Genomic DNA, 53,103 nt, shown 5'->3' on the forward strand with positions numbered 1-53,103 from the left:
CAGTGGGGGTCCATTCACCCTCTTCTACCGAGAAAAGCCGCCGATGGGCTCCCCTAGCCGGTGCCCACCCGGGGAAAGCAGCGCTGAGGCGGCGGCCGCCCGGCCCCTCAGCTTCCCGCCCTCACCTCAGGGCTCGCCCCTGGGGCGCCGCGCCCTGAGGGGAGCGGGGCGAAGCTGGGGGGGACAGCGGGACCCTCGGCAGGCGGCAGAGGGCGCCCCGAATTCCGTCAGAGAGGGGCCGGGAGGAGCCTCCGGCTCGGCTCGGCTCGGCCGAGGAGGGAGGGAGGGAAGGAGGAGGAGGGAGTTGCCACGTCCTCTGCGCCGAGCGGCGCCAGCCCCGCGCCTCACTCAGCCCCACGTGTGGCGGAGCGGGGAAGTTGCGGCGGGGACCCCGGACTCTGCCCCGCTCTGGCCGCCCGTCCCTGCTCTCAGGAGGGTGCAGCTCCGAGTAAGGACTCGCGGCTGTCCCGGGGAGGAGGGGAGGGGAGGGAAGGGAGCGCTGAGGGGGGAGCGGTCGGGGCTCCGGGAGCCCGCTCCGGTCCCCTACCCGGGGAGAGCCGCCGAGCCGAGGGGCTCCGGGCCGGCCGGCTTCCCGAGCACTTCCAGGGGGGCTCCGAGTGCTCTAGGGTGGTTAAAAGCGGAAAGTTTTGAAGTGAGGGGTAGCAGGGAGCCGGCCCCGGGAAGGAGGGACCCGGCTGTGAGGCGCCGGGGGTGGCCCGGCCCCGCCGGGGTTGAACGGCGACCCTGCTGGGGGAGACCCGCGAGGAAAATAACTCTTGGAAATGAGGAAAAAAACTCCTCAAAAGGCTCGAAACTTCCTCATCTGGCGTTGATTTCTTTAATTTCGCTTCCTCAGTCGCGAGGACGATCGTGTATGAGGAAGGACCGAGACCTGTGTTTAAGCAGCCGACCGAGGGGGGAAGTAAGCTCAGGAAAGCATTAAAAGGTGACCCAGGGGAAAGAAAAATAAGATAATCCGTTCTGAATGTAAATATGCTGGTTTTACCTCTTTCTTAAGCGCAGTGAATTCATTTGTTCGTGTTTTGTCCCTGCCGTGTGCTGCCGTGAGTTCAATTTGTAGCTTTTTTCGGTCCTCTGTACAGTTGGGTACCTTAAAAAATAATTTACTTTCCGCTATGTTTCTAAAGCTGTTATGCTTCACAGCTTTTAAGACGGTAGGGAAAATAAATGTTGTCATGCTATGGAGATTTCCATTCTGTGGTTTTGCCCCAAATTTGTGTCAGTTTTTTGTGGGCTCGAGCGGTGCCCAGCTGGGTTGGGGCCTCCTGGGGATTTTCGTGATCCTCTGAATTTGGAAAACCTGATTGTGCGTTATTTTTAGGTCTGTTGAAATTGTCTCCTTTAAATGAAACAAAAGTCTTGTAGGAATTCCCCGACACCCTATTAAATAAAATAAAAAAAAAATCTAATTAGTGCATTTTTAATAACTTTATCTCTCTTTTAACTGCCTTTGGTGGCCTATTTATACCACACAGACCTCCTAGACTGAAGGTAAGAAGAAAGCAGGTTTTAGACTGTTCTTAAGCTTTGTAGTTAGAAATTTCACTCATCTTTGTCAGATAAATGAACAACTCATTGTTATAGCAATTTTAGTTGTAACTTTCCCTCATGATATGCAGGAAATGTAGAAGGGACATTTACCAACAGGGATTTGGAGTGTGGTTGTCAAATACCCTTTATAATGTAGGAAATTCTAGGGCCTACCTGTTTCTTTAGTGCTCTTTCCAGCAGGGACTCGCACAGCTCTTATCTTCTGCTCCTCAAGAGGGTTTTGGCGAAGCTGTTGACTGCAAATGCAGGGTGATATAGAAGAGCATGGACAGCACTGATACATACAGAGGTAAAAATGAGCCATTTACAGAGCTCTGGGCATCTCCAGAGGCTGCCAGAGTGGCTGTCGGAAAGCCCTGTTTCTAGGGAGTCCTTAGAACACCCTCCTGGGGTGTGACCGATGCTCGCAGTCCAACAGGACTGTTGTTGTTCTGCCCTGAGAGAGGATGAGAGGTAACAGGCACAAACTGAAGCACAGGAGGTTCCAGCTCCATATGAGGGGGCACTTCTTTACTGTGAGGGTGACAGAGCCCTGGGACAGGCTGCCCAGAGGTTGTGGTCTCCTGCTCTGGAGACATCCCAAACCCGCCTGGATGCGATCCTACGCAATGTGCTCTAGGTGATTCTGCTTGGCAGGGGGTTGGACTGGGGGATCTCCAGAGGTCCCTTCCCACCTCGCCCATTCTGTGACTCTGTGACTGACTTGCCTGAGACAAGATGTTAGCAGTGACAGTGTGCCTGTGTCCGTGGAAGAGCACCTGGGCTGTGAGGTGATCCCAGAGCACCGGGCTTGAGCGGAGGTTGCGCTGTGTGAGGCAGCTGCCCTCAGTCACATTCCTAGGTGCTCTTTTGGAGGTATGCACAGCAACAGGTGATAGAGTAGACGATCTCCTGGTCACTGCTTTATCAGTATGCTAGCAAAATACATATACTTAAACTAATCATGTTTTTCCATGCATTAAATAGCTTTTGCATACCTATACAATATACATGCTAATTAGGTGATATGAGCTATCTTAGGGGATGGTCGATAGACTACACGTTAAATCTTTTGGCCCTGGCACTTAATGAGTAAGGTAACAGTTTATTTGTTCATTTTTGTTACAAATTTTCCTTCTCCATCATCTTTCTCCCTTGTGTGTTACTTTTAAGCCCAACAAGACTTGGCGTGGTGCTGTGCATTACCTAGAAGCAGAGCTGTAGAATAGCTGAAAAGGGAGAGTTTTCTCCACAAAGAGTCGCAGGAGACCTGCCCTGGTTCAGCAGGTAGCAGTGCTGTCATGGGGACTGCACTTAAAGGAAGATTAATTTAGCTTTTACAGTGGTATCATGGCTCGAGAGAACTGAGCACGAATTCTCTCTGCTGAATTGGCTGGGTTTGCTTTTACTCTTACAGCTGTGTGTCCCAGCTACTCCTGAAGAGTCTGAGCTCTTTGAGAATGGATCTGGCATTTCTTGATTCAGCTATTAGGTCTGTGTGCTCTGGAGCAAAATGATCTGTCTCCCTGCTACTCTCTCCATGCACTGCAAGAAGTATCTGTGGATTCATTGATGTCCTGTTGTCCCATAGCAATTTGTGTTGCGTGCAGATCTGAGCTGCTCTATTTTTTTTGTGATAATTGATTTCTGACAATACGGAAAGATTCCTATAGTATCCAGCAAAGAGATCTTAGCTGTTGTCTTCTCAGAAGATCTCCTGATGTTAATTGTTGTATGGGGCCACCAAGGCAACAGCAGGGCTGCTCTGTAAGACAAGTTCTTTAACCAGGTGGCATTTTTTTTTTCACAAAATAAGAGGTTCTGAGGGGCCTCCCTGATTGTTATGTTTGTGTCCATCCTCCCACCTCACCCCCCAGCTATTATTATTATTATTTTAATAACTATTGCAATATCAGCTTTCTGGTAAGTGCTTGGTAAAGCTGAGAAGTTACCTTCCTTTCAGCCCATATGGGAAGGAGTTATGTTGACAGATGTGAGCTCTGTGAGGATTTCCTGAGCTCTTAATCCTGCTTGTGGCTAATAGGCCACACTAATGTGGAAGGGCATCTCTTTCGGTGTATAAAGGTCTTAACTGCTGCTACCTTAGGGAAAGGTGCTGTTAAAATCCTGTAATTGTCTTAGCAGTAGTGGCAGTCCCAGAGGTTGTCCATGTAAACCTCTGCAACAGTGCAGGCCTCCACCCCTACTATATTTCTTTTTTTGAGAGAGAGAATTTTACTTGTTAAGACAAAGCCTGAAATAATTGCTGTAGGCAATAGAGGAAGGAGGCTCTGCACACTGGATGTGGCAGACAGCCAGAGATGGGATATTTGTGAGCCCTGTAGGCACACGTGTATCTTGAGGGGATGAGAATGTGTTATAATATTCTCTTTGTTGTCTTTTGCCCTACCCATGGTTTGGTCTCAGGGTTTTTTATTCTTCTCCATCCTGCTTCGTTTGATTTCTTGCACAGTGTTTTTAGTTGCAAAGAAGTTGGTCGCTTCTTTCTCCCTTTAAAGGGTGAGCTCTTTGCTTTTAGATGTCAACGTGACTGGAAGTTTCTGGCCATTTGTTATCATTAGAAATCTTGGAGAATTTCTCGAAGCACAGGGCATGCCCCAATTGAATTGTTCTGTGTTAAAGTTCTGAAGGGCTAAGCATAATTTTAAGTATATTAGCAACTTCGCAGAAACTTCCCTGCCTGGTCCATCAGTATTCTGGTCAAAACCCAATCTAAATAAATGCTCTGCACTGACAGCATGTTCCCTGCAGCTCCATGTGAGTGCAGAAGACATCACTGTCCACCCTGTGTAATTATTGCGTGCTGTTAAAGCATCTTTATTGGGGTCAAAGGAGTTTTGTGTAGTTAACTAGTGATACTCTTAGGGGCTGAAAGGCTTTCGAGCAAAGTAACCTTTTCCTTGTTGCTAATTTGCAGTATTAAAGACATGCAAGATAATGAGTGACTTTAGTTCTCTGCTGAAACCAAGTGGTTGGTGAAACCAGGACTCGGTGCATGCATGGTAGACTGAGAGTGATTTGTGACACTGCCTTGCAATGTGTGAGAAGCTCATTTTTTTGGTTTCTCTTGAGTGGAGGTAGCTAACAGTGCCAAAAATACCTTTATTTTGGCCTTTATATCAAGCACTCACTATAATAGCTGCAAGCGAAGGCTTCTGTGACCATAATGTATTCCTTTTCTAACCGGCTTATAAAAATTGGACAAAATAATGAGACTCAGTGAAAGTGTCAATCTTGAGGAACTCTTCTTTTCTTTACACAGGTGGTAATGATAATGCTGGGCTTTTCTTCGTCCTTCACAGCTGCCTGTGGACTTCCTGAGGTGAAGGGGTTTAAAAAAGGGCTCTGCATGCAGGTTAGAGTGAGTGGGCTCTGGCCCATTCAGGTGGGTACTGGCTGCTAGAAAATTATGGCAGAAGGTGAGGAGACAAAAGCCCAAGGTTTTGTGAAGTGGCCACACACACGGTAGAAGAAATGCTGAAACTCATTATCAGACTCATCAGTGCCTGGGAGCCGGGCTGGAACGTGAACCCATGACTGTTGCCATAAGCCTTAGTGCCAGCTAGCCTCTTATCTGCTCCCTTTCACAATTTGCATTTTATCTCCTGTTTGGATTGCACATGTTTGCCATTAGACTTTTTCTAATGATCCTTTTCTTTGCACTCCACTTATCTCTGTATTTCTTCCCTTTTTTACCCCCAGCTGCTTTTTGTCACTTTGTCTAATATTTTTAGTTGTTCCATTAGATTTTTTTTCCCTCCCTCTGTGTCTCCCTCCCACAATGTTGTTTACATTGGTTCTTCCTTTACTTTCATCTTCTTATATTTTTCCCCTTTTAACTCTCATCCTTAGAGGAACCAGTTTTACTTTTGGAGACCAGCCCTTTTGTATTGATTGCCAGCTGCTTTTATTGAAACTAATTTGCATTCTCTGCTCTCATTGTGCTAGACAGAGGACTAGTGATTTTGAGTAGAGCTCTTTCCCCAAAGGCTTTGCTCAGAAATTGTCTCAGTATTTCACAAGAAGAGTGGAAAATAAAGAGCAGCATCAGTGCAAAAGCTGCTTCTGCCTAAACCAATGTGTTTGTGCTTTTGTCACATGAAGAGCAGAAATGTGGCTGGCCCTGCTGCAGGCACGAGTGACTTCTCCAGGCTGAAGTGAGCTGGTGGCATGGAGGAATGCAGAATGCTGGGGCATTGGATTCACTTATGTGGGCACCCCTTGGACTTGGCACTAGGAAACCCTTAAAAAAAAAAAAGCTCTTAAAAATTAGTAAGACCCTTAAAAAAAAAAAGGACCTTTTAAAAAAAAGGACCCTTAAAAACAAGACTCTTAAGAGGTGGACCCTTAGAAATACTGATGGAGCCTTAAAAATAAGACCCTTAAAACTGTTAAAGCTCTTAAAAAGTATTAAGAGTGCAAATATACTGTGGTTAAAGAGCATGAAGAGCTGTGACTGTGTGCTGGTATAATTGGGGGAAAAAAATAAATAGGTTAGGGTGGGCTTTAACACTACAGGTAGCACCTGCCTTCAGTTAGGCTCTCTGATAAGGGTCTAAGGGTCTTTAATAAGGCTCCTTGAGCCTTATATTGCTACCTATAAAACCCTTGTGTTCAGCCCATCTTGATATGGGCCTTTGTACCGTGTTAGAGGTATTAGATAATCATGCCTTCGATGTACCAAACCTCAGGGTGTATTCGTCTTGTGCTCAGACTGCTTTCTATTTATAAATTGGTCTCACTGCCTTTTCACTGTATGTCTTTCTTTCTTTCTTTCTTTTTTTTTTTTTTTTTTTTTTGGACACCTTGGCTTTGTATACTTAGAGAGCAGTTTTCTGACCACCATGCAGTGCTTCGTATCAGGCCTGGAGAGGAGGCGTGCTGTATAAATGTATTATTAAAACTCGCTGAAGCTCTGTGCCTCTAAAAAAGTTCATTTTCTAGCTTGTCTGCCTACTAGTTGTGAGACGTCTGTAGTATCTTTCGCTTTGTGTAGCGTCTTTGTGTCATGAAAGACTTTGTGCTTGGTTTTGCCACCCAAGTAAAAGGATGACAGAAATAAGGAATGGTTCAGATGAACCTCAGGGAATACACTTGTAGTTGTTCATTTTTACGATCTTAGGTCTGCCTAGAGACCTTTGCACTTACTGTACAGGGTCTCTTCACAACCCCACCCCACCAGCCCTAGCAGTGGGAAAGCACGTTGCTAAACTTCAGGGTAGTTAGGACAAAAACTGCAGATCTTATATGGCTGGAGGGGGTTAGGTGGCGACACTGCATAGCACTACAAAAACAGGTTTACTGAATTGACGCTTTAAAGGAGTGGCTTGTAGCTGTAGCATTATGATCTGTGAGGTGTGTTTGAAGGCTCGGAGTTATTAATGTGGAAAGGTCTTAGCCTGGAAGAAGGGGGTACAGGTCAACCTCTTGCCTAAACGTCTCAGTTTGGGACTGCTTCTCAGGAACCTGGATGCAGAACTGAGATTATTTCAGTCTGCAGACCAAGCCTTAGCCAGTTTCCCTCCATTGTTCAAATCTTTCCCACAGTGGTAAGAGAAACATTTGACAGGATAGAAAATAGTCTGTGAAACTAAGATTTGCCTTGAAATTTGATTGCCTTGAACTACTTCTAAGCTTTTTACATATTTAAAAGTTGGAACTGGCTTACTCTTTTTTCTGTTGCTAGTTTATTTAGCATGTTAACTCATTTTATGGTAACTTCTAGAAGAAAAACTTCTGCCTTTCTTTTCTCCCTTAATGACTTAAATTGGGGAAAAGGGACAGAAAGATTTGTATACAAGCATTTTATTTTTTGTCCATGTCTTCCAGCTATAACACTAACCTTCCTGAGTGGGAGAATCAGAAAGTGAGACCTTTCTGTTCTGCGTCCAGAGTAAAACACAGAAGCCAGCAGTAGCAGTTGGAGTGAGAATCCATTTGACTTTTTGGACCCTTGCCCTTGTTAGTAACAGGATGGGTTATTCCTATTGAACGTGGTGTGGGTTTTTTGGGTTTTAAATAAAGTTATTAAATTTATTACGTGTTTAAGGGGGAGCAGGGGTTGTGTCAAACACCCAAAGAAACGTGTAGGAATAAATCTTTGCAGGAAATTCAGTCACGGGCTGAAATACTCAGGTTGGTCTGTATTTATTAACATGAAGTTCCTCCCGGCCTAATTATCCCTCTCCCACAGTACGTAGTTCTACAGTGCCTTGCAGACAGACCTCCACTTCTGTCTACACTTCTAAATAATTAGATAGGAGTTGGATCTTGCCTGTAAGCCTTCTAGCTTTGTTATTTCAGTGCTCAATTTAAAAAGCAGCGCTGAGAGGCTGGCCTTTTTAGCTTAGGTACAGCACCGCTCTAACAGACTGCTGCAGCTTTTGAACTGAAGCTGGTTTGCATCAGATCTTCTTTGAACATGAGTGAGGAAATTTGGGACCAGATGTTCCTCATGACTGGTAAGTTTGGGAAACTGCTGGGTGGTGTTTGTGTCCCTTCCTCATCCTCTGTATTTGCTTCTGAGGTGCCCAGCTGCCAATGGGTAGGTACCCGTGCACTTGATGCATACATGTTTAATGCCTGAGTGTGTTTTCTTGGCAAAGAATGGTTTTCCAATGCCTCTCTTGCATCAGTGAAAAAAACCTACTGCCCCCTAAAGCTCTTCTACTTCATGCACTTTGACCTTTTCAATCACTTTGTGGTTTTGCAAGGATACAGTCCTGGATATTTTACAAATCCCATGTTGCTGAGCTAAATGACATTTAAAAATAAATTATTTATTTATGGAGAGAAAGGTGTGTGCTTTGATGATAAATGTGTGTTTTTCTCTGTATAACTTTATCTTTGCTCTGTGCCACGCAATCGTGAAGGAGAAATTCAGCACGAAGAGGCCTTCTGACAGGTTTTGGCCTTAGCAGCCCTTAGAAGCACAGGAGAGCAGGAGAGGAAGAATTAAGAGGAAGAGCTGCAGTGTGCAGGGTCTGAAGAATTACCATCAGTATTTCCAGTCCCTGTTTCGTGTGATGTAAGGAGAAAGTTGACTGAGGATGAAATCTGAGAGCGAGATAAGGCCCTACAAGCGGCGGAAGCTCTCAGGGCTGTGCTCAATCTTCTAAAATACAGTTTAAGAAACAGCCAACAAAATATGTTTTCAGGGGCTGAAAAGATTTCTAGGTGGTGATTCCTGTTCATTTGTAAGCTTCAAATGCATTTGATAATCCCCATAAAATGTGATTCAAAAGTATTTTTAAGCTTAACCTTATTTTAATTAAAAAGAGGCATCATGGCAGGATATTCCACATTGCATGTTTGCTGAACCACATATGCTAGCTAGATAAATGACAGGAAATTTTGCTCTCTGCTGTTTATTTGCTGCTGTCTTTTGTGCCAAATTTTAGTTGTTGCAGGGTTGTTTTCTTTGGGAATTGAATGGGTATGCATTTTTCGCTGAATATCTTCATTCTGTGAACGTTTTCATTTGTCATGTGAAAATAACACGATGCTGCGTTACCAAAAATAAAGAAAAGTTAGGTTGTAGGCATGAATTGTATTGTCACCTCTTTTTTCATGTAAAAAAATTCAGTAAAGGCCAAAGTTTTGTTAGTCTTGGGGAGATGCAGTTGCTTTCCAAAATAAATATTATTTATGAAATTTTCTTTCAAGTTACCTACAGGAGAGTGGACACGCAAGGTGGGGGGGTATATGATGCTTCCTTTGGAACATACCTTTTCCAAATATATTTTTAAAGGCTGCTCATCTGTTTCCTGCCTGGGAAACCAAGGAAGTCAAGACGAGAAGGAGAGTATGGCCATAGCTGTTACTTGAGTGCTGTGGCGTTTCTGTGACTTCCATCTCCTACGCAGTTACAGGCTCTGCAGGAAAGGGATATGCAACTTGTGCTGAAAACTTTTCGGGTTTCCTTTTTCTGTGAGCACGCTGGTCTCTGGCTGAGCCACCTCACATTGGCTGCTGGGCTGTCTCTTCTCAACCTCCACTGCCCTTCTAAGCTTCGTGGTCTCCACAGGTCCTCACCACCCTGGGTAGTTAAAGATTTTCTCCCTCCAGCCTCACGCTACCAGCAGCATAGCAGCATCAGCCAGTCCCTCTGAATTCTGCTGCCGGTAATATTTCTTGTGAATAAAGTGTTGCTGTTACAGAATTCCAGGGAGCCCTGAATATAAATGTATCAATTATGTGTCAACACAACAGCATCTGTTGAAATTGGGTATCATTTATTTGGCATCAGCATAGCGAAGATTTGGCTGGCAGCCAGGGTAAAATATTCCAGCAGAAAAAGCTGCAATGGGAGCCATCTCTGAAGTAATTCTCTGAAATTCAGGTGCTCTAACATCATCTCTTAATAAATTCATAGACATTAGGGACCTTAAGCAAAAAGCTTTTCAGGTTTCAATTCATGTCTAGTTTTATTTCTCTTTCATGTTCAATTATTTTTTTGTTCTTGCTTTCTGAAGAGATACAGACAAGGTGCCGGGATGTATGTACCCTGTGATGTGAGATCCTTTTTTTTTTGACTTTGCATTTTGCATTCCAACACTTGTTTATATAAAAACTCCAAGCGAATGCAATCAGTGATAGCTGCTTTGGGGAAACTTTGCTTAACTGTGAAAGAGGCAAGGCTTTTACGATAGGAGAGTTAGAAATGATATCTTTTCTCCTCAAAGATTAGTAATTGTTTTTTCTTTTCTTTTTAACTTGCTCTCTCTGATCTTGCTTGCTTTTTCTTAGACCTTACCTAACTAAGTTTCATGTTCCCAGAGAAGTGAGTGAATCAGAAAGGTAATTTCAGAAAGTTAGGAACCCCCCAAGTCTGTCAGACACCCTATTTGTCATGGATGCACTTGCTGTGGTTCAGTAAGCATTTTAGGGCACCTGCGGGAAATCAGAAAGATCGCTTTGCTTTTATGGAGGATTCTTATCATACTCGAGGAGGTAAAGAAGCAACTCTTCTGGTTAATGGAATAGCTTGTAATGGCCAGCTGTTTGGTTCGGATGTAACTGTCTTTGAAAAAAAGAATATAGGAAGCTCCGATTTGTCAAGCAGAAAATGTGTCAGAAAGATTTGGAGGTCATATAATGTATCCACATTCCTACCTCGTTTCTTTTAACTGTCTAAGCGCCAGACAGTCTCTGTCCCTTCACCAAATTAATGTTATTCACTTGTGTGCTGAAGAATCTCCTGTCTAGGAAAGTGTTAAGAACAATGCAGAGATAAAAGTAGTTGGCAGAAAATATGCATTGGGTTTTCAGTGCTGGAAGAAAGGCTTGTGGAATAAAGATGAGCTCTTTTTTTATTTTATTTTTTTTTTTTTCCGTGAGGTTTGAAGTCCTGTGAAGTTCAGTTTCTCTCAGAGGGGGGAGAACACCGAAAGGGAGGGAGGTATATGGTAGTCTCTGCATTTTAATCAAGTTGGTTTCTGTTTGGATAGAAGAGAAATAGTAAGTTTGGATTAACTCTTAACTTTGTCCTGTCACAAGAGATCACAAGCCTGGAGTTAAGTAATGAAACCTCTTTAGGAAAATCGATGCTGCCTTATCCAAGCTCAATTTATTCAAGAGGTCAGCTCTGTTGCTGCCCTGGCAAAGCTTGAATGTAATGATTAACCTCTCTGTGACCATTCACCTGCCTGCTGCCTTTCCATGCAGTATTTACGTAAGCATAAGCCGAGATGATAATGGAATGCTGCAGCAGAATTGTGTGCGCTATCTGGGGGAAATCTGTTTCCAAATCCTATCTGCTGCCTGCATCAGCCCTGGTGAAAGCGAGAGAAGCCCGTTCAGAAATCCGATTAGCCGTCTGCTCTCCAGATGAGTTAGAATCGCTGTCCAACATGGTTAGCGGGGAATCCAACTGGCGGCTTGGCTGGTAACAGTGCTGTCGCCTCGTATAGAGAGGTGCGGGTGTTCGCTTCAGCCACGTCGAGTGCCAAAGTGATACCCTGGAATAAATTTTAAAACCCTCTACGGAGCTGAACCCGGCACTGCCTTGTTCTGTTGCGTTGCCCTTCCATTCAGCAGGTATCCTTGTGAGAGCTTCCAGAAGTGTCGTGTAAGCAGCGCTATTCAAGAGGAGGGAGAACGTGCTTTGTGTGAGAGCAGCCCAGAAAAGTGCAGCCTGAGGTCCAAGGTTCAAAGCAGAGTGGTGTCAAACAGTAGACGGTGTGCTTGCTGCTGCTGTGATCGTCTGTGACTTTCTGCAGCTTAAAACAAATCCATAGTTTTTGTATTTACTTCCCAAAATTATATTTCAGAAGTAGCTTTAGTTAATGAAATACCCTGTAAAGTGTAAATTGTGGTTTTCTTAAAACAGAATATCAGGGAGAGTAATCCTAATGCCAGCGGTACCTGCCTCCCTAACCCAGGGATCTGCAGCCCACTGGGGATACTCAGATCCTCGTGTCCAGGGAGAGACCTGCCTGAAACCTGTGGGTAGCAACTGAGCCAAGCTGCCAGACTGGAAACGAACTCATTTTGCTTCCTTCATCTTCAGTTCTTCCCACATGTGCATAGTCCTGTGCCTTTTGAAAGTATCTTCCCTCCGTAGTTGTTGCTTCCCATCGGCATTTGATTCTTTCGTTCCACTTGAAGGAGAGGAATTGGGACTGCCTTGATTCTTTTTTGGTTAAGGGCTGTACACTTTAACTCTTGAGTTCCATCATGTTATTGTGAGCTCTGCCAGTGCTAAGTTAGTTTGTACTTCATTCTAAGCTTGCTGCGCTGAAATATGCGGATACTGTGTCAGTTCTGTCCAGAGGTTTATGAGCAATGCTGACTTGTTGCTACCATCTCCAGTTGTTTGAAACTGGTGTGTTCCCTTGGCTTTATTTAGCACGTTTGGGTGCTGGGTTGGTGGTTAGCAAGGAGCCCTGCTAAACCACTGCCTGCTTCTCTGACCAGATGTTTGGATTGTTTATCTCTGTGTTGAACATCCATCACTTTTCTCGGTCTCTCTTCTTCCTCCCAGTTCAGATTTGTTTGTTTGAGGGAAATCCCATTTTCCTTTTCCATGTTATTGGAAATTCAAATGGCACAATGTCCCTTCTTCACTCTTAGGAACTGAGAAGTGCTATTTTGAAGTGCCCTCATGTTAAATTTTGGGGCCTTTGAATCTACTTTTGCCTTCAGCTCTCATACCGAGGCAGCACAGCTTTTACCTTGAGGACCAGCCTGTGTGGAGCAGTTTCCAAAGACAGTTCAGTGCGTATCAAGTCAGCCCTGGAACCTTACATAAGCCGGTCTTCATCCACTTACCTCAAGGAGAACTTGGATGATTAATATTTATATAAAAGCTTTCATGTTTCTACAGTGAAACTGTCTCACTCTCAAAAGAAAAGGTGGCTTTTCCCCTGGTGGCTTGTGTGAAAACGCTTGCAAAGGCTTTCAGCAGCGCTGCATCCGAGACAGGCATCAGCAGAAAAAACGAAGGTCCTCTTTAATTTGGTATTTCATTTCGTGAAATTGCCTACTCTGAGAGAAATAAAACATTTACATGTATATTAACCAATGTTTGCCAGCTCCTGGAATAAAGCCAGTTCTCTCAGGGCCAAACAAACACTGAGTGAATGAGTAATAATCTGCTATTGTCACTCCTAATTTATGGATGGTCTGATAGAGCGATGTTTGCCATTTTAAGTTGTCCTATTTGCTTGAAAGGCTAAAAATCGTGATTAGCTATCAGCCTGGAGTTGTGGAGGATCTACAGCATGCCTGTTTATAGCTGATTTCCTGAATGTAGCTGCTGCAAAAGTTCCTAACCTCCCCACGTGATAAGAAGTAATTGTGGAAGGGCATGAGAGCACATGAAGGTTACAGGAGTTTGGGGACAGTAATTTGGAAGCTGCAGGGAGAGGCTGAAAAATATATAGCAGCGTCTCTTAAATGACCTGCAAGGTCCCCGTGCCTCATTTATTTTTTGAGGAAATCTGTGTTATCTCTTTCATGTTGCTACAAAGTTAAAGATCTGTGGATTCCTGAGATAATGGTTATATGGAGTTTGTGTGGTTAAGAAGTAAGAACGAGAAGGAGAGCACCATGCTGAGTACTTTACAAAGATGTTTTTTTGTGTCTCTGAGCCTTTTTATTTGCTTAATTTTTCAAGAAGTGCAGTAAAAAAAGTTTTGAAAACTTCATTTTACACATTTTTGTGTGGTGTTCTAAGCTAACAGCAATCTTTGCAAGATTGGGATGATCTAAAACAGCACCAAGATTTTTTTTATTTGTATTGTTTGGTTGAGAAAGCTGCATGCTTTTTAAAGGGAGTGCTTAACATCCTTCCCCTCTGAGGCCCATATTAAATCCTGCAGAGAGGCAAGTAGCACAGCATCCCTCTGGAGCAGGACCTGAGGCACCGAGAGTGACTCCTGAGATGAAATTCTCCTCGGGCTGTCCTGTGAATTTGTCTGCGAGATCCCTTGGCAGGCTGCGGAGGAGCCTGCAACACTGCCCCTAAACGCATCGGTGGGAGCTGGAGGAGAATTCCAGACCTCACAGGTCAGCTGCCCCGGGAAAATCCACAGTGCGGAGATGAGAACGACAACTGATATCCCTCTTTAATGACCTGGATCCCAGCCACATCTTTTAGCCTTAGTTTCATTTCCTTACAGCTTTTTCCTCCGCGCGCTGTTTGGAAGCTGACCCAGCAGAGGCACCTGGGGCTGGGGCTCCCTCTGAAAGGTCAGACCCAGGGCTTAGCCCTGCCCTGCAGAGCCTGAGCTGCCTCTTGGTGGTCACGGCAGCTTTGAGGAGGCAGGAAACTAAGATATTTCTGATTTGAGGGAAGGTCAAATAACACGGGGTCCAAACCCTGGGTCTGCTGGGCGATGGGCAGGCTCCTTCCAACAGCCATTCCCTGCACACCCACGGTTCCCAGACTGCCCCTGGGCCCTAACGCCATACGGTGCTGCAGGTTCAGGGCACAACCCGAAGTGATTTGCTTGCTGAATGCCTGCCCTTGCAGTTAGCCAGAAGATATCCTACCAAACATGGCTGAGGTGGGCGAGGAAACAAAGCGAGCTGCATTTTCAAGAGCAGGTCAGTTGGATATTGATAAAAATGAGAAGAAAAAAAACAAACGCACACGAAACAAAACCAAAACCCAACAACAAAACCCACAAACCCAACAGCATGGAGGAGTTCTTGAAATTGCTCCAAAATAGGGAACTCTTGAGATGAATCTGCATCAATTCATAGGAAGAAAGAAAGATGCCTACTCAGATCTCAGCAGCAGCAGGTGCCCGCAGCGCTATAAATAGAAAACAACACAAATTGAGGTGCTTATTAAGTTTGCCTTTATGATGATTTGAAGAATTGTAATGGAACAGAGAAAACTACTGCAGGAGCTGGCTTAGGAGGGTGGCTTAAAGAGCCGTGCTGCCAAAGAAACCGGAACATAAGCTAGAATAACGGGTAGGCTTGTTCAGGAGAGGTTATCTAGCAGCGATTTGTCGCCACTAAGGAGAGGGAGACTGAGAGCTTTGGAGGGATGTGATTGAACAGCGGAGGGCTTAATTTTTTGGATGGTTTTAGTATGGTATTGAGTTTTAATGCATTTTCCAGGAGATTGCACCGTAATCCTTTCTAGAGCTTATGCTGCTCAAGTTTTTCCTCGTTTCCCTTTCCCCTAGCTGACCAAAATTAATTCTGTGGGCAATGTTCACGCTTGGGAAATGGACTGGTTCAGGACGTTTGCTGCCTTTTTGGGTAAGGCTCTGGTGAGGGCTATATGACACTGAGCGTTTTCTAAAGCTGTTGAAACCCAGTAGGGTCTCCACAGCAAGGTGGCTGAGCAGAGCAGCTAAGAAAGTAAACCAGATCAGAGCAGCAGGCTCAACTGGCAGAGAAGCCATTAAAATTGAATCAAAACCTGCCTTTTTTTTTTTTTTTTTTTTTTTCCTTTATTGAGATGCTCAAATTGATTTAATTTGGCAGGGAGCATACTAGGAAATTGTAGTGTGGGAAAATCAAACAGCACGTTTGGGAGCAGTGAGCTGGCCTGTGTGAGATGCTGGATCCCGCTGCTCCCGTGGAGAGACAGCGGCGTGCTCACCGGGGTGTGAGATGTGCTGTGGGACGCTGTCGCAGATCTCCTTGGGTCCTACACCCTCTAAAGCAGCTGGTGTGCCACACCAACCCCTTGAAATGACTTATCTGCGGTTAGCAATTCTGGAACAGGACTGCCTTGGGAAAGTTCGGGTCTGCTTAGCGGGGAATGAAGCCGGGACGTTGCGCTGGGTGCATCGGTGGTGACTTTGAGAGCACTGAGAACACAGCAGAGTACTTGAAAAACAACCCGAGCGGAAAGGAATAAATGTGAAGGGAGCAAATGAGTACTGTTAGGTAGGGAATATCATGTTTTGGTCTGGGTAAGTGCTTTAGAAGATCACTTGTAATTTCTGGTGGCTGAATTCTGCTGTTGAATCAATGGCTGCTTGCTGAGCACCGAGAGGAACTTGTGAGGCCCCCTCCTTTGCTACCTGTGCTTGCTTGTAATGGACTTCCATTATACACACAGCTCCACGCCGTTTGCTTCTGTCTGGAGTGTCTTGAGCAGACAGAAAGCCCTGGCGGAGGGCACGTCCAAAGGTGGTGCCAGAGCCACTGCTGCAGAACTGCCGAGGCAAAACCAGGCTTGTATCTGGGGGATGGCTCTGCTGGGAAACTCCCTTTGCTTCCAGCGTGCAAAACTTTTTGTTCATCCATCTCTTAATTTTTTATTTTTTTTAAGTCTTAATTAAACTTTCTGCATTGAAATTAGTTTACATTAATGTCATACTGTCTTATTATGTGCAAATTGACAGACACTAACAGGGATTTGATCAGCCTAATCCAGCTGTATGTAATTATGTGCCTTCTCCTTAAATAATTGCAAGCAGAGTCTATCAATCATGGCAGGGAAGCCTGCTGCTTTATTACAACGTGGGATTGTTTAGTGAAATGCAATAAGGCTTCAGGTTTAAGCCGGGAAGTAAAGAGAATGAGATTTTAATGAGAGCAGTGATAGGAAGACAAAACTCCCCACCCATCCTGTGTTGCAAGTCTCAGTTCTGATCTTCCCTTCCCCCCAAAGGTGTCCTGATTGCACTGTTGTCTCAATGTTTGAGCACATTGCTGTAACTTGAAAGGAATCTGGGGAAATTGCTGGTTTCTGGCTGTCAGAGGAGGAGCTCCAGCCACGCCAGTGGTGCTGTTCTAATGCAAGGTGGGTTTTGTTTCACTCATTGACAACTCGATTACCCCGATCAAACAAGAGAGCGCAGAAGGCAGCAGAGGTGGAAATGAATTCAGCCCCGCCACAGCAAAGCAAAACGCTGTGAGACACTTGTACTGCTTGGAAAACAAGGAGCTGAGGGAGGCTCCTTTCCTGCGGAGGTGGGAAAGAGGTTCCTCTCACACACGTTTGATGTATTTGGGTTGACTTCTGTGTTAGTTCCTCTGTCCTGTCATGCAGCCCTCCCCTGGCATGTGCACAAGAAGGGAAAGACAGGCACAGTGCCAGCAGTCTTTCCTCAGCCTCCTACTGAAAAACCAGCTGTGCCAAGAAAAGCTTGAAAAACCAGAACTTCAAACAAGCCCTGAAGTGGGTGAGTTTGAGATCGGAACCCCTTGTTTGACTGCATCCAGTTCCAGGACACTCCATAAATCGTCAAGCTTCACCGTCAGGGCAGTGCTGTCTGTATTCCCCTGCAGGACTGGCTCGAGAGGCTTTCAGGAGCCCAGGTACGCATCAATTTTGATTTGTATTATTGTGGAGAGCTCCGTAACTTGAGCCAGAAGAGGGAGATTTCCCTTTGTGCCTTCCGAGGAGGCTGTTTCACAAGAAATCCGAGTCCAGCATTCACAGATTGTCTTGTGGTCAGGAAGCACAGATGTTGTTTCTAGATGTCCTCTTGTCTTGGGAGCTGTTTTTCAGCTTTCCTCTTCTGTTGGTCAGTCTCCATCATTCTAGCAGTCCCACTGCCACCCCAAGCTCATCCCTTGCCTTTGGGTTTTTGTGGTTTTAGGCTCCGCAATCCATTCTTGCTGTGGGCATGGATTTTTTTTCCCCTGCCAAGTTTTAGTCGGGACTGAATTTTCAGTGCCAAAGTTTTAACGACAGCAGAGTTATAATGAAAAGCAGTGACAGTTCCTCAACTCCCGTGTTTGCATTACAAAACCCTAACGTCAGCCTTCAGACTTGGAGGCGTTCTGCCTCGCTCCTGTCTTAGGGAGCTGCTTCAAACATATTTGCAGCGTTGCTGTCTCACGGAGTGGCTTTGTTGCGAAGCCGGTAGTTTGCACGGGAGGAGTGACAACCAGAACACGAGTGCTGGAAAATAAAAAACAAGAATTTCCCATTTAGGATTTAGTTTCCCATCACCAGCTCGGAGGATGAGTGCTGCAGGGGTGGCAGCTCGGTTCGAGGTGCTGAGGTAGCCGGGACAGCCCAGGGCTAGGTGGGCAGGTGGCCCTGCTGCAGCTGCAGTGGAAAACAAAACGTCATTTTCATGCCATATTCCTTTTGCTGCAGAGAGGCCAAAGGCTTGGAGTTAATCTGGGAAGGCAACACATGAATTTTAAGGAATGCGACACCGGTGGCTATTGTGTTTATTTAACCTGGCTGTTTAGAAACAGTTTGCATTTCTGTGAACGCAGGGGAAAGAGAAATGTTTTGTGTCTGCCGGATTTTTGTCAGGACCAGCTGAGAAAGCTAGTTTTCAAGAAAACGGCTGAGCAAACACATGATGTGAAGTCATATGCTAGGTGTTGTGGTTTGCTGCCCTTCTGTGCAAGATCATCTGTGGCTGTGGATGCGGAGAATGGCAAGCTTTTTTTTTTGTTTTTTTCCAGCCTTGCCTTGGGAACTGAAATCAGGCAGTGACAAAAATTGCATGTTTGTTTTCCTCGTGTTTTGTGTAAATATTATTCCTGCTGCTTCTTTGGACTGCCTCTTGCAGAAGTTGTCTTGATACCGATTCTTTACCTACGAGGAAAAATCTTGGTTATTTGTCCCCCTGTTTGAAAAGCAAAAGGACTTGCCTTTTTGCTTTTTACTCAGTTCTCTGCTGTTTCTTTGCCATATTCAGGGCAGATTGGATTGCTCTGCACTGGATGTCTGTGCCTAACATGCCATCACCTCGTCTCTCTTTAACAATACCTTCCCAGACGCAGAAATCCGCGGCTTTTTGTTTCTAATATAGATTGCTTGCAGCCTCCACGTCCTCGGAATTGTGAAAATCGTATTGAAACAGCTCTTTGTTTTGACGGCCTTGCGCTCCCTGGCAGTACTCAGGGATGGCGTTCATTTTCCAAATGCTGCGAGTAGTTTGGAGACTCTCAAAGCTACATTTGCAGTAAATGTGATGCTGCAGTAATGATGGGTCGATTCAGATTTAGGTCGGTAATTTGGCAAAAAGAAAAGAAGAAACAACCACCACCAAAAAACTCTCCCCCCAACTTTCACTAAAAAACACTAAACTGTCTTCTAGCAGCATCTTAATAGTTCCGGATCATTATGTGCGTAATTAAAAGCTTTTGCCCTTGAAGAGGGGCTTGTTTTGACTTGTTAATCGTAATTCTTTGCTGCAGTGAAATAGACTGAGGTAGATTCTTATGGCATTAAGCATCGGCTTCACTCCGTCATGTGAAAATCCATTTCTCGCGGAGCCGAAATTTTTCTCTTAATGCTTTTCTCCACTTTTAGCACTCCGCAATCATGACAGATAGCGTCACTGAAACATGAAGATTTCAAATTTAGCACTGCAAGTATTATCTTCAGCTGCTCGCCAGCTCTGCCGTGTAACTTCTGTCTGGAAGCAGTGGGCACGGTGACCCAGAGCATCTGATAGTGCAGGAGCCGAAGTTACCCGTGCCGTGGTGAGCTCTTCCCACACTCCTTCCTCACTCAGTTGCCTTTGTTTCACTAGGGGGACAGCTTGTACAAATTAAAAGCTTATTTTTTGAGCAGATAATGGTTGTTTCTCCATGTTAATGGTCCCCCGGAGCTGCGCGTCAGTGCCAGAAGGAACTGTCCTGCAACTGGAAGCATTTGCTTCGTCGCGAGGCTGCTTTTGTGTAGCTGGAAGTGGGTTTGGGGGAGGAGGGAGGGAGGGTGCATTTGGGATTAAAGTGTTACGTTAATCTTCTGGGCAGGCCCGCTCTTTAGGGTTCAGCTGTTTCAGTCAAATTGACAGATGTCCTCTCTATCCATCTCTGTCACCCACACAAAGGGTTGCATAGAACATTTTGCTCCTTTGCAGCTTGTCAGATAACAAAGATTTTGAAACTTATTTTAAGCTTAGTGTTTAAAAAGCAGCATGATTGTGCTTGGACGTGGTTGGGAGTATAGCTGGAGAGTAAGTGCTACAGGTGGATAAAAACTGTTAGAATCGTGCTTTTTTTTTTTTGCCTTTTTTTTTTTTCCTCTCAGAGTCAGGTTTGCAGAAGCGTGAGGTGCCTGGTGTTGGACAAAAATACAGGAGCAGTTTTGGCTTCTGACTGCAAGAGCTGGGTGTTAGCAGGTCTGAGTTCTGCATGTCCCGCAGCGCACCAGGTCACAACCTTCTGAAGGAAAGAAGGGAAGATGCAAGGATTCGCATTTTTATCTCACACCCGTGAAAACCGAAGCGCAAGAAAAACAAGTGGAGAAGCTGGACCTTGCCCTGGCTGGCCGGAAAGGCTGCGTGCAGACCCGAGGTCTCTGGAGACCCCATCTAGAGCTCTGTGCACACGTGTTGCTGTTTGTAAATCTGTCATGAGCTCCTGCTGAAATACATTTTAAAATTCCCATTTAGCTGCATCTCTTAAGCTGGCCAAATCACGTTAGAAATTGGTGACCTTGCCGGTGCTGTCGTAGCAATGGCCAGACCTGAGAGCTGCAGGAAAGCAAATCCCCTGGCCAAAATGTGGTGCTTCACCTCGAGGTGAAATCGGCTGAGGAGTAAATCTCTGCTCCGTGGGGTAGTCTGAAACAAGCCTTTCTTTTATTAAATTTTACCTGGGGCTTGTATAACAACGCCATACACAGTTCAATCATTTAAAAAAAATAAATAATCTGTGTGGTTTCAAAGGCAGGAAATAAAATGGGGTCTAAGCAGCAGCTAGATGTTAACGAAGGCGGAACCTGTTATTTCTGCCAAGTTGCCAGCCTCAGGCACCCTGTGGTGGCCGGTCCCAGTGTCACGTTTCCTTCAGCTGTGTCTGGAGCTGCCACCTCCTCGTGGTGGTGGCCTCTTTTCAACCCGTGGGGCTCTTCTCCTGTTCCAGCCTGCTGCAGTGCCCTGCAGTTACAAGTCTGGTTACAGAAAAAAGGAACAAGACAATAGGTTTGTGGGTTGGGTTCTTCCTCTTGACTTTTGGTTCTGGTGTATCTTAGTGACTGGGAACTACTGGTTCTAAGGGCTTTCTGAAGCTGCAGTAAGGCGAAGAGCGTTGTCTGCTTGCATATCTTGTGTCCTTTTTCCCTCCCGTCGGCAAGCAATTTGAATACAGCGTGTCCTCCTGGTCTGTTCTGTTGTTTGTTTGTTTGTAATGGCTCAGTAACATACGTGGCCCTAGGGGGAAATTTAGATGATAAAAATTAATTCTCGTTGGGTTGTTTGTTTGAATTTCAAGACGATTTGCTGTCCCAGAAATGTTACAGTGTCGGGAGCAGGATCCTGGGGCCAGGTTAATCCTAAGTGGCTCACAAATGCTTGTAATTCTGGATTTGGAGAGAAATTATTCAGCTTAATGTGGTTAATACATTCATGCTGTAACAGAAGTGATAATAAGTTCCTCAGATGTCTAGACGTGTGATTACACTAAGAACAGATAAACGAAATCTTTTGTGCCTGTTGCTTGTAGGAGGAGACCCAGAAGTGCAGTACTCAGCGAGCACCCGCGTAGCCGGAGTCAGCTCTGCCTTTCCTGGCGCCCGGGAGCAGCCATGTGAGGAGCTTCTACCCGCAGATCACTAATGGCCAGGGTTAATTTTACAACAAAGGGAGGCAGCGGATTGCCAGAAATTCAGGTTGGAAGATTGTTGATGCGCTTTGAAGGCGGTCAGTCCCTGCAGGTTTTACTACAGCCTCGCCCCTGCTTAACCACATTAGAATTGCCTTAGGGTGTTGCCAAATGCTTCAGCATTGGTTTGAGTAACTTCAGCAGGCCTACTGATTTGTGCTCTTAGGCTTTGAGGTTAGCTCTGCGGACCGGTTCAGAGTAACTTAACCCAGAATTTAGAATGAAGAACATTTTTATATGTAAAAAGCAGTTTGGATGATGGGCAGAGAGGAGTGTAATCGCACTGGCTAGACTTTGAGCCAGGACAGGAAAGTAGTGAGTTGCTATTACACTGAAGAACGACATTTTTAGGTTTGTCCTCACTGGCTTGAACTTTCCATGTTTTGTTCTGCTTGAAACCTTAGTTTTTCAGGGTCAAGTTGGAGCACTGCAGTATCAGAGAGAAGAGGCAGTCTCTGAAATGGATGTTCCAAACAGCTGCACCCAGTCACCGCTTGCCATTTCTAAAAGGAAGGTGAAGTTAAAGACAGGCTTTTTGGACTGCAGATATTCCACTTCTACTGGACTCTGTTAATCTTTTCTATTCATATTCCTGCAAATGTCCCAGCTGAGGGAGTCACTGACCAGCAAAAGCAGTAGCTGATCCAATTTGTTGTTTGTTTCCAGCCTCGGAGGTCCTTGGGCTGGGTTGAGCAGTTCCTAGAGAATGGGAAACAGCCTCAGGGGGATGCATACAGCGTGTGACAGCATTTGGAGTGGAAAGAAGGCTCTCAGCTTCTGTCTAAGGAGAAAAGACAAGTTTCCAGCTCTCCTGCAAAGTGAGCGTGCTGGTCACTGAGCTTGGAAATGAGTTTGCACAAGATGAAAGTACACCGGGGCCATCGCTTTCTCATCACCCTTCTGAGAGCAGCTGGATCTGAGACACAGGCAGTGCTAACTAGATTATTAATTACAGCCCTCCCGATGCTATGTTATCTCCTTACCCTCCTTGTCCGAGTTTGGCCTTTCCAGTGGGCAAGTGGGGCGATTACTGGCCCGTGAAGCCCACTGTGGCTGGTGAGAGGCCTGGAAGTGGATGAGGATGGCCGTGGCCCTTACTCTGCTTGCACAACGTGGGCCACAGAATTTCATCTTATGCAGCTGAACATCAGTTTTTAAGCACTGCAGGAACATGCCTGCACGTACATGTACAACATCCTGGCCCTTTCCTGTGGGCAAGTGTTACCTCCTGCAGAAACCACACGGGCTCCTAGAGGCAGCAGGAGCCTGGCAGCAGCTTGCAGAGCCTGGCTGCTTCCTTTCTGCGGTTCAGGTAGGATGAACCCCGAGGCTCATCTGGCTAAAAACTGTAGGCTGGCTTCTGTGCAAGGCCACCTCTGCTGGTAGCAAAGCCAAGTAGCCCGGTCTCCTGGAAGCGTGTTTGAAGGTGGATGCCAGATTCCCAAACTGGAGAGCATCAGCTTGCAACTCAAGTGGTGCTGACATTTGCAGGAAAGCTTTATGTTCCAAGCCATCAGATGCTAGCTAGTGTATGTAATTAACTTGGTATCATTTTGCTTCACAATGAAATATTCAAAAGAGACTTGATGTTTCTAATGTCTGGGTAGCAAGTGATGCTGTGTAGAGCAAGGCATACGTTTGTTGTTCGAGAGATTGGTTTCATGGCAACTCCTGTTTGTTACTATGGTACGTTGGAAGTCCCAAAGGATTTTACTGTCCATCACTTCTTAGGTCTTGTGAGTAATCCAGACACAAAACCCCCTGACGTGCGCTAACAGTAGAGAGAGAAAACAATATGAAAATACCTGAAACGCATACCTAGTTATCCCAAGGGATACATGTAAAGCTCTGTTTTGCATAGTAGTTTCTCTAGAGTTCGGTAACAAAGCTTGTGACCAGAGTAGGAGGAAAATGGAAACTGGAGGAGAAAAACAGAGGTTTGTTTTTCCCCAGAGAAAAATCTAACAGTGAGTTGGAGAAGTGATTAACAAAACAAAAAAGAGCCTTCCTCCAAAACAGTTTGCAGAAGTTTGCAGAATACCAAAGACTTTCTCCTGAATCAATAAGAGAGATGAGGATTTGACGAAAGGAACAGGTAACATTTAGATACCGAGCAAATTAGTCGATTAAACAGACTGGAACAGGGTGTGGTGTGTATTTGCTCCATCCCGTTCCTGTTTGCCTCCTCATTATGAAGTTCACTGACCGCTTCTGGTCTCTAAATACGTTCTGCATTTCAACTCTAGTGTTGCAGCTGGCAGAAGGAAGACTTTCTAAGACTTGAACTTTGTCTCCTCTTTCAAGAACTGTCCCAGCCACCCAAATTTCTCTTTGATGCTTTAACAACACTGAAAGGAACTGCTTGACTCGGAGGCCAGGTTGAATTTATGGAGTTTAAGATCAGAAGAAGCTGGCAAGGCGTGCACATGGGATGCAGAATGAACGACCCCAGCTGCCCATGGGTCCTTCACACTTGTTCCTCTGGATGGCACCCAGGGAGGAGCTCACACAGACAGTTGTACAGACCCGCTGGTTTGCTGGCGGGTTCCCAGCGCCACAGGATTGTTCTGCTGGTCTGGTCACCTCCATGGCTTTGGGTTGTTCCGCATCGTACCCGAACTGATGTAACATGCTTTTTAGTCTGGTTTTGCTTCTGTTGTCAGCCTGATGAACAAAGTTGAGTGATAACATCAGCAGGAAGAATCTCACTTTCAGTGAAAACCATTTTTTTTTCTTTTTTAAGATAGTCATAAGACAACTTGTAACGTTGACCAAGATGACGCCTCAAGAAGAAATCGTGCCCGTGGTGAACTGCGAGCGCGTTGCAGCTTTGCTTGTTGCCATGCTGTCATCACCTGCAGCAGCATGCTAACATCAGGCTTATGTTGTGATAGAAAAATGAGAGGAAGGAAAGAGGCGATTGCAGTCACCCACTAATTTCTTGAAAACTTTAATTCCCGGTATGCTGAGTGACAGAAAACCATCAGTTCCTATTTAGCTGAACTGAAAGTTAACTGCACCGCACCAGTAACTGTTCCACCCCCAGTTTGTGCTCAGATACAAGTGACCTGCGTGCAGCCAGCGTGCAGCAGTGGCAGTGGGGACGTGGCAAGGAGGAACGCAGCCAGCTGGCGGGCTCTCTCCCTCCCCCAGCCCAGGCAGTGACTTACACAGCTGCAGGCAGTGTCGGGGGAGAGAAAAACTTCCCTGGGCCCTTGGGGTCAGGAATACAAGCACCTCCTAATTCTCCTTTTCAGGAAGGCTTCAAGTGGTGCGGTGTTTTTGTTAATAGATCCTGATAGATCCTTCTGCTTTTCTAAACCAGTGCGGTTGATGCTTCAGAGCAACTAGCTTATTAATGACTGCTTGTCTAAGACAGCGGTTTGTCAGCAGGCTGATTATCACTTAGGATGTTATTATTTTTTTTTCCCACAGAAAAATGACAGCTGTAACGAGAGCAACAGAACTGAGTCATGTTATGGTTTAGGCTGTGTTCTGTAAGTTAAGCAGCTCTTTCCCCACGTTCCTTCCTGTTAGAGTACCCTGTATTCCCATAAATACCAGGTGTGGATGATAAATGCTTAATGATTTTCCTTATGACAGGCTGCGTGCTTGCCCTTCCTGGTTCCGCAGATTTGTGGGGAGCCACAGACCTTTGGTTGGGAGCCTGCTGCTCTTACAAGAAGGGGCAGCTGGTGCTCTGTGTTGACGCAAGACTAATTCATATTATTTTCATTAAGACTTTAGCTGTGTTATCTTGTTTGCCTGGGAGGATAAAATATATGATGCTGGGCTTTGTTTTCAGCTTAATAAAGGGCAAGTTCACTGCTCCTGGGTGAATGGACACACCACAACAAGTTGCTGTAGTTTATCCTGCAGAAAGTGTTGCTGGACATTGAGGCCCTGGAGCATGTCCAGAGAAGGGCTACAAAGCTGGTGAGGGGCCTGGAGCACAAGTCCTGTGAGGAGTGGCTGAGGGAACTGGGGATATTTGGTCTGGAGAAGAGGAGGCTCAGGGGAGACCTCATTGCTCCCTGCAACTACCTGAAAGGAAGCTGTGGGGAGCTGGGGGTCTGCCTCTTCTCACAGCCAGTGATAGGACTAGCGGGAATGGCCTCAAGTTGTGCCAGGGGAGGTTGAGGTTGGAAATGAGGAGACATTTCTTCTCAGAAAGAGCATTCAGGCATTGGGACGGGTTGCCCAGTGATGTGGTGGAGTCCCTGTCCCTGGGGGTGTTCAAGGCAAGGTTGGACGTGGTGGTTGGGGACATGGTTTAGTGGGTGACATTGGTGGTAGAGGGATAGTTGGACCAGATGGTCTTGGAGGTCTCTTCCAACCTTTTATGATTCTGTGATTGTGATGAGGTGAATGAACGCACTACGATTCAGTTTCATTGAAAGAAGCTTCATGGATATTGGTGCCAGTTAGGGAAAAGTTTTACCAAGTGAAACTGGAAATGATTTTAATAACTGTTGTATTACATGTAGATTTTGCTCAGAAGATTTGTGTTTTCCGCCTTCTCTCGCAGTTTGTTGTACAGCCAGCCATTTGAAGGAGAGGGAATATTTCAGCCCCTTGCTTTGAGAGACCTTGGCCTGTCTTCTGCAGCCCAACTCCCCTCACTGCTCCACTTTGCCAACCAACAGATCCTCAGAGGAAAATGAGGCAGCTAAGAGGAAAGCCCAAAAAAGAGACCTCCAAAGACAAAAAGGAGAGGAAACAGGCAATGCAAGAGGCCCGGCAACAGATCACCACCGTAGTGCTTCCCACGCTGGCCGTCGTAGTACTGCTGATTGTGGTGTTTGTTTATGTAGCAACTCGTCCAAATACGACTGAATGATGCGGCGCTTCAGACTTTCTACCTTTGGGGTATTAATGCTTTTATCAAGAGCCAAAAGAAACTTTCTGCCACTCCCGATACTTTACAAAAGAACTTGCTGGTGTCTTCGGTCTTTTCTCTTGGTTAGGGTTCCACAGTTTCTCTTAAGGAATGTAACATAAAACGTATTAGTGAATGTGCCAGTACGTTTTATGGTTCAGTTCATGTGCCTTTCAGACTTTTAAAATGGTGTTTTTCTGAAATCTGTTTGAAGTTCTATATTGTAAAAGGAATTTCTGTTCTGCTATAAATTTGTAAAAAAAAAAAAAAAAAAAAAAAAATCAGCTTTCAGCTTTTATCACTGTTATGGATAATGTTGCTCCCATGAGCTCATGTCTGTCTATTTCAGAACTTCCAAAGAAGTACATTTCTTCTTTGTACTTAATGTCATATGAAATGCTTTGATTCAGAAAGGATATATTTATTTTTTGAATAAAAGAGAGAAGTCTTACTTGGAATGTTATTTTGCAAAAAAAAAAAAAAAAAAGAATGTGGCTTAATTGTGAAAGCCTACACTGTGTAATCATTTTTTCATTAAACACTATATAGTCCACTCAAATTTTTTTTTATTTTTTTTATTTTTTATTTTTTTGCAATGAGACAAGAATATGCAAAGGGAATACTTCAGGATCCACCAGATCCAGGAATATCAGAAAAGTTGGAAAAGCAGATTCTACCATTTCTGCCATTTATGGTGAAATCACTCATAACTACGTAAACACAGCGAGTTGTTTATGTGAATGTTAAATATTTAAATCCATAAAGTGGCAATAAAAGGTGGTTTTGGATACAGCCCTTGATTATTTTTTTTCCAATTTATTTTAAGTTTCATAAAGGAAGGAAAAGTGGTGGTGTAACTCTAATCTCTTTACTTAAGTGAGCCAATGTCCTGTGAAATCCCCTTCTTCCCCTGACTTCAAGGGAGCTGCGTGCACTCTTTAGGCAATTTTAGTCTAGGAAGTCAATCTATAAATTCTGATTAAAACACTTGAGTAACTCTGTTTTTCTACAGCCCTTTCTTGTCCAAATATTTTAAGGCACTCAGTAAGCATTAAGTTTTGAAAGACTTGGGAGGAAGGAATTTGAGAACTCTTGCTTAAATGCAGACCAAGCAAGCAAGAAAGGGATGCTGCAACAGGTGGAAGAGTAGCAGGACGTGCTCCTGTGCAGGCAAAGACCATGTCCATCTTTACGTCAGGAACCACCTTCTAGTGGTCCCAGTGAGCTTGGTGGGACCGTTTGTACGTCTGCCTGTGAGAAACTCAGCTCTGCTTCCAGCATTAACCCGGCGCGGAGTGCTATGGGTAGCCAAAGCTGTTTTGCAAAAAACCCTCAGCAAATGTAGGCAAGCAAATGCAATTCCCTGCATTAGGCTCTGCCCTAAGGCAAACGTCCCTGAAGTGGGGTGAGCCTGTGACCAGGTACAAACCAGCCCAGTTCAGGAGGGGACGCACAGCCAGGTGTTATGCTGGGATGGCTGCTGCTCTTAATAGTGCCTAGAATTAAACTCAATTTGCGGACCGGGTTGTTTTTGAGATACAAAATCTGCTTAAAGCTAAAGGGAAGAGTCTGGATAAATTGTTAGGATTTGTTTTTTGTTCTCCACCCAGTTGGCAGCGTAGCTGGGATACCAGCACAGTAAGTGACACGGACAAGACGGTCACCCAGCCGCATGCTGAAAATTTTCTGTGCTTTTGTACTGAGAGCTGCTTCCTCCGGTCGGAGAGATCCAAAGTGATGAATCTGTAAAAGTCATTGCTCAGTCTGGGTTGTCTCCCAGTTGTTTCTGTTCTCCCGTAACCTTTCACCAAACCCTTCTCCCGTTCACCAAATGCCTTTTGTCCTATTTTTATTTTATCCTTAGGTATGGCTGCAGTGGAGATGTGAGACTTTGCCTGGTTTTGAAAGGAGGCGTTCAGCTGGATTAAAATGTGTGTCCGAGGAAGCGGACAGAAGTGTGTACATCAAATACGTGTGTTCTGCAGTGTGCTTGGCTTCTTGGGCATCCTGAGTGGAAGCCAAGTTTCCTCTGACCTATTCCATAGATTCTTTTTTCTCACCTTCTCCTTGCCTAGAGTCCTCACCAATGTTTTCCTTTCCCTCCTTGTCCCATGATGCTCTTTCTGTCGGCTTTACCCTACTCTCTCTGACTTGCCCATCTCAGGAGCAGGTTTAGGTCAGTCAGTTCCACCTGTAGGGCTTTTATTTATTTTATTTCATATTATATTATATTATATTATATTATTTTATTATTTTTTATTTTTTTTTATTTATTGTTTATTTAATTTAATCTCATTTCATTTCATTTTAATTTCATTTATTTTCATTTTATTTTATTTATCAGCCCAAACAATAATTTCATAGATTTGGAAAGATTTCCTTGAAGCTGTTCAGAGTCATTATGGGATTTCCCGCACCCCCTTCATTTTCTGCAAGAGCTGACTCTGTGACACATCAGAGCAATTAACTGGCTGATAGCAACAAAATAGGTAAAAGGTCAGTAGGACTTGATAATATTTAAGATTACTTCTCTAATTAGATGTTTCATTTCTGTTTTTTTCTTATGCCTTTCCTTTGTCTCTTGTCATCCACAACTTCTTCAGGTCACAGTAATCATCTTTTCAGAGCCAAATGTTTGTTAGTACGAACCTTGAGCTTAATGCTCATAAGAGACTGTGCTTCAGTTCCCTGAAATGTGCGATTTTGCTGAGTACTAATTGAGAGGAACAGCGTTACATATTCTGAACTGTTCATTATGCCGGAGTTAGAATTGCTTTCACAGTTTGAATGTTAAATATATATATATATATATATTTTTTTTCTCTAGTAAATAATGAAGTTGGATTCTGACATTTTCTACCCCGTTTTGCTAGCATAGGAGAATGCACATTTGGAAAAGTGGTATGAAGCCTCCGTAGACAGAAACTATCAAAAATCACTGGGAAGTAATCAGGAAGTAAATTAATGGCAGTTGCCCAAATGTCAGCTCTTGTGAACTTCTCTGCTTCAGGTGTAACTGTGTCTGGTTTTTAACTGTATGTATTACTCCAAGTGTCAGTTGTCTTCAGAAGTGTTTTAGAAATGGAGTTTCCAACTGTTTCCCAGCAAACAGTAGCTTGTGGGCAAACGTGGATGATTTATTACATGCATTTTACCAGAAAACTCATGCTGAGATGCTTCTTCAGCAGTGGCTTATGATTATGTTTTCCACGAGTGCTCGTTGTCAGGTGAAGTCATTATAAACCTGCCATTGCCTTCTGATAAATCAAGCTATGGAAGCAATTTATTAAGACCAGATTTTCAAAGCATAAATCATCTGAGTTGAACGGAGATCAAGGTTTGAATGGAGATTTATGCATGTCTGCAAAGTGCTAGGAAAATAAAGGAAGTGTGTCAAGTGTTCCCACAACGGGTGAACAGCTGGCTGTGTTACAAATGGGCCTGAGTCCCCAAAATCGAGTGACAGAAGCCAGTGACGCTGTCTGTGCTCTGCAGGAAGAGTTACACCTGTATTCAGAATTTAGAGAAATTGTTGATCCGTCTTCTGTTTTCATCAAAATTCAAAAAAAAAAAATGTTTGCTTATTCAAATACCTGTGGTCAGAAACCAGCACTCTTCAATGAAGCAGGGAAATACGGTGCACTGTCCTTCCAAAACATGTTTGCTGCGTGCCCAGCCAGCACAGGTACAGACTCGAATGCCCTCTTGGCGCTGGCAGAGGTGAAGCAGAGCCTGTGCTTCCATTCTGGGTTTTGGAGAAGCATCGTGGGGAAGTTCCTTACCAGCAGAGGTTTGGATGTGCAGGCCCCGTACACATGGCAGCACCAAACCACCCAGGGCCTGGCCATCCACTGCCCAGCTGCGTGTCTGCATCATCGCTACGGGTCCAGGCTTTTGCTGATCCTGTCTTCTGTGCACCACCTTTATTTGTATCCCGTGGAAAAGGTTCAAGTAAAAAAATTCTTGTTGTGGTACCTAGGTGGGACACCAAGACCCAGGACTTCTGTAGGATTTGTTTGGATTGTACAAGCATCCATGCCAAGCCTGTAAGTAAATACATAGAGCCACAGAATGGTTTGGGTTGGAAGGGGCCTTAAAGCCCACCCAGTCCCACCCCCCTGCCATGGGCAGGGACACCTCCCACCAGACCAGGTTGCCCAAAGCCCCATCCAGCCTGGCCTTGAACACCTCCAGGGATGGGGCATCCACAGCTTCTCTGGGCAACCTGTGCCAGGGCCTCACCACCCTCTGAGTGAAGAATTTCTTCCTTATATCCAATCTAAATCTCCCCTCTTTTAGTTTAAAGCCATCCCTCCATGTCCCATCACCACACCCCCTGACAACGAGTCCCTCCCCAGCTTTCCTGTAGCCCCCTTTAGGCCCTGGCAGGCCGCTGTAAGGTGTCCCCAGAGCCTTCTCTTCTCCAGGCTGAACAACCCCAGCTCCCTCAGCCTGAGAGGTGCTCCAGCCCCGTGATCATCTTTGTGGCCCTCCTCTGGGTTTCTTCTAATACTTCCATGTACTTCGTGTTCTGGGGGCCCCTGAGCTGAATGCAGTAAATTCTACTCCTATTGCAGGAAATTCAGAGACAGGATGGTTTAGGACTGTGTTTTGCACAAACATTGGTTCTCATAAGGTAAGTGGGCAAACATGTTTTGATAAATCTGTTCTAAGGCCCCTAGCATTGTGGCTAGGAATAGATAATGGGAACAAACTGACGGGTTTGTTGGTTTAGGAAGTGACTCTGGAGCACCGTGTGTCAGTGTCTAGGGGCATTGCTCAACCCACTAATGGAATTGAGATGTGGTACATTAAATTACAGCCTATTTCTAGGTTTGAGGGTGTCCATGTGATCAAACAGTACCTCAGACACAGTGATTAAATAACTGAGATCTGAACCCTAGAGTGAGGAAAAGCCATCACTACTCTCCCACATCACCTTGGCCAATTCAAACGAGCTCCACCAGGAGCAAGCTTTAACCTAGCACTTTCCAAGCAGCCCGCTTTCTGGAAGGAGCTTTGCTAGCACAAGGCAGCTGATGGGAAATCTAGTGATTAGCTGTTTTGCATGGAAACACATGAAAAAGGTTGTGGAGATATCCCAAACCCGCCTGGATGCCATCCTGCGCAATGTGCTCTAGGGGATTGTGCTTCAGTGACTGCCGTGACATGCCCCAAAGGTAACTCCCCCGGGGCTCATCTCGTTAGACAGTCTCTGTTTATGGCTTCTTCCTCCTCCCCAGTGCTGTTTGGTCTCACTGTGAATGACGGCGTGGTGGAGGGCTCGATTCCATGCCCTGCTGCACCACCACTAAAGCAGCAGTGAGAAGGGGATTTAGGCCTCTGTGGGGTCTCTGATCGCAGCAGAAATTTATCTGCCTTTCACTGGGTAAGTTTAAGCCATTTTTTAAGTCTACACATTGGAAAAATGAGAAAACTGTGCCTGTGATTTGTCATGTTTGCCCATTTTTGTGCTGATTTGGTCGCTGCTGTTTGCACCCCTTGCTGCCTTGTTCAGCGTGCCCACTGCCTCTGTGCTGCTCCTCCCTTCCTAAATTTCCCATACAGAAAAGAAGACAGTAAGAAATGAAGCAGGAAGGAAATGCACTAAATAACCAACTTTCACCCAAGTAACTTTTACATGTTTCTGCTCACTGCCGTTTCACTGACAGCTCCATCAGCACAGGTTTTGGGAAGCAAATTGGGCAGCAGTGGCCTGGCAGCTCATCTCCCACCAACTATTCCGAAGTTACATCTTCCCGAAACGTGTTGGCAACTGTGTGTGCGTGACCTCTGGTTTTGCTTCAGCAACAAAAGGCTGGTGGCAGTTTGAACCATTGTGCTCTTTATTTAAAACAAGCCTTTCAAGTGGGAGCCAAAAAAATGCTTTTTGGTGAAGCTTTGAAAAATTATAAAAGAAGTCCAGCAGCTCGCAAGAATTTTCCGTTGCCAGCTATTCATAAAGTAGAAACCTTCTCCATCTTTTGACTAATCCTTAGCCCCAGAACACTGCACCTTGTCCTGTCAACTGAACTTACAATTAATAATTCATCTCGTTTTCATTTTTATGGGTACTTTCAGACTTTGATAGCCTTGGAGCTGTGTGATGATGATTTTTTTTTTTTGACACTACATCTTTAGTCCCTGTTTGCAGGTATGTCATTTCTCAGTCTTTATTGTTTCTACTGTCCATCATTCTTTAACGCATTCTTTAACATAGGCTGTACAAACGTAGCTGCTGGCTTAGCAGCTTCTGAAGATGTGGGCCAGCGCAGAGGAAGGTGGTACGAGCAGGCGGAACGAGCCAGCTCTGTGACCCCTGCTGGCTGCGCACGTTTTTGGTGGAACGTGCTCCCTGCAGCAAGGACCGGGAAACACGGCGGCTGCTCGGGCACACTGCTCTGCGGCTTCGGTGCCTCTCACATGGAGTTTATTATACGGCATTACACAAAAGCCAGGCTGAAACTGCCTCTGTTATTTCATTAGCCAAAATCAGGAGCTTGGGCAGGTCTTGAAAAGCTTTAGAAAAAAAAATCTTATTCACTTTTTGATAATTCCAATCATTCTCTCTACATAATCACACAGACCTGTGTCATGAGAGGGATCCTCGGGTAGTTAACTGGACTCAGACACATTTCTTTGAAGCTCTGAGGCATAATTACTTCTTGCTTGTTTAAGTCTTGCAGCAGCAAAAGAACCTGGCTAACATGTTTTATTTTTCTTCTTCTGCCCTTCTGAAAGATAACATTTTGCTGTCTTCTTGCTTCTGCAAATCTTTCCCATCTTAAAATTAAGCTTTATTTACAGAGGTTCCTAAATTTCCTCATTAATCCTTTTAAAACACCCAGATGCCTCTCTCCTTAGACTGAGGACACATATATATTTAGGTTGTTCAGATGTCCTTTCATCATCTTTTTATTCAGCCTTTATTCCTCCAGCTGAGTCTAGCAATTTCCCTGAATTTTCCTGTAAAGGATCTTTGATGTCCTCATTTTCATTGCTCATTTTATTGCAAACTGAGCCAAGTCGGTATTTAAAATCTTGGTATTTTGTGTAAGTGTGATGTAGTATATTTTGTCATAATGGAAATATAACTTCCAAAGACAATTTACATTTTTGCTGTGGTCTTGAATATTAATGAGACTTCTTTTACTCACACACTGGAGCTGTTTGACAGTCTGGCATTATTTTCATCTAGATTTTTCCAGGAAGCTGGCAACAGTACATGCTGGAAAGCAGCACTTCAGCATCTCTTTCACTGAAATTGGTGGTTCATCAACACTGTCTGTAATTTGTTTTGCTTACACAGCAACAGAATCCAGTTTGAATTGCAAATAAAAGGAATCTCAATATGCAGTTTTTCAGCAAAGAATCACAGAACCACAGAATGGGTTGGGTTGGAAGGGACCTTAAAACCCACCCAGCTCCAACCCCCTGCCATGGGCAGGGACACCTCCCACCAGACCAGGTTGCCCAAAGCCCCATCCAGCCTGGCCTTGAACACCTCCAGGGATGGGGCATCCACAGCTTCTCTGGGCAGCCTGTGCCAGGGTCTCACAGCCATCTGAGTAATTAATTTCTTTGGAAATCTCATGACAGCAGAGCAGAGGGGGACAATCCCCTCCCTTGCCCAGGTGCAGCCCAGGACACGGCTGGCTTTCTGGGCTGCAAGCGCACATTGCTGGCTCATGTTGAGTTTCTCATCCACCGCCACCACCAGGCCCTTCTCCTCAGGGCTGCTCTCAGTAAAGCATATACAGCTGAACTAACTCTGTTCAGTTTTACAATGTTTTCCTATGTTGCAGGAAAATATAAAGAATTTAGGCCCTTTTCTAAGACTCATCACAAGTTTTATGAAGTAAGATTTTTTCTCTGTTCCAATGTAGTTAAACAATGCACCAACATACTATCAAAATCTCAGTACCAAAAGAGGTGCTTTTGAAGATGGGATTTAAAAATCTTAAGTATTCATGTAAAGCACAGAAAATACTTGAGATCACTGTCCAAAGCGAAGTTTATGGGTCTGGCAAAAGGAGTAATAGGGGTGGCTTCAACGTATGTTTGTGCTTTGTCTGCTCGTGTTCCTCCCACAGAACAGCATGGCTTACACCATTAGAAATGAAAAGCTCAGACTTCTCATTTCAAGCGTCCCAAGGGCTATTTCTATAGCCAAGAATAACCAGAGCAAAGGTTAGCGCTTTACACTAGGAGCTATAGCATGGCCAAAGGCCCCTATTATTCTTCTTCTGTGCAATCTAGAGAATTTCTCTTGTCTGACTATATTTTCGAGGGAATTATTCCACTTATTAGCCCTCTGTACCTCACAGAATTGAAAGTGTCTTCATTTACAGTGCTGCAACGGGGTCTCAATTTAACTATGTGAAGCTAACCTGTGTATTTTGTAGTATGCCTAGAGTACAACGTTTTGTCATGTAGCCCAGTTGCAATACACCTAAATCTGCAGGATAATGATTATCTTTTTGAAACCTTCATGTTAGAACACATGCAATTTGTGATGTGCCTAAAGACATTACGAAGATAGTTGCAGATTTTACTTCTAAGAATTCTGGAGCGATTACGCGTGGTTTTATTTTGTTGATTGTGGGACTGGCTTAAGTATGCCTGCTTTGCTGTAGCATGGCGTATTTCTTTAGAGTGTTTTCAGAATGCCTCTGCAGTTCTTCAAGGTGTGAATTTAAACGTTCTTCAAACTCTTTTGTATGTTTCTCTTCCTCTTGAAGGAACTTTTCTGTTGTTGCAAGGACGGATATCTCAGGAGAAGACTGAGAAACACACAGAAAGAGTAAAAAGCAGAAAGTTCAACAATGTGTTTGCATAATCAGTTTTTAAACTTAAACACATCTTAACGCAGAGCAGCTAATAACCCTCTCGTGCTTTATGCATCTCCAAGAAAATATGACTTCAGGCATACATTTTTAAATGCATTCAGGTGGCTAAATAATGTAATGTGAACGTGATGTTTAAACACCTCTGACATTCACAGCGTTGGGATGTAGATTTGCCATTAAAAAATATAAACATCCTGTTAGACAGAATTAAGCTGCCTCAGAGCCTCTTAAATCTTTGGATCAACTAAAGGTCATGTTAGTCATTTGTGTAATTCAGACCAGGACAGAGGACAATAACCCGTTCTTTAGAACTACAGAATATAACTAGTGCTGGGTACTGCTGATTGCCTCCTGTAATTTTCTCCCTCTGCCTCTCTTCCATCTCATGAGATGCTTTCTTAGGAAAGGAAGAAAAACTGTAGTCATTTCAGCACTGTCTACTTCAAGTCCTGATATTCTGGAGAATGTACTAAACTTTATTCACTGCAAGTAGTTCACTGAAAAATTTTATTTCCATTTAATGAACATTTAGTAGACAGAGACATAAAACATGAAAATCAGTCTTAAAATGGTTGTCATGGGACTCAGAGTTGTATAAAGCAAAGGACATGAATAAATCTTTGCTGGAATGAGTTCTAAAACTGTAAGCAGCATTCTTTGTTAATTCCTTTTGCTAATATTTAAGATCCATTCATTGGAATGTGTCAAAAAAAATAGAAAACAACCCCCTTTTCTTTGTCTAAAAATAATTTCCTTGTCTAAATATATTCAATGTTTATTGTTAAAGATAAATATGATTTTATGACATGAATTTTTAACAGTCAACTGAGAAAAAACTTCATACAGGATCTGTAAAATATTAAGAGAAAGATATTTTTCTGTCTTTATGTGACCATATATTGAGTAAGATTATTAGAAATTATCTTAAGCCATGTGTTGAAATATTTTTAATAACCGTTAGAATTGTTGGTGCAGAATCTCTAGTTTTGTTTTTCCTAGAATGTAAAAAAGAGACTGCCAGTACATCAAATAGGAAGGGCCTCAAATGATTTAAATATCAAAATGGTTTGTGGAAAATGCCAATTCTATTAAACCCGTAAATGTTTATTCTAGGATCCATTATAGCAGAATGGGGTATTCCCTATTTCCACAGCAACTACAGGCAGATCTGGTCTTTGCTTCAGCCTGGTTTAAAACTGCCCTTAACAGCTTTTCAGGCCAAAAGATATTAACTAGAACAAATAGAAATGCTGTAAAGCACTATTCTATTCCAATGGTTTGCAGCAGACCTTGAGATGAAATTTAGGGATTTCCCACAGGAAATCCCCTTACTTTTCACAGTACAGCAAGTAAACGATAGCCAGAAACAAATTTGGGATGTAATACCACCCTTCTAGACTGAGCCAGGCTTTCTGGACATGCAGGGTTCCTAAAGTGAAACTCACAGATAAACCAGAATTCTCCTTTACTCAGTGCCTCAAAAGTAAGTGTTTTAATGGGGCAGGGAAGAAAGTGACTTAATTTGCCAGGTAGGAATAAGGGACCTAAAGATATTGTTTTACCTTGTTCCACAACACTCTTCTATCACTCCCCGCACTAGCAGGGATATTCCAATGTTTGAGAAACTCTGGAGGGAAATCACCCGCCTTTTGTTTTTCCCTGGAAACGTGTGCATGATTCCCCACCCATAAATCACCATTGTTTTCACACAAAGAGATTTTCCTGAGATTTCGAATGCTACGGCTACATGCATTTTTTCCTCCCCTCTTATGGGCCAGGTCACACAAACATTTTCTTGTGATGTTTGGGTTCAGTGATACAGTTGGCAGTACTACTTTGAAGTGTTTTAAGATAGCTTTGCATTATGAAGAAGACACAGCACATGGAGGCTTTGTTTAAAGCAACACCATGCTTCACTTACTGAATAGCACCTCTAAAATCACCGAGTCAATACTGAGCAAATAAAACACTTCCAGATAGAAGCAAAGGAAACCAGGCAGATGTGCTAGTTTTCAGGAATATGATATCAAGTTACAAGAGGTTCTCAGAGATCCATTACAATGATGTTTACAATTGCTGACTTGTCAGTAGAAACATACCGGCCTCACGATGAAGCCATCTTCCTAAAATACTACTGTCCTTTGCTTCAATTGGTACTTACTTTGATGTGTTTTTCTTGAAATACAGTGTGAACCCCAAATGAGACATTTCTGAATTTCCTCAGAGGACAGAAGAATGTTTATCACTTAGAACAAGCAGATCGTGGCTCCTTACAGCTTCTTACCCCGAGGGTCACACAACACTGACTATCATTTTAGATAGGTCCCTAATGCACTGTGTTTATGCACTTTGAGAGAAGGTTGTATCTAAACAGGTCTAAAAGGCAAAATTTCTTGTTAGCAAGTAAGCTTTGTTTTCCCAGCCTCTGGTCTGTTCTTTCACTATGTCCTATATTATCTTCGCTTTCTGTGCCTGGGGAAGAAAAACTATAAAGAAACTGCTTTAATCCCTGTCTCAGATGAGACTCACGGTCCCTAGTTTTGAATTTGTTTTCTTCAGATAACACTTCCTTTATATCTTTCAGTTTTCTAACTGGAGCTGCACAGAAATGGGTTCATTGGTAAGCTTTCAGCCTAAGTGGTTGGGTAGATAGGCAACAAGTACTCTGCTTTTTCATTACTACGGTGTCAGCTCCCCCCGTCTTTCCTTGGTGTAGACCAGTAACGGGAACCACCCTTTTGCCTCATCATTTGCTGAAAATGAAGGAGGGCACCTGATATACAGATGCATATCTCCACATGTGACATATGTTAAATATGTCTTTTCCTCCAACAGGAACTACTCAACATGCTTATGAGTTATGAAACTGGATTGCTGAGCAGAAGCACTCCGAGAAGCCAGGTCTATTCTCTCTCACAGAATGCCTAATTAACTTTACTACTGTTAATCTCTTTCTTGTCCCATGAATTGTCCCAACATTCCTGGATGCACATTTAGCAGTGAAGCAAGAAAACATTAACATTCAGGATAGTCTAATGTTTAGTGGTCAAATCATGCTCCCAGAGCATTAAAGTCTTCTCGTGTTTAGCCCTTCTACTTCTTGGGAAAGTTCTTGTCACACCAAGACTATGAATTAGTCTGGCTAATTTAATTTTCTGGGGGCAGTTTCCTCTAACCCTGCACTGGAATACATCTTAGGCAGAAGATACAGATGACTGTCTTCTCAGAAGAATGTGCTTCTGCTTGTACATGAAAATTGAGATTCCTGGGATAACTTCAAGCCACATTGGAAGGCATCTGGAAGACCTAAATACCTTAACTAGTAGGTAACAGTATTACTTAAAAGGCATGGACCAAAGTGTGCCTCAGGGTAGGATCAAGACTGTCAAAATCATTCCTAATAATTCCTAATAATGTCCAGTGCTAGAATTTCCACAACTATCCATTGTAATTTATTTATTAAGTCATTTCTGATCCTTAAAGGTAGAAAGTTTCCTAATGCCTAATTTAAACTTTCCTTGCTAAGTCTTTCTTGTCTTACTCAGTCTTGAAAGCAAGAACACATGATGTATGTCCATCACCTGAAGGGAAACGTGACAAAATATTTGTGACTAAAAGTCACAAATAATGGTCCAGGTTGAAAAGCACCATGAACATAACTGCTTGCTCCAGTTAGTATGGAGAAATTATATAGAAATGGACGATTCTGAAGCTGGCAATAATCTTCTTGAATATATATATGCATAGAAATGATGATTTGATTTTGTTGATCTTCTGAACTCCTAGCTGCTTTGATCCCTCTCATTTGGACTTAGACTATGCATGAGAAACATCCCTTGCTTTATAGTTTCATTCTGTACTTTGCCCACACACCAGCTGGAAATGTTTTCCTTACAATCTAGTCAACTGTCTTGGCATCGACCCTGTCCTGAGTGCCAGCTGGGAAATAGTTTCCCTGCAGCTTGCAAAACTGTCTCAGAATGGGCATTTTCCCTGGGCTGGCTGGAAATAGAAGCTTTGTGCCCTGCTATCTCTGTCTGACACTTCTGACAGAAGAGATGATGAGAACTGGTGTTTACCAGACTTTTCCTGAAAAAGTCCAAACATTTTTTTTGCTACTAGCAGTTCAAAGAGGAAAACTTCCAAGCCAATGAGAAACCACAAGCCAATTACTTAAAATTCCTATGAGATGTAAAAATGGAAATGAAGTCATACACCCAGGACTAGCTGGTTCACTCTGACTACTGGGACACAGCTGCTGGGAGCACAGGCAGTGAAGGGCTGCACTGCAATTCCTGCTTCTCAGGCAGGTAGTCAGTGTGTTGTTGCTCATCTACTGGGAGCTTCTGGAGCATCTTCCAGCAGCCAGGAAAGTATGTGTGCACATTTATGAAGTGAACAGCAGAACTGGGGCACGACCAGTTCAACCTGCCTGAAGGTGACTGTTGGTGTCACAATGCTCTTCTGTCCTAATTAACGTGCCATGTGGCAAGAACATTGCCTACTGGCTCTCACCACTAAAAGCTGAATTAGTCTTCCCTTTTTTCTCTCAATAGGACTCAGGCACAAATAGTTCAGGATCTCCTGGGTACAAAGGTGCATACATCATCACTGTTGGACAGAGAGATGGCCACTCCATTCCTTACTAATCTGTAAGGTCTATTAAAAGTTGGTGTAGTTCTGTGGTTTGAGGTCTGGAAAATGAGTGCTAAATCTTCTAGTGGAAAAAAAAGGAACCTGTAGTGGATGCCTAAGGATGGAAAAAAGATACTAAGGAAGAATATAAAGCTCAAATTTAAAGAGAGAGCTGAAGTTGAAGAATTCTGGAAAGTTTCCCTTAGATGTTGCCAGAGCCAAAGTGGGATTTATCCTACTTGTCAATGGAAGTTGGTAATCTGCTCCCTATGAAGACTGAAAGAAAGAATGTTGCACTATTATTCTTTCATTTCAAGAAAAATAAGGATTACAGCAGTTATCATTTCTGTTCCTTTTCAAATACAATAGCGAACACACAGAAAATAGTTGCTGCAATTCCTCTAATTTCATCCATCAATCAAATGCTGTGGAAACCGGATTTGTCTAACAGCACTTAAGGCAGAAGTTTGCAGGTATTATGGAAAGACACTTAAAGCAGTGCCCCTACAGAAGGCAACATGAAGCAGAGTGCCCCAATATAGAAGGCAATGAGCTAAAATGTAGAAGTCTCTCCTGCAGTCACATAATGGCAGGTAATTATCACCATTGTTACAAGTACAGAGATATGGCCCAGTAGGGGATGCTTAATCTTCAGAAAAACCGTGGTTGTGTTAGGATAAGGTATTGACAGTTTTGCTGGGCTAGCACTGGATAAATAACAGTGACAACAGGAATAATCTGATTTTTAGTTCCTTCAGGATTGCATTTGGTCCACAGATGGATGTGGACCACTAAAAGAAGCTTTGAAAATGTCTATGTTATAGAAAAACAGTTACTTACTGATAATTTGATTTCTTCTGCATCGTAAGCATGGCTTAGTAATCCGCCTGTTGTGCCTTTTTTAGAAAACAGCCCGCCAAAGCACAAAGGATACCCCACTGGTGGTGATGGAGATTTATCATCCAGTTCCTTTTCATGACCTCTGTCAAGTTTATAAGATAAAGCGATACCCCTTTTTGAGCCAGTGATATTGCCTTGGCCATATAAAGTTGGGCTGTGGTTTCTGTGGCATCCACTGGCTGTGGGCATAGCAGTCTGTTGAGCTTCCATGTGCCATTCCTCTTCATTTTGGGAAGTTCTAAAATAGCGATAAAAATATAAAATCAAGATATGAAAACCAGTTAAAACTCCAAGTTATCAGAGCAAAGCCATGCTTTTTGTTCATTTGTGCGACTTAGATTACTCAACTGTTCAAACTGCTTCCTGCACCCCGTTACGGACATAAGATTATGCATTACCAAGCTGCAGCAATTTAGCAATTTTCCACCTAAATTATTGTGATTGTCTGAGTGTGCATTCTTTGTCTGCAACTTAAATCACACTGATTTAAACTCTCCCATTGGAACTTAAGTTGAGTAACTTTGCCATATAATGTTGCAGGATAAGATCTAAACCACAGACTTGCTTCAGTATGATGGGAAATAGATAGAACTTAGCCACACAAATACTAGAAATAAAATATCAAGTTAAAAGAGAGATGAGATAATTTGTGGTCTGGATAATTAGCCAGTTTTGATCTAACATAACTTTAAAGAACTATATTTGAATAGCTAGAATTTAGAATGTTTAAATCAGTTAAATAAAAAGAATAGTACAGGAAACTTTGATCGTAAATCCTTACTGCAACACTAATTTTGTTACTGATTTAATGATAACCCACTGGAAATTAATAAGAGAAAACACACTGGAAATTAATAAGGGAAATGATGAAATCTTTAAAATATATATTTTTTAATTACACAAGAACATACTTTTGTAACAATAAGGGAAATCTTTAAGTTTATTGATTTTTAAAAGTATTCTATTATGATGTTCCATAACTCTTATATCCTGCTTATGGTGATTAGAATGGATGCATAAGCATATATTTGCATTCATTTGTAGCTCTGTGAAGCAAAAAAAAATATTGTGGTTAACTGCAAGCTAAACAAACAATCAAACAAAAAACAAACAAAAAAAATTCCTTGCTTTCCATTTGCAATTTCTTCTTCTGACAGTTAACCAAACAACTCTGAAATCACGTAGATTAAAGAGCGGAAAATTTTGAGACTTGCTTGCCCAGATGTCTGCTGAATTGGACTAATTTTCAATTGGATCTTTACTTGTTTTATATACCAAAACATGAAGAAAAGACAATTCAATTATTTCAGTTTTTATTACATTTCTGTGACAACATTTCTGGCTATAGTAGAAATTGCCACTGTAGGGAGACCTGTGCTTATGATGAAATAGAAATTTCACTCTTGGGAGGTAACTACTGTACTTAAACGTGATAGATGTTTGAAAAGATGCTATCATTGGAAAAATCCTAAGATGCTTTACTAATTTGAAATGCAGCTATAAAAGCTTTTAAAGATCAAGTTCTCCGCTACTAAAATGTGATTACTATTACATCTAAGAACATGCAGTGCTACTCAGATCCAAGGAAAACAGATATTATTTTTAATAAAAAAGAAAGAATTTGCCAAGCACAGGGAAAGGGCAGTGCTGTCTGCAGAAAGATCACACCATCATTTTCTGACGTCAGTTTAAATATTTAGTGCTGGGAGAAGGTAGCTGTGCAGCCCTAATGGCTCCTGCCTGTACATAGGCACGCTGGGGCTGAAACGTGAGACTGAGTCCTCTATAAATGGGCTGTGTGGGACAACCCAGAAACCTGATGAAGAATATATTTTCTCTGATTATAAAGTAGTGGTGATTAAGTTACTCCGAATGCTACAAGAAAGCGAATTATAAGCATGATGCTATAATATTATTATTACTATGATATTGTTATTATGCATTCAAAGACAAAACTCCCCAAAAATATTCACCAGACCTTCCAGTTCTCTAAATGACCTAAAATGTTTATCTTTTGGGGAGCAGAATTTTCTCCTTTCTTTCATGCTTTTCATTAAAATAAATATACTCTGCCCTTCTGGGCACAGGAGAATGCATTTTAATTTTTGTTCCCCTACATTAAATCTGCCTATTGTTTGTATGAAGGGCACAGTAAAAAAAAAACAGACACCTTTGAACATAGATGGTAATGAATGACAAAACCACAGCCTTTTTTTTTTTTTTTTTTTCCCATTTTGTGTTCTGACCTTTTTGGAAGTAATTTCCTCTGAAAACCCCTAGTAAAGTCTATGTGATCTGTGTTCATTTTTTCCCCAGAACTGGTTCTATATGTATTTAATAACAGTTATTACTGTTATTTTATAGCTTACCTCACTAAGACCAGAATTTTCAGACTTGGGTGCCTACAGTTATGGTAGTTTTCACATAGTAAAAAGACATACCCCACCCCTGCCCTGAAAAGAACAAGACCAAAACCTGATTTTTTAAAGGCTCTACTTCCTATTGTATTCCATAAAATTGGTGGGGCTGTTTGCTGTCTTGGGAAAACATACCACCTACATTTAGGTGTTTCGATATAGATGCTATGCCTTCACTCAAGACAAATTTCACAGCTGGGGCTTAAATTTCTGCTAGTTCAGTCCAAAATAAAATCTAAAAACAGAGTTCTAGGTTGAATACAAATATAAAGGTAGGCAAACATCTGCAAATACATCTGCAAATTTGTGAAAAAAAAAAAGACTATTTGTTGATATTGGTAGTGCAAATTCCCTGTAACTGCAGTTGAATAGCTTATGCTTTTAGTGGGGTTATAGAGCATTTAACATATACACATACTTCACAAAAATAATGTCACTGTTGGCATGGAGACATGTGGGACAAGAAATGAAAGAACAATGTCCTCACAAAGGGAATTTTAGAGAGAAAAGATTTTTCCATATTCAGATATATATAAAGTCAGCTAGGTCCCCATGAGATCAGTGAATTCCATGGTGCAAAACAAACTCCTTACACAGCTCGCGCTGCTTGACATACCTATTCTTGAGAAAGAGAACAACAGATCTTTAAAGCCCAGGATGTGTGCGGGATTAGTGTTGTTGCTTTTACCTTGCAAGTATAAGTGCTAACTTGATTTTAAAAAACTGCTGATAAGTATTCTCCTGAAGAGACTGATTTTACTGCTTCCAGTTTATCTGCTGCAATTACTGATACAGCAGTGAGTATGACCAAGAATGTAGGACCTCCAAAGGGAAGTGAAGACTTATTTATGACAGATATACCACTGTCAACACATCCTTTAAGAGATCCCTAGCTACCTCAGGAGGCATTCAGTCCTAGTCTTTACCCCTTACTTTTTCCACACGGTAAAAGTGCACTTTGGCTTGGCCAATTATCTCTTTTGTGTATGCGTTTATGGTAACTTTCTGTGGGAACTCAGGTGCATGTTTAAACTTCTGAAGAAATAGGCTAGGCACATTGGCTTCATCAGAGAAAATCCTCTTCAATCTGGCCAAAATTCAAACCAACTGTGTGAGCACAAGGTACGAACAAGGGATTAAAACTTTGTGGGTAGGGAATGCTCAGTTTAACGTTAGTTAAATCAATTATCATATATGAGAACAGTAATTAATTAGAAGTGGTTATAGGTAGGATATGGCCTCAGTCTTTTTTAGAACAAAGATGCTACTTCTCCATGTGCTAATTTGTGATATTTAGAATTTCACTGCACACCTAAAGAAAGAAGAAATGCCACTTTCTAAATCAGTCTAACTTCCTGCAATTCCTGGTATTTTCTCTAGAGGTCCCCTATCTGTCTGTGCCCATGCCTAGGATTCTAGTACTGATCATGACAGAAAAATATTACAGGGTACACTCAAAGACATTTTTGTCCATTGTGCAAATATTTCTAGGTTTCTGAATGTGTAAAGGACAAAAAAAAGTATAGCTTCTGAAAATTAAAATTAAAATTACCATTTAAAACACAAACTTCCCATCTTGCACAAACGTTTTCTTTTTTTTTTTTTTTTTTTTTTTTGCTATGTAAAAGAAAAGTCTTTTTGCCCTTTCTCCAGTATCATAATTACCATGGAAACAGAACTGCAAATTAAAACAGAAATAACATGGTTTATGCTCACAATAAAATAAAACATACCTCAGAGTTAAAGCAAACCAACATCAATTGCCTGGTTTATGTGCTCACATTTGATGGTTGAAAATTCAATTTTCTTTTTCTGAGAAAGTCTTGGGGTAGTTCCCCATCTGGGAACAGGGAACCAACAGTATACATAGGGCTCAATCTTAAAAAGACTGCTGGCTGAGGTATATATATACACACACTGCACGTGGAATTTGCCCTTTTTTGTAATCTGTATATGCATTTTTTAAAAAATAAATAGCCTTTAACTTATGAACTTAAATGCATGTTTTAGAACCTGAAAAACAGGCCCAATACACCGGTTTCATCAGATTAATTAGAACTGTAATTTAACTTGTGTTCAGTAGGGGTGGCTGGGATTTCTGTTGTGAGGAAGGTTTCTCTCTCCCTGTTTTGGTTTAAAATCAGGCTTTTGTCACTATGAAATCAACATCCTGCAAATTACCTGCATAACTCTCTTTACACTGATTCACATGAATGAAATTTCACAGTTCCTCATGTACAGTAAGTGTAATTACCAATAAAAAGGGAAAATCTTACTTTTCCTCACTTAAGAAGAGTGGAAGCACGAGCATAAATTGCACTGATCAATCTTTGGTGGAATAATGAGATCTACAGGTGCACAACAGTCTGATTTGTAAATCTTTGATTCAGCAAAGCCTTCAACATCATTTGAAGTTTAGTAGCCAAACAGACATAACTGCTGCTTCCGTATATCTCTGTATGTGCATGCAGATACATGTATATGTACGCAGATATGCATATATACATTTATTTCCATGTGAATACTACCTCCATCACTAAACATCATATTTAAATGGAAATTTTAGGCAAGAATGTATCAACAGATAATGCAATGCTTTTCTACTATACAGAAGAAAATCACTTTATGGTTTGCCATAAACTTGAATGTATGACTTTGAAATCTTAACCTGTACAATTTTGGCTCCACTTTATTTAAACTTTGCTTCACAGAACGGTTTTACATCTTGCTATTGCATAAGTTCTTTGTTATAAATGATCAAAATATTTAGCTTTCTATTAATTTTTAATCTCCTGTACTGTGAAATATTGTTTAGCAGAGATTTTAATTTTCTTTTTATTACTGCAGTGCCATGATTATAACACATTTGAAAGTCCTTCAGTACTTCACTGAATACAGGGAACTAAGAAGTAAAGACATCACTACCATATGTTTTCTGTGAGACTGAGTATTCTTAAGTCCCATTACTTTTTCCTAACAACTTTACTGTGATAACAATTTATTCAGGGCATCTGAATTTATGTTTCTTTTAAAAATCAGATCACCCAAGAATACCAGAACTTTATAATGCATTAAAATACATTTAATGAAACTTCCAACAAATGGAACTGGTGGGACACAAAGATTTTCAGCAGGAGCTGTAGTTCAAACTGCTTATTAAGATAACCTCCTGTGGAGCAATTTACCTCTCATGTTGGTTTGTATATCCTTTCCTTGTCTTGTTTTTATTTGGCAGTAAAAATTCATGCTGTCCTGTTTTGCAAAACCTGGAGCTAAGAATAACTTAAGCAGCATAAAAAAAAAAACACAACAACAAACAAACAATATTTAAAAACGATTTCACATGAAAAATATTAAAATAGGCAAACATAGGCATTCATTCATTTATTGCCAAATTCAGTTAGCCACAAAAATGTATGAAAACCTTGCAAATATACTAACTGGGTTTGATATTTAGGTTGGTGGGAGTTCTGAATGAACAGAAACAGGAAAAAAGAACCTTAAAAGTTTGGTCCAATTATGTTCTTCCAAAAAGCTTATAGAAAGTTTCATATATGAGTACAATCTAAATATTACCTCTCTTCCTTTTCCTGCATCTTTGAACCGGCTTGGTAACTGTACTCTGTTTCTCCATATATATCCATGCCACCCAGTATTGATGTTTCTGTGTCATTTTGTAGTTTAACAAGGCTATTTTGTAATCTTACATTCTCATGTTCCAGTTTGTGAACAGAAGCTGTGAAATTTCCATGTTCTTTGTTAGATAAATCTATACTCTGTGAAAGGAGATAAAGCCATCACTAAATAGGCATATTTTCCACAATAAATGGGTGTTAGTATTTTCAACAAGCAAACACAAAACAATGTTCTATGCTAAAGAAAGACCTAGCTACCACATATAATCATGCAGCACTTATAGCAAACCAAGAGAATTGCCTCCAGAAAAAAACAAAAAACAAAAACACTGTAGATAAATGGGAAAGAAAGGATAACAGCCTCTATAACACAATAAAACAAATTAAAATTTCTCAACGAACAGTGCATTCAAAATGTTATTGTTGTAAATTCATCATCACTTGCATTGTAAAACTTCTGACATAAAAGCAACCATAACAGCTATAGCTATAGACTGTATTGCTCCCTCCAGTAATGACTGCACCAAAAATAACAAGACAAATTACATAAGTTCATTACTATAGTAGATACAGTGTATGTCTACAGGCACAGTTTAGTATCTGTGTTGATATACAGTCACCTTCAGTTTCAGAAGCAGCAAAGCCACATTATTACAGTGGTCTCCACCTGCGTTACTAAATCCCGTGTCTTAGTTGGGTAAACCCACGGAGTATACAAGTCAAAATAATGGAAGTGCAAACAACGTGTGCACTGCAACCAGGGCCTGAAGAGGCCCATCCACTTGGATGCCAAGAGTGGAAGATAAAGATTAGCTCTGATGGTTGACTAGCAATAGCAGTAAGCTGTCACCAACAGAAAATTATCTCAAAAGGCTTCTCAGATCATACACAAAAGGCTAAAATCTCACACATTTTATTATGGAGTGTTTTCATATATTTCTAGTTTTACCGTATTCTTTTGGAACCCAGTAATCCATGAGCATTAATGATTTGGGTTTCACACATTGCTAGCACAACTAGGGTTCCTGCACCTGAAAGCTTGCCTATTTTTTGGATTAGTTGGTCTAATGTTATCTCTTCCTTGCCTTGCTTGGCTAGTTTTATGGCAAAATTATGAGCCAAGCTGTCCTGGAAGTGCCAGAAAGTATAAAAAAATTGGCATTTTGTCCAAGGATGGAGGCAGGGGCTCAGCTATGTCTCCCATCTGGAGAGGTGAGGTATAACAGACATGGGTGGCTGCTAAGTCACCCTAAAACGAATAGTTCTAGAATGAGCCCTAGTGCTGTTATAATGGCATGAAGCCCACAGCTGAGCTGACACATCTATATATACACACACGTACCCGTAACATTATATATGTACGTATAAATAATATGTCCTGATATGCCATTTTAAGGGTACAGAAAAAGGTGACATTTGACAGTCTCCAGTCAGACAATTACCAGGCTATGAATCCCCCAAAGACGTATTTACAGCAGTATTTACAAACTGCATTTTGGTGTTTTTCTAGTGACACACACAGTAACTGCAGATATTCTGTAAGCAGGGAAGGTTTTAAAGCTCTTCGTGGAACACAGCGTATGAAATGTTTATTACAGCTGTATAAACTGTAATTCCACATTATATTGTCACATGGTTTTATGAATTAAGCTTTAAATATCCCGTTTGAAGAGAAATAAATACTAAACTCTGAAAATAAGCTGGGTGGGGGAAAGTGTTGTGTCCAGGTTTTTTTTACAACATTATTAAATGCCAGATAAACAGAGGGGGAAATTAGTAAAAACAGACATATTTTTGTATCTGTGAAAATTACAACTGTTTAAAAATAGATATTTGCTGAAATCAGTGGTTGGTTATGAAAAACAGGCTCCAATATTTTTTTTTGTATCTAGACAAAATATCTGGAAAGTCTAGTTTACTTCTATCTTACTACAATTAAGGTCAAAATTATTCCTAGATATACCCATCTTCAGACTGCGCATGAATAACACCTGTCTTTGATTATGTCATAGAGTTTATTTTTATTTTACACAAACCAGAAACTTCTAAATCTGCCATGATCTCAATCTCCATTTACAGTAAGTATAAGTAATTGCTCTTCCTATTGCATAAATTAAAAAAGCAAAAATTACCATGCAACTTTTGCACTCCTGATTTTCTATCATCTCTTTTAGATGCGTGTTTTCAGATTTGATAACTTTGTACCTGAAATCCAGCAACTAGGAAAAGATTAAGTTCTTAGTTAGACATATGAATATTGCTGTTAAATTGAAAAAATACTGACTATAGGTATGATAAATTAAATTTTGCCAAGTATACATAAGTAATTATGAACCTATCTATTAGAAACTTTTTTTTAATACTTCAATATTAAACCAGAAAGAAATACTAAACTATCTATGAAAGACACACAAATGATCTGCTACAAGTTTCATTTACTTTTTTGAAAGAAATAATCAGTTAGGAAAACAAGGGACTAGACATGCAGTTACAAAATACCAAGAGGGACAGACCTTACAGACCACTGAAACTGCTTGAAACCCTAGTCATGAAGCCTAGGGACCACATTCATTCTTTTAATGATACCATCTAGCATATGGCCTGGTAACAAGTGCCACACAGCAGCAGCGTCACATTTTCCCAAACACTAACTTTCCTATTCTCAAAAGTAAAGTGTTATGTCAATCACAGTTTTTCATATGTACCAAACCTCTCTGAAAGCCCAGAGATACCTTTATACCCTTGATAAATATCAAGGTTATTTTGGTTTACAAACTTAAGTAATGGTGGTAGCACATTTCCTTTAAAAAAAAGAAAACTACCATTTAAAAATATTAGTATTTTACAGTTTTCAGCTTTCAAATTGCCACACTTTTCTAAGCATATTTGTAACATTCTTTAAAAAGCTTTAAAAAAAGCTTAAAAATTATGAAATGTTCTAGATAACCTAATAAATGATTCTAATGATAAAGTACATACAGTAACAACGAACTTGAAATTTTTGAGATATTCTGCATATTAAAATATACAATTGATGGTCAGGGTGATTTGCAATTTAGATGTAAAGTTGACATTTAGTGGTCCTTTATTGTTCCAGTATCAATCTGGCTGCTATAGTATCTGGTTGTACTTTTTAATAAATACTTCTACATCACTGCTGATGAAGATGAAAACTACAGAAAGAAAAGTAATGTCTCTTTTCACAGATAATGTATGTTATCATCAATAGTGTGGAGTAAAACAGCCTAGGCTGGTTTTGCCTGCTTGCATACCTGTTGTTTTGCTAACAATTTGTCTTTTATCTGTAACTCCATTTTTAACTGTCTTTCCAGAAGACTAGCTTTCTCCATGATAGTTGCTATAGTGATCTCCTTCTGATGAAGCTCTTCTGTCAGGTCAGAGATTTCTGTCCTTGTTCCTTCCTGCTCAGAGCGATGGGACTGCTCCTCTCGATAGTTTCTTATCTGTAGCAAATATGTTTCAATAAGAAAAATGTTGTGCAGTAAATATGGCTGAATCACTAACCACCTACTACTGACTTTTTTACGGTCTGCTTCCAAGACACCAACTCTTCTAATCAAGTCAGACATTTTTGAGATTTTATAAAAAAATGTCTTCATGGGCAGTGCAGAGTCCTATTTATTTTTAGGTCTTTTTTTTAATCCTTCTCTTGTGCTTTCATTTGCTAATTTAGTATTAGAAATGAACAAAATATAAAATATTTATATTAAAACTTTAAAAGAATGCAATAATAATAATGTTAATTTCAAGAACTAGAAATTATGACAAAGAAAATCCAAGGAAATATCTTTTCAATAAACCTAAGTATGGTTTATTTATATTGCTCCAAAGTTAATTTAGACTGCATTAAACATGTCTTAAACCAAAATTAACTCCAGAGCAATATAAATAAATCAATCTAGAGACCTTTTAATGAGAAACTATGATAGAAATAGAAGAATATACATGGTAAACCACTTTATGAGAACTTTTCTGCCATTATATATAAAATTTAACGTCAAGCTTTCTGCATTAATTCCTATGTAAAGGGTTCTCCAAAGAATCAACCCAAAGATTGTTTTCATAATCTTTCAACTAATAACCAAAAATTTAGTACTGATAGATTTTCGTATTATGTAAGAAACATACCTATTACCTATTAAAAACAGCAAAAATACCTTCAAATGCATTTTAATAATTCTTCACAGTACTGTACACAATCAGTAGCAGATGGCATTTCATATTTATTTATGCAAACTACACAGAAATACTAGAATTGTAAACAAATAGATATAGATGCAAAAAATCTGAGGGCTAGATCATGATTATCATGCCAAAATTGCTGCAGCATCCAAGTCAGCTGCATCAGACTCCAGATGTGCCTGCTTACATTGCTACTCAGCAAAAAAACCAGCATGTCTGTAAGGGGAGTTCCGGGCACCCTCTTCCTCAAAGTGTTAACCTGCCAAGCCATATGTCATCCCACAGTGCCATGCCACCGCTGCTTGCACACAGCAGTTCTGAAACGTGCAATGCAATATGATGCTAAATTCAAAGAAAGAAGCACTGCCCTGGATTGTGCAGCAGATGACTGATAAAGTAGCTTTGTGTGGGTACCAGCCATAGTGATTTCATTGGTTGATGTGTCAGTGTCTTATGTCTGAGACCACCTACAAACTGCTACTTACCTCCTACAGCCTATTAACTACCCATAGCCTTGGAGGACTTATTACTTGTAAGGTATTACCTAATCACAGTAATACTTAGGCCTGGGCCTTTCGATTACTTTCACAAATAGCAACCTCAGTTGTTAGTGTGCAAAGCCAGAATACCACTTGCACAACTATACAACTACCTCCAGGAATGCAACCATGTATGAAAACTTTGTCTGTGTATGAAAACTCCATACTCTCCTAAACCCTCAATTTATCCTCCTGCTCTCTTTTGCGCATGCCCAAGGTCAGTACTTTGATGTACAGTCTTTCTAAATCCTAGACTGCAATGTAAGACCTGGAAATACTTAACAATATGACATACCTTTTTTAGCACTTCTTGTTGGCTTTCTTGACTTTGTCCCAGTAGTAATAAATCTGAATTTTTATTTTCTAGTTGCTCAGTAGGTTGTACAGAAGATGACTTATGTCTTCAAGTAAGAAACAAACAAAACATGAAATAAGCAGAATATGTAATAATCTTTAATTTAAACTATCTTCTCCTCAATGTAAAACTGGAAACTTGTTTGGTTTGGAAACAAAAAACACCATGAGATTTGGCCTAAACCAGGTTAGATCTTAGGAGATTTCTAGAGATTAAGGACAAGGGAAGTGTGTGCAGAAAGAATCCTGAAATCTCTTGCTGATTAGTATTTCATGTGTTCTAAGATAGTTATGGTAGATTAGACAAACCATAACAAGATGAACATTTTACTCATAGAAGGTTAAGGAGAATCATAATTGCACTATTTCCAATGTGTTTTAATGCCAAGAAATAGAAAGGCACTTTAAGCATATAAATAAAATAGGTTAAATACATTGATTTCCAAAGATCTATGCAACATAAAGGCCTTTTAACAGAGCGTGCTCCTACTGCCTTTAATCTTGTCATATATGAAAATGTTCATTCAAAAATTGTCTAAAAGCCTGACACTTGAATCCGAACTATCTTTTTCAACAGACTTGATTTAAATCAAAAGTAAGAAAAAAGTTATTAGCTTAGTAGTAGTTGTTAATTTAAACATTGTCTTTAACACACATACTTCATTTGAATTTCCTGCATTTCTCTGATTTTCAATAATTCTGTATGCAGTTGTTGACATTCCAGATGTATCCTTCTCCAGAGAGCATCGCGTGACTGCAGCTCTTTTCTCATTTCTAAAAAGCTGGCCTCCATGTTCTAAAGAAGCAAACAAATACACAAATAGGCAAATAAAATGAGAGAGTAGTAGCTCAAAATGCTGTATTTTAATGCATCATTTCTGACACCTGTATAATATGTATGAAAATATATAAATGCTTTTATTCTGAGCTTTATTTTTGAGGAAGGTATTGCTTCCACATCAGCTACTTTCTCCAGAAATGCCATCTAAAAACCAGATACTGAACATTCTTTAGCTCTTGCAATGTTTGATACATGGCTGAAACTATTATAGGAGACACCACTGAAAAGTTCTTCCCTAAAAGTTCTTCACTATCACTAAATACATCTAGAATACATAGCTT

General features: G+C 41.7%; 2 protein-coding genes across 4 annotated transcripts in view; one reads left to right on the forward strand and one right to left on the reverse strand.

The window, feature by feature from the left end:
- Window positions 1-262: 262 nt before the first annotated feature.
- SMCO4 (single-pass membrane protein with coiled-coil domains 4) lies at window positions 263-27,241 on the forward strand. Its single transcript, XM_035328822.1, has 2 exons — window positions 263-448; window positions 26,099-27,241. Exon 2 carries the CDS (start codon window positions 26,231-26,233, stop codon window positions 26,408-26,410), a length of 180 nt encoding a protein of 59 aa, XP_035184713.1. The 5' UTR covers window positions 263-448; window positions 26,099-26,230; the 3' UTR covers window positions 26,411-27,241.
- A 6,849-nt stretch (window positions 27,242-34,090) lies between these two features.
- Window positions 34,091-53,103, reverse strand: part of DEUP1 (deuterosome assembly protein 1) — a 42,668-nt gene continuing 23,655 nt past the window's right edge. For all 3 annotated transcript variants that reach the window (XM_035328795.1, XM_035328787.1, XM_035328806.1), the window contains 7 exons: window positions 52,641-52,777; window positions 51,923-52,028; window positions 50,158-50,349; window positions 49,018-49,104; window positions 46,827-47,026; window positions 40,774-41,071; window positions 34,091-35,232 (listed from right to left, as the gene is read on the reverse strand). In XM_035328795.1, coding sequence (XP_035184686.1) covers window positions 35,062-35,232; window positions 40,774-41,071; window positions 46,827-47,026; window positions 49,018-49,104; window positions 50,158-50,349; window positions 51,923-52,028; window positions 52,641-52,777 — 1,191 coding nt within the window. In that variant the 3' untranslated portion in view covers window positions 34,091-35,061. The remainder of the gene's footprint in view (window positions 35,233-40,773; window positions 41,072-46,826; window positions 47,027-49,017; window positions 49,105-50,157; window positions 50,350-51,922; window positions 52,029-52,640; window positions 52,778-53,103) is intronic.

Source organism: Oxyura jamaicensis, chromosome 1 (genome assembly GCF_011077185.1).
Source record: "Oxyura jamaicensis isolate SHBP4307 breed ruddy duck chromosome 1, BPBGC_Ojam_1.0, whole genome shotgun sequence".
In the NCBI taxonomy this organism is placed as follows: domain Eukaryota; kingdom Metazoa; phylum Chordata; class Aves; order Anseriformes; family Anatidae; genus Oxyura; species Oxyura jamaicensis.

Bases quoted from the DNA above. Each gene is read 5' to 3' on its own strand.
- SMCO4 (XM_035328822.1), top strand. From the start codon at position 26,231: ATGAGGCAGCTAAGAGGAAAGCCCAAAAAAGAGACCTCCAAAGACAAA.